Raw genomic sequence first — 72,089 nt, forward strand, 5'->3', positions numbered from 1 at the left:
TCCAAAGGTCAACTGACGATTTGGTGTCTGACTTAAACCTACATTCTTGTGAGGATGGTAGGTGCTCATTTTAATATCTTGATCCTCTCCACATTGCAAGGCTTCTTTAAATATCCCAAAGTTCACCACTTGACTAGTGCGATAATTGAGTGTCAGTCCTTTCATTTACACTCCGTGTGCACTGCTCCTTGTGGGTTCATGTATTCGTAGCCATAATTGTTGTTATCCCATTAGCAAAATTTAGTATATTATCGTTGGGGTGCACATCCGTTCAGGCTCCTAAACGGTCTCCTTCGATGACAGGGTGACGTTGGTTCATGATATCGATGTAGATGCAACTGTCTGTGTCAAAATATAGCACACGATGTCCTAATTAGTGTAACGCTTCGTCCAACTTTAAACGAGCATATGCTATCACGTAGGCCTCAATAATAACATTTCCCAATTCGTCAGCTTCTACAAAGTCCAGTTCTTCTTCGTAATTGACTAATATCATGTCCTCACGAAAGACGTCAAGTGTTTCATGTATTTGGTTTTGTCATGAATCATTTAAAAGTAACGGGAAGTTTCTGCCGAACACTTCGCCTTGGGTAAACACGGTCGTTGTGCCATATTTCCCCACAAGCAATTTGACCTCACTTTGGCAAACGATCACGTTCCATCGTTTTATTTTCCACGCAGTCAAAAAGGATGCCTTCCTGCTCCAAGCATTTCTCTTTGAATTTCTTCTCGCCTTCGGGATTGTGGCACCTGCAAAGACAGCCACTGTCTTCTTGTTTCAGTTTCAAAAAGTCATGCTTGTAGTCTGGGGAAATTCCTTCCTGAGTCTCGTCGCCCTTGCGGTATTTTTCTGTCTTGGGAAAGTGGTAAATTTCGTACACATCTGACAATTGGTATCCCAGGTCCAGAGCTTTTAACAACTCCACGCTAACCCACGTTCCAGTCAAGGCACGTTCTTCCTGGGTGTGCTGACAAGGTCGGTCTTGGTTACACGTTTCGGCACAAGAACGGCACAAGGGAATCATCAGTGTTCTTTGGCAATGGTGAGGTAAAACTGGATGGTACATGTCCGTGGGAGGCAAGACTTTGCACTTGATCAATCTTTCGTATTCTAGAATGTTGCCCTAATGGACGTGTGCCCTGCGGAAAAATGACACTATTTGCACACGTAAAGATACAGCTAACACACGTCCAAGTATCTGATTTCTTCTCCTTACTCCTTGTTACAGTAAACAGGTGGCATTCGTCCATCCTCCGTACAAAGTATGCCATTGGGTTCAGTAGGTCCACCAACTTGTAACTTTCCACGGTGCGCTTAAACTGTTCTAACTTCAAGCGTAGCTTACAAGTGGCCTCGTACAAGTCTTCCATGGTACGTTGTAACAACTGATTTTTAGTGCCACGTTGAGTGTAACTATTGAGACATCCGCGAAATAAGCATCCGTTAAAATCGTACACGATCTTGGGATTTTCAACGTCCCAACCATCCACCGAATACGTTCCGATGGTTTTTTCTCCTCCTCCGTTGCGGTAATGTTGGATCCTTTTGTCTTCCTTGTCGCAAAAGTAATGTAGCCAGCGTAGGGCTTTGACCAATTATTGGCGCTTGACAAAGTTCGTCGTTTGAGGGTTTAAAACAGTCAGGGTCTTCTCGGGCATGAATCGTTGGCGGTACACTAAGAAACAAGCTTTGGCAATAGTGTAGGCTTCTTTCAAAGGATCGATCCATCCGTGTTCCATGAATAAGACTCAAATTTGTTCACAGCAACGCCGTAAAATGTCCACGTCAGAACGACAATACTTTAACATTTCTTCCTGAATGGCGAATGGGTTTTAGACTTAAGTGTGGTACGAAACGTAGAAACCTTCTCGTTGCTCGTTGCACATGTTGTCGGGGTCATCGTAGTGAGCCTCGGGCAAATGGGGCAGAACGGCGTGTTAACTGGTTTCGGTATTGATAAAGTGCGGAAATAACCTTTGGACATTTCTGTCATCCCAAACGCTTTAGGTATTTGACTCACTGACATAGACAAGTACCTCTTCGAATCTATAAATCGTACTTGTCCCACTTGCATGGAAATGATTTTGGCTCCGTTCAAAGTCACTTTAGAACATTCGGTGCTTTTTCCGTATAGTATCTGAGAAGACATTGTCGATCGTACCCGGAAAAATTGTGAGCCATCACTGTGGCATAGCTATGACACTCTGCTATGACACTCTCCGTAATGTTCGATGTTCTCTTGCTCCTCGTCTCGTCGATGGGGTCTAAGATCAATTGGGCAAAATCGGCTAGTGCGTTCGGTCACCGAAAGATTTTTTCACGTCCTGCAAGAATCTTGCTACATTGAGGGCAGTGATTAAAGATAGGTTATGGGATACACTTCTCTCACGCTCGGTGAGCCACACAGAAATTAGGAATGTGAATGCCAGTCTCTTGCATGCATTCGAAATCGAGAAAGATAAAATTCCCTTTCTTCTTCTGGTCATCGTCTTCCTGTTTGGGTTGGTATTTTTGAATGTAGCATTCGTGTTACATGCCCACGATTTGGTGACAAATGTGGCATCGTTTCTTTCCTGAACATACGTGTGCCTTGGAATTATTGATACGTGTACCTTGACCACAAGTAGGGCACAATCTCAAGAGTTGACACGCATTTTTGTGCTGTGAACCTTGCGTCTTCAGATATTGCTGGTAACAGGCAGGGATGACAAAAGTACGCTGACAAACAGGGCAATGCACTCATTTTTGTTCTTCGTCAAGACAGGGCTTAGAGGCCAAACATCCCTCACATTTCGATCTACAATGCTTGTGTTGCTCTAGAATGTTTTAGCCATAGTCACAATTTTCACAGTATGAGCTGTATCCTAGGAATGCAGCGAAACTGGTAATGTCATTAAAATGTTCATCGTGATGATGGACGTGACGGTATTTTCCATCTTTGACATTTTTGACTCGACACAAAAGAGGTCTGTGCACTTCTTGAGGGTCGACGTTCAAAGTGTAGCATGGAAAAAATACGTCTTACAGTTTTTGCATTTCAGGAATTCCACAGGGTTTGTCTTTGGATATCTTCGTTCTGCTTATCTTCCTTGTTTACTAGATCCGATTGTTGAATAGTTTTCCAGACTGTTTTCCATTCTCTCGAATGCGGTAGTACTTTTCAGGGTTTAGTAGTAGTGGTGGTGAACTTTTGCATGGTGTAGACTCTCTGGGTCTGGATTCATTTCATCTTAAAAATCGCTGGCATGCATTTGAGCCAAGACTTCAGCTACTGTGCGAGATGACTGGTCACGTTTGTGTTTCTTACTTTCTCCCTTTCTCCACGAAATGATGCGATCGTTTCATCTTGACGGCAAAAAGTCAGATGACTACATTTTAAACGATATTGGTCCCTTTATCAATGTCAGCCCATTGTCTTCCCTATATAAAGAGTTAGTGTCTTCCCTTCAAGTATTTATTTCACTCTCAAATCAACCAGAACGATGGAAGAGCCAACACAGATTGAACGTCTAATCAGATCTTTGCGAGATGTCATACGAAAGTTTCCTTCAGAGAAGCCGACTGACTAATACCTCTCCTTTCAAGATAAAAATCACGATACTTGCTATATCTGTCAGAAGAAAAGGCATTTAGCTACAAAGTGTCCAGACGTAAAAAGAAAGCAAGACAGGGACCAGAACAGACAACATTCAAGATACCTGTTATCTTTGTCAAGAGAAAGGACATTGGTCTTCTTCGTTTCCTTCATGCCTCTTCTTCTTGCTGCTGCTGTTGAATGTGAAAAGTTTGTTCTTCTACTTTCTACTGTTGCGAAAATTTCTCCAAATTCTTCTTTCTGTCTCTGTTTAAAATCCTTGATGTGCGGTAAGAAAGGAGAAGGTAACAAAGGTGCTGGTACCGAAACCAATTCTTGCATGGAAGAGAGAAAATCTACTAAATCCCAAATAAAACCGGTCTCCTCTAGAAGTAGGACCGTGTTGACTTTGGCAGCCGCTGCTATGCCATCGGTTCGCGTCTCGACGGCCGGTGCGCCCCAATTCATCATCTTCTTAGTTTTCGTCATGTTTGAAAACCCTGTCACATTGATTCACTGCGCACAGACGCTAGCGCAGCTATATAGGGAATGTGACGTCACATGTAGGTTCCTTCGGATTGGAAGACAGACAACGCGCTGTGACTGAATTTTGTAACGCGTGGTTCGATTGGTGAAAAAACTCAATCCGTTTCTATCGGCTCTACCACTATCAATAACCACGGTTCACTAACGTTGAATCATTTACTACCGTGTCGTCGATTCTGTTCCGCACAGACTTATCCATGCATGTCAAATCATCATGGACAATCATACGGATCACCGATACGAGCGTTGGGAAAAGAAGGATCTATCTGGAGAGACAAGACTGTCTGATGATAGTCCTCATCTACGGATCAGAAGTCAGAAGAAGTTTGAGGAAGAGAAACAGACCTATGCGATGCCCTATATGTTAACGGAATGGTGTTAACAAGAAAACCAACGGCCCTTTTCAGTGCCACTGCATTGCATCGAAAGCATTTGCTCTCTTGCCTAACATTCTTAAAGTCGATTTAATATTTTAGGTGTGATAGATCTATGCATGTGTTATATATCTGTTTTTATTTGTCTCTACTATTTGTATTTCTATTTGACACCTGTTGTCCCTATACAAAAACAAAAACTTTCGCTTGACGCTATAGTGGCCCTAGGTCAATTTTTGACGCCAAATATCCGGGACACCTTTTTGTCTGGATTTTCCACTGACGCTAAATAGCCCCCCTTCACTACTAACTTCGTTATGGCTCATCGATTTCTAGGTCAATAAAATATATTTTCCAGCATCCGCAGCAAGTTTAAATAAACTAGTTGAAACAAAATGGTTTAATTCATGTATAGACAGTCATGTAAAATTTTGCGAACTCAAGGGTTTTTCTGTTTTATTTGTTTGTCCTGTCTATGTTTTGTATTGCCTTTGATACAGACTTATTAAGAGTCGAAAGCGTTCAGGCTAGCTAGATACTGGTCTTGCACTCTTTTTGTTGTCAGTTTATTGCCGTTATTTTTTGTGGTTCTCTGGTGAGGTTAACTGAGTAGATACTTGTTGGAAAACACCGCCACCACATCCAAGTTAAATTAATGAATTCTGATTGAAATATCAAGCTTCGTGTTATATTATGGAAGTGGTGCATGCTGGAAGTTGGGGGAGGAGAACGAGAGGAAGAGAGAATAGCAGAAACACAGTTTGCGAGACTGTTCAAATGAGTGTACATTTTGGTAGTGTCACATATTGTTGCACATGAATGCAAATTGGTGTATGCAGTTAGAATGGAGGGAAGGGAATATAAATGTGTAATATTTATATAGTGAGGCCATGATAACTAACAAAATCACTTCATTAAATACATAACAACAAATAAGTCAATTAATTATTAACCACAATCATGATCATAGTCTTGTACTTTGGAAACGACAAGTAGAAAGACAGAAGAAATAATACAGACAATATTAATATATATTAATTAGGTATTAATACTATTAATATCATTCTGCTTAGAACATATCAAACGTGGAAATAATGTTGGCACTCACGCTAATAAGTTAACGAAATTCGATATTTGGTTTATTTAAAGTTATCAACTGACAGGGGAGAAAAAGAAACTTCAGAGTAAAACTAGAACGGTTTTGGGGTTTACCTCCCCTGATAACCATCTGCTCTCAGTGCTAAATCGGAATCAATCGTAACCCAACTTTGGTGGTGGCTAATCTCTGTGACTATGGTATAACGACGTATGGACTGGACAACTGGTCAATCTATTTACTAGTGGCGGATTATGCAGCCTTTCGGTGTTCACGGCTGGACGAACCAAGACACGATTGATTCACTTCCTTTCATGTATGCCTTTGTAAATCAAGCACCCAGAACCCGTTCGAGCCAAATGCATTTAATCTGATAACCAAACAGGTTAAACACCGAAACTGACGCACAAACACGACCACCATCATTCCACCACAAAAAAGAAAACAAAGAACAGAAACATGTAAACACTCACATACATATGGAAATACGAATGACACAACAGTTGAACCAGTCAATACCAAATTAAGATTTACAGTATATTAAAAGAAAATTACAAGGTTGATCTCACATTTACAAAAAAAATATAATTGATGTTTTAAGCTATAATTCTTGGATATTATGACAACCCAAAAGTACTGATGATAAAATAGGAAATACAAGATATCTAAGTTCACTAATAGTACAGTGAAGTTTAGTTACAGAAGTTATATCAATGTAACTAGTCCTGACGTATTGTTTTCACTAACGTCAATTAGTACCACGGGTATTCTTCAAATAAACAACCAAATGATTTGCCGTATGTAGCAGCACATAAGATATACGAAATATCATAAATTCTGATGCGACTATCATAAGATATTTTAGTAGCATATTTGAATATTCAATAATGAAACAGTAACATATTACGTATTGGTTAAAGAACACACACACATATATATATATATATATATATATATATATATATATATATATATATATATATATATATATATATATATATATATATATATGTGTGTGTGTGTGTGTGTGTGTGTGTGTGTGTGTGTGTGTGTGTGTATGTGTGTGTGTGTTTGTGTGTGTGAGACGATCGTTGTATAACAATATTTTAATATTCTTTAATACGAACCCCAGCCGATGACTCAGGTATGACATTTTAATATATTCTGTGTAATAGATATTATTTGAACAAAAATGAGCAAAATCATTTAAACGATAGAAAATGGTATGCAATTAATAACATATAATGGTGTCGTGCGGATTTGAGGTAGTATACAAAAGACGCCCCGGCAAATCTTGCTGTGAATGCTACGATATCATTAGTCAATAATCGATTACTCATTTGGTCTCCTTTATAGAGTTCAACATTTAATGGATGACCATATACTAGATCGAATTTCTTTATATATGCAACAAGTTAGTACCATTATAGGACAAATATAGTATATGTGGCTGCTCAAGGAGGGTGGGGATGGCAATATGCCCCAGGGAACCAGGCAAAGGCGCAGAGGGGTTATCGTCAAGACCGTTTTTGCAGCTGAAATATGCATACTTCATTTTGCTATAATCGGACAATTCTTCACATAACTCATATTTAGATGTTGGAGGGAGGATAGTGTTTGTCAATGGCATAAATAGTGTTCTCTGTGGTAATTAAGTGACCCCAGTAATGATTATTGCCCCGGGACGCCTTGAACACTCGTGCTGCAACTTTATTGTTTTCAATTAATCATGTAAACTCTTCAGCAACAAACACATTTTGGCTTAGATATGTGGGATTGGTGGATAAGTTATAAAGAATTCATACATTGAATCGATTCGATACCGGCTATAACTGTGACACTGGCGTTGCTAAACAACAGCTCTAAAATAAACATGAATAGTTCTTTTAAACATTATCTTGTATATTTGTTGTAATCCGTAATATAAATAGTATATTTCGTTGTGTCAAACACTCCATAATTGTAGAAAGAAATCCTCCTGTACAATATATTATGAGAAGGGATTGAGTAGCTGCAGGTAAGTTTAACTTTTATCGTATTATTTTAGTAACGTCCAAATGTTGTCACTTCAATAGCTAGTGTGATTGTAACTAATTCAGTTGCTGGCAGTGTCAAGAAGCTGTGTGTTAAACTAATGAAAGTGTATAGACACGACTATAACTCTAATAGATTAAATGGAATATGGAGATAATAACCACAAATGCTTGTAAACAATTACCAGCATGTGTTTATAACATTGTTGGTTGTAGCCATATCATAAGTAATACCCAAGAAGAACTCACAAATTTAGGACGACTTTTTGAAAGAATAAATAGTTTTCAATGCCTTCAGTGAGAAATGCAATGAACTTACTTTTACTGAACCAAATACAGACTATGAAAAAGGCTATATGTTTCAAGATGGAGTAAATAAATGCAGATCTTGACAAAGATCAATGTTATTTTGTAATTGTTTATCATACCAAAGCTCCTATATTATTACCAAATAACAAAAGTAAAAATTTAAAAAATGCTTACGTGAAAAACAATAAACAGAAAAAATAATATTAAATGCGGATTTGCCTAAATTAATGCTTCAGGAATCCAGACAGGATATTGTCATATCCTGCTGCTTTGCCTGATTTGATGTTGCTTATCACCTTTTCAAGCTCTGTTGTTGTAAATGCCTCTGGAGTCTTTTAATCTAGTTTATCTGACTTCCGACGGCAATATTGTCGCTACTCATTTCGAACTTGACGTCAGTACTGTTTATCCAGAGGTGGTTTTCCCACTTGTAGTAAATGGCTAGCAACATCATTTGGTTAGACAACAGGGTGGACTTGAACTGGTGGTTGCTGATCGGTGCCAAGTCAACGAATCAAGCTCCGGCATTTCCGGCTGGAGCGCGAGAAGTTGAGTGACCCTCTAATTTTCTCCCAGCTAGTGCGCCTGGCACAGTCCAGCACTTCTACCATGTCTATCGTATCCACCACTTCCTGAAATTTAAAATCGTATGCATATGCTTGCTGGCCATCTTCTTTTTTTGGTTATTTCGTGTAGAATGGCACGAAGGTCTGTCGGTCGGTTAAATTAAGGTGATTTTCGCCCATACGGACATGCACGACTGGTTTATGCCCCATTTGGGGCTGATCGATTGCTTCGAGGGGGGAAGGAATGGTACCACTTCCCCCAACGCATTAGTGCACTCATAGAGTGCTGATTGATTAGCCGACTAGTCGTGGGACAATATGGAAGTCTATCTCGCGTGGGATTGGACCCAACACGCACTCAAGGTAAATAAATGTCTGTTTGTCGGTATTACTGCAGGATAAGACGTCTCGCAGGACTGGGCACTGATCTTATGACGCCACCCTGGTTCCGTGCTTACACGCTCATCGGGGCACCTGATTTATAGACGAGTGGGAATCGGTCCACACACTCGAATTTTGTCCGAGCAGGAAGGGAGATGAGAGATTCGGAAGGAAGGTCAAAACATAGCCGGAAAGTAACTCGCCAAAATTAATATTGCCAAATCCAACCCAGTTGCTTATTTAATGGGTATTCCCTATTACGATCCTGTGATAGCCACACTCGTACTTAGTGTCTCGGATTTAGGTTTCAAATTTTCCTATCTTAATTATTCCGAAAACACACAGTGTGCTTAAATTATTTAAATCGAAAAAAAAATTAGGTCTGAGAGACCATTATATTTTGTTTGAATATCAAGTTATGAATTGTGGTTTTAATTTTGAACGGCAACCGAAGGATTGTATTAGGTTTACAATAGTATTATCGAGTCGGGATTTTAAGCCAAACTGAAATCTCTTAATAAGTGGCAATGATTAGATAGCCCTGAAAAGGCTGACGTTAATCCTCATCAGGAGATAGTAGACCTTTCAGATGCTTGGGTGGTGAAAACTCCCATTTGTCATCTTCTTCAGTCGCCATGTTTTTCGGGCAGATGCTATCATTTAGTTTGTCGATGATGCATGCTGCTTTCAAGAAAGGTAGTTCTTGTGGTGTAATGAACCTTCCCTGACGTCCTGTCTTTTGATATTTTCTACCACCCGTCCTAGTGTTCAGTGAAGTTTAGTACACTAATTTGGTCAGCCATCATGTAGCCTATTCCAATTTGTTCTTCCTTGTCAAATATGTTGTTGACCTCCTCTGCACTTTGTTTGGCTGCTGGTCGGATTTTCCTTCTTTGTGGTTGTTGTTGTTGCTGCTGATGATGATGATGCTGTTGAAATTGTCTTGGTTAGGCCTGTTCTGGAAAATCTAGAGAATTAGGCAAGTTTTCTTGGGCTTTCTTTTTCTTTTGCTGCCCTCTTGTTGTAATAGTAGTTCCAGTGGCTCCAGTAGCTACAGCAGCTTCAGTAGTTGTTTTGGACGTTTCAAGTTTACTTGGTGTAGGTACCTTGATATTCTTTGGTGCCACATTTACGACTGGTGTTGTTGATGTTAATGATGTTGTTGTTGTTGAGTTCATATGTGCATATAGCATTGTTGCCCTCGAGTCGACATTAGGTTTCTCATGTAAATTTTGCCTTGCCATATCGATGATTTGGTTTACCTCAATCGATGATGATGATGTTGGTATTGGAATGGGTAAACTTAAAGCTGGAATTACTGAAGAAAATATCCGTCATTCTTTGTGAACGTTTTTTCATTTTTTCGTTCTTATTGTCTATGGTGTTTCCATTCATCGGGTTAACCTAAACTGCCTCTGCCCCCTTAGTTCCCTCTGTTGTTTTGTTTTCAACATCCTTGTCCCATTGTGGTGCCTCTGCTTGTTGAGCATTGTTCATAGAGTCAGTTGATGTTGATTATATTACTGGAAATTGAGGCGGGCCTCCATAGTTGTTTTTCTATTAGTATATTGCATTTCTGTTGTTGCAACTTTAGTCAGGGTTCTAATGGTACCGACGTTACGATGGACCCTTGATATTTGGAATACTGTTATAATTGTTGCCTCGCAATGCTTTGATTATGTTCCAAGCCAGTTTTGGTTTGCATTGCTTGATTTCAAGGGTAGAGCAATATATTTGCCAGGATATTTCCTTTGCTCTTTTGATAATATTTTTTGCTAGCTTTTTTATGTAGTCAGTGGAGTCAGTTGATTATCCTGTATGGCGAAATTTATTGAGGGCTTTCTTTTTCTCCTCGATTATATTTTTGCAGTCGTCATTCCACCATCGAATGGGTTGTTTTGTATTTTTGGAGTGATATCATTTCCAGTAATGGGGATGCTTTGAGTGGCGGCTACATTTATGGCTTCAATGATTTTTTGTTGGTAGTTTTCGATGCCGTTGTTCCGTAAATTGGCCATAGTTATATACCGGTAAGTAAGGAATTGAATATATGCCAGTTTACTTTGTCGAGTCTCCATTTAGGTACTTTTGAGGAAGTGGCGACTGGATTGGTACGTTTTATCGTAATAATTATAGGGAAATGGTCGCTGCCCAATGTGGAGTCTCTGTCTACTTCCCAATTAGTCATAGAGTCTATATTGGGCGGTTAGATTGTTAGGTCAAATGCCGATAGTGACCCGTCCTCTGGTGAAATTCTGGTTTTAGTACCGTTATTTAATATGACCAGATTGTTTCTAAGGACCCATTCTTAAATCAATGATTCTCTCTTGTTTTTGTGTTTTTCTCCCCATCTGTTGCTATGTGGGCTAAGTCACAACATATCATATATTCAATCGTTGTGCTGAATTGTTGGGCATAGTTAAGAGGGGAATTGGCAAATGGCATACCATGGTCATATATATTGAAAATTTCGAATGAAAATTGCCCACTGTGAATGAGTATCGATTGATACTCAAAAGTTGTGGGATTGTCAGGGTCATTTGTAGTTATAGAATGTTATTCGAATGTTGTATTTGAGAGTGTGTTGCTGACAAGGACGGCTAACCCCCCTTTTCTTACTATCTCTCATAGTGAATTTACTGGTTAAATAACCTGTGACTTTTGGTATATTTTTCGATTTTTGGTGAATGAAGGTTTCTTGGATAACTATCAAATCTGGTTTGAGTTTAGATTGTTGGAATTTAATCATTAGTTCTGGTTTATTGATGTTTAATCCCCGGCTATTCCATTGCCAGATTATTAGTTTCGTTTTTCTGGTTTTATCCATTTTTGATGTTGTAATTCATTTATTTTAATAGATTCTAATGGTCAAATTAGTGTGTGGTTTCGAGGTGTTTCTCCAATAGGTCAGATAGTAATTTATAGACTGGAATACATCGTATCTGATGGATTGGAGAGATAGTTGTAATTCCCACCAGGTGGTCTTTTAGATAGTGCAGAATGGTGGTATGCGAGAAGACCCTTTAAGGGTCGCACTTATATTATCTGCAATGCTTATGCCATTATTACGTGCATTGCTCGGTATTGACTTATTTGCATTTTCTTTTTTGATTTGATTACGAACATCCCGAATGAAGGGCTATATATCAGGGCTAGTTGGTGTGATGGTGTTGCCATTAACATTGCTTTCTTGTTTTGATTTGTGTTCCGCCTGTTTCTTATTATCTTTTGAAGGCGAGTGGGATTGTCCTTTTGTCACCTGGTTTGATTGGTAGGGTTGTGCTCGTGTATGGACAGGCTTCGGATTAGAATTAACATTTGTTTGTGGCGTTGGCTCCTTTTCATGCATGGTACTTTTAAATTGTGTTGTAGCCTATTCTTTTGCATATGGCAATTTTTGTTCCGTCATAACTTGAATAATTTCTTCTTCTCTCCTGGTGTATGGACAGTCCTTGGAAATGGGATGATGGGGTCCGTTGCAGTTAGCACACATCTGGCCTATGAATGTGCATTTGATGCTGTGGCTGCCGCTGCAGGTTTCACAGTGTTTTTTGTGTTGTTGCAAATGCTGACTTGATGTCCCCATGCCTTGCAACGACTGCAGACGCGAGGCTTGTTTTTGTATTCAAGGAGTGAATACGATTAGCCATCAAAGTAAACGAGCAGTGGTGAGATTAAGTTTAATTCTAGTAGTATTATGTTGGTCAGTTGCCCGAGACTTGACTTGGAAGCCCTGGATATGTCGGCTTCTTTGGTTATTAATTTTATGGCTAAGTCATTATTGTTTAGGAAGTTGTATTTTGGATGCAATTTATTGACCTTTTTGTAGGTAGCAGTTGGTTTCGGATCACTTATCTTGGTCGGTTTGGTCTTGGTTGTTTGGACTGCATCAGGCATTTGCTCATTTTCCTTGCTCTTGATCGAGTTCTGCTGGGTTGTACTCGGGGTGTTTTTTGTGAGCACCTTGTGTCTCTTAACTTTGACTTGAATTGGCCCGATTTGTTGTATTTCCATATATTTGTCTACCTGTCTTACGGTACTGCTCCTAATTATTATGTAGTTTGATCTGGGTATATAATAACAAAGGCTCCAGAGTTAGTTTTAGTCAGGATTGATGCTAGGCTGCTGGTACTAATGTTGATGTTTTTGGAACTGCTCCTCGTGATGAATATCGTAAGATCTTTGCTATGGTATTGGTTTTCCCTTGTTGCTCTCCTCTTGTGGTTTGATTTCCCTTTTTCGTTTGTTGTTTGGTCCCTTCTTTCGTATTCCTTGCTGCGTGTTGTTTGGTAGTAAGGCTTTCTTTCCTTGGTTGATTCCTTCGGTATTTTGTTTGCTGTCTTTGAGTTTTCTGTTGTTGTGTTTTCATTGGGTATTCCGTTCATCGGTGTCTTGCCCTTTCTTTGGTCTGTTATATCGGCTAATAATGTAGTCCTCCTCATAGCAGGGAATGGCATATATATGAGTTCGGTAACCTGCTCTTTATCTGTTCCTGGTTGGTTATACATATCAGTATCTAATGTGTTGGTGTCCTTGGAGGGGCCTGGTGTTTGGCTGGTGTGAATGACGTTTGCTTTGTTGTTATTTTGGCTCTTTGGTTTTGAGGCGTTTGCCTATCCGTCTTGGTTCTTGCCTTGTGGCAATGGTGGTGTGTGAGTCTTTTTATTAAGTTGATCATTCCTACTCTTGTCGGTGATGGTAGTGGGTGAATTTGGGGCATCTGTCACATTGTTTACCTGTTGATCGTGGTGATTTGGAGGGTGACAGTATGTTGCTGAGGGTGATAATGCGGAAAAGTACCGTGGAGGGTAATTAATTGGTGATGCAATGGTAAATGATATTGATTGAGGGTAGGACATGGCACGAAGGATGAACGTTGAAGCTTATATACTTCAAACACGGACGTGAATGAAAACATCCCTTACACTAACTTCATATATTATCTACTATCCACACGGAAGAAAAAACTATTATATACTATACACACACGCCACACACGGGAACAGGATGCAACAAATCCCAAATCTACTATTCACACACGGGAAGAGGAAAAAAAACCCCACAAAATCTACAATCAACACACGGGAAGAAGAAAAAATAAACCACAATATCGAATATCCACACAAACGTACGCGAACGTATAGAAACCCCAAATATACTATCCATACAAATGTACGCTAACGCATACAAACACAATATCTACTATCCATATATACGTACGCGAACTAATACAAACACTCACACATATCAGGAAAGGAGTGAATATTTATAATCACACTACTCCACATATACACAAGTTAACAACTTGAATAGTCTCTTTTCTAAAGATCTGGTTAGCACTAGAAAGGACTGTTTTTAAACTCCAAATGCATCCGTTTAATGGTGGCATCTGCCAGATAGAGCACCACAGACACATTGACGGCTCCAATCGTTGTTCCAATTTATTTGAATGGTTGGAAGCGCAGAAGGTGAGGTGAGTGGCCTCATTATCCCAGTTTTCACTTTGTGGAATAGTGAAGACTTCCTTCTCCTATACCACATCCGTGGATGATGAGGTTCTGGTGCTGGTAGTGGCTGCGGTGCTGGTACTGGTTGTCGTGCTGTTTGTGGCTGTGCCGGCGTTGTCACCTCAGGCTTCACATCAAAACAGAGGCTTTAGCATGATGTGAGACAATACCTTTCCTTCTCTATCTTCTTTCTTTTCTGCTTCTCCTGCTCGAACCTAGCTTCTTCTTATATTGCCTCAATGATAAGTTTATCTAAAATGCATCTGGCATACTCCAGGTGCATTTGGAGTTCCAAAACTGTTGCAATCCGTTTACAAGATTCATATCATGGAGCGCGCGGAACTAAATGAAACACTTATTTACCTACAAACACTAACTACAAACACAAATACACAGACTATTCGACAAGATACGGACACCTAGTGCTTATAGACACATTTCTAATTTGTTTTAACGTACAGACAAACACAAATACACAATTGTTTGGCAAGTGAACTAGTATGTCTTTTCTATAGTATTAGGGGTAGCCCTGAAAAGGACTGTTTGTTGAGTACGGGGAGTTATGGCAATCTTTTGTCGCCTAAGATTGCGTCCTCGTCTGGCGGTAGATTTTTCCGCAACATAAGTTCTGCTTCGTCGCAGAGAGAAGAAAACTCTTTCGTGTCTACACGACAGTCGACAAAACCTCTGGATCCTGTTGCTGCTGCTGCTGCTATGGATGCTGCTGCTGCCTTCTATGCTCTCTATGCTTCTGAAGTCTGTACTTCTCCGTCCATTCTTCTTTCTCCTTCTTGTTTTCCACCCTGAAGAGCTCTTCTACCAGGTCTTCGGCCACTTACATCATCCTGACATTCTCTGTCTCTTCAGGTTCGGGTATTAGGTTTGCCTGACACATACACGTTTCACCCTTACTTTCCCCTTGGTGAATGGAATATTGTGACAGATCTCCTTTAAAACAAGGTTGACAGTGTCAAAATACGACTTATGGCGGGTAAAAAATGCTGATGTACAAATTCACGGTAAACGTAATAGGTGTTTCCACTTTTTTCGTCAACATTAGTGTCAGAATCGATTATGATATAAATGATACATAGTAATGGTACACAGGTGTGTCCCACCACGTTGTACTCCCAACATCAGAGTACACAAAAATGAAATTGAGTCCTTGGTTTAGTTCTACAGGGAATCGAAAATTCAAGTTGTTGGCAATGAATAGTATAATCTTTACCACTGGCCATCTTAAGGTAAACACCCGAAATGTCAAACAATTCAGGACTTAATGTAATGCCCAATATTTTGTCCTCTTGCAATTTCATCAGTACGCGACCAACCACTTTATGGTACTCGATGGTGACATTTATTTGTGTGGTCAGGACGTTGCCAAACAGTGTATTAAATCTGGTAGCAATCATGTTCATCAGATGTTGACCGCTAAAATATTAGCCTCCATGAATTTTAAACATATATACATACAGAGGAGTAGTGGGGAACACCTTTCATTTCAAAGAGGTATCTATATTTTCTCCTTTATCCAAGTAATCTTGCACTTGGTCGTCCATAACCTCTACCTCAAAAGTGTTTTGCTTTTCAGTGAAATCGATTTCTAGGTCAATCAAAATAATTTCCAGCATCCGCAGCAAGTTAAAATAAACTAGTTGAAACACGATAAATATAAAGGATTAATTCCTGTATAGACAGTCATGTCAAGTTTTGCGAACTCAAGGGTTCTTCTGTTTTATTTGCTTGTCTTGTCTATTTTTTATATTTGCCTTTGAAAAAGACTTATTAAGAGACGAAATCGGTCAGGCTAGTTAAATACTAGTCTTGCACTGCTTGATGTCAGTTTATTGCATATATATATATATATATATATATATATATATATATATATATATATATATATATATATATATATATACACATATATATATATATATAGGTTGAATGCTTTCTGTTCGGTTATTTCTTTGGTTTTCTGGCTCTGGCGAGGTTCACTGAGTAGAGAGTTGCTTGAAAACACTGCCACCACATCCAAGTTACTGAATTATGATTGAAATATCAAGCGTTGTGTTATATTATGAATGTGGTACATGCTGGGGGGGGGGGGAGAATGAGGTGAAGTGAGAATATCAGAAACACAGTTTGCGAGACTGTTCAAATTAGTGTATATATTGGTAGTGTCACATATTGTTACATATGAATGCAAAATGGTGTATGCAATTAAAGTGGAGAGAAGGAAATATAAATGTGTAATATTTTATATAGCGAGGCCATGATAACTAACAAAATAACTTTATTAAATACATAACAACAAATCAGTCAATTAATTATTAACCACAATCATGATCATATTCCCAGAATAGTCATGTTAATTGGAAAAGAAAAGTAGAAAGACAGAAGAAATAATACAGACAATATTAATATATATTAATTAAGTATTAATACTATTAATATTATTCTGCTTAGAACATATAAAAAGTGGAAATAACGTTGGCACTCACGCTAATAAGTTAACGAAATTCGATATTTGGTTTATTTAAAGTTATCAACTGACAGGGGAGAAAAAGAAACTTCAGAGCAAAACTAGAACGGTTATCGGGCTTACATCCCCTGATAAACATCTGCTCTCAACGCTAAATGGGAATCAATCGAAACCAACTTTGATAGTGGCTAAGCTCTGTGATCCCAAGACACGATTTATTCGCATCCTTCTACGTATGCCTTTGGAAACCAAGTAGCCAGTACCCGATCGGGCCTAATACGGTAAATTTGATAACCAAATAGGTTAAAAACCGAAATTGACGCACAAACACGACCTCCATCATTCCACCACAAAGAAAACAAGGATCAGAAGCAAGTAAGCAGTTACATACATATGGAAATTCGAATGACACAACAGTTGAACCAGTCAATACGATATTAAGATTTCAGAAATATTAAAAGAAAATTACAGGGTTGATTTTACATTTCGATTAAAATATAATTCATGTTACAGGCTATAATTCTAGGATATTGTGCCAACCCAAAAATACTGATGATAAAATAGGAAATGCAAGATATCGAACTTCACTAAGAATAAAGTGAAGCTTAGTTACAGAAGTTCTATCAGTGTAACTAGTCCTGACGAATTGTTTTCATTAGTGCCACGGGTATTCTTCAAATAAACGACCAAATGATTTACCGTATGTAGCAGCACATAAGATGTATCATATATAATTTATTCTGATGCGTGTATCATAATATATTATAATAGCATATTTGAATATCAAATAATGAAACAGAAACATATTACGTATTGGTTAAAAACACACACACACACATACACACGCATATATATATATATATATATATATATATATATATATATATATATATATATATATATATATATATATATATATGTATGTGTGTCTGTGTCTGTGTCTGTTACTGTTTGTTTGTGTGTGTGTGAGACGACTGTTCTGTCACAATATCTTAATATTCATTAATATGAACCCCAGTCGATGACTTAGTTAAGACATTTTAATATACTCTGCGTAATAGATATTATTTGAACAAAGATGAGCAAAATCATAAAACGATAGCAAATGGTATGCAATTAATAACAGATAATGGTGTCGTGCGGATTTGAGGTAGTATACAAAAGACGCCCAGGCAAAATCCTGCTGTGAATGCTACGATATCATTAGTCAATAATCGATTACTCATTTGGTCTCCTTTATAGAGTTCAATATTTAATGGATGACAATATACTAGATCGAATTTCCTTATATATGCCACAAGCTAGTACCATTATAGGACAAATATAATATATGTGGCTGCTCAAGGAGGGTGGGGCTGCCGATATGCCACAGGAAACCAGGCAAAGGCGCAGAGGGGTTATCGTCAAGACCGTTTTTGCAGCTGAAATTAGCATAGTATTCTACCTCATCTTACTATAATCGGACAACTCTCCACATAACTTATATTTAGATGTTGGAGGGAGGATAGTGTTTGTCAATGGCATAAATAGTGTTCTCTGTGGTAATGAAGTGACCCCAGTAATGATTATTGCCCCGGAACGCCTTGAACACTCATGCTGCTACTTACTGTTTTCAATTAATCATGTAAACTCTTCAGCAACAAACACATTTTGGCTTAAATATGTGGGATTGGTGGATAAGTTATAAAGAATTCATACATTGAATCGATTTGATACCGGCTATAACTGTGACACTGGCGTTGCTAAACAACAGCTCTAATGACCGAAAACAAATATGTGTAGTTCTTTTAAATATTATCTTGTATATTTGTTGTATGTCGTAATATACATAGCATATTTCGTTGTGTCAAACACTCCATAATTGTAGAAAGAAATCCTCCTGTACAATATATTATGAGAAGGGATTGAGTAGCTGCAGGTAAGTTTAACTTTTATCGTATTATTTTAGTAACGTCCAAATGTTGTCACTTCAATAGCTAGTGTGATTGTAACTAATTCAGTTGCTGGCAGTGTCAAGAAGCTGTGTGTTAAACCAATGAAAGTATATAGACACGACTATAACTCTAATAGATTAAATGGAATATGGAGATAATAACCACAAATGCTTGTAAACAATTACCAGCATGTGTTTATAACATTGTTGGTTGTAGCCATATCATAAGTAATAACCAAGAAGAACTCATACAAATTTAGGACGACTTTTTTTAAGAATGAATAGTTTTCAATACCTTCAGTGGGAATTGCAATGAACTTTTACTGAACCAAATACAGATCATGAAAAAGATGGAGTAAATAAATGCAGATCTTGAGAAAGATCAATGTTATTTTGTAATTGTTTATCATACCAAAGCTCTATACTATTATCAAATAACAAAATGAAAAATTTAAAAAATGCTTTTATAAAAAACAAAAGCAGAACAAATAATTAAATGCGGCTTTGCCTAAATTGATGGTTCAGGAATCCAGGCAGGATGTTGTCATATCCTGCTGATTTGCCTGATTTGATGTTGCTTGTCATCATTTCAAGCTCTGTTGTTGCAAATGCCTCAGAAGTATTTTAATCTAGTTCATCTGACTTCCGACGGCAACGTTTTCGCTACTCATCTCGAACTTGACGTCAGTGCTGTTTATCCAGAGGTGGTTTTCCCACTTGTAGTAAATGGCTAGCATCAACATTTGGTTAGACAACAGGGTGGACTTGAACTGGTGGTTGCTGATCGGTGCGAAGTCGGCGAATCAAGCTCCGGCATTTCCGGCTGGAGCGAGTGAAGCTGAGTGACCCTCTAATTTCCTTCGAGCTAGTGTGCCTCGTACAGTCCAGCACTTCTACCATGTCTATCGTATCCACTACTTCCTGTAATTTAACATCTTATCCATATGCTTGCTGGCCATTCTTCTTTTTTTGTTGTTTCTTGTAGAATGGCACGAAGGTATGTTGGTGGGTTAAATTAAGGTCGTTTTCTCCCATACGGGCATGCACGACTGGTTTATGCCCCGTTTGGGGCTGATCGATTGTTTCGAGGGGGAACGAATGGTGCCACTTCCCCCAACGCATTAGTGCACTCATAGAGTGCTGATTGATTAGCCTGCTGATTGATTAGCCGACAATATGTCCTTTTTGGCCTGTATGGAAGGCTATCTTGCGTGGGATTGGACCCAACACGTACTCAAGGTAAATACATGTCTGTTTGTCGGTATTACTGCAGGATAATACGTTTCGCAGGACTGGGTACTGATCTTATGACGTCGCCCTGGTTCCGTGCTTATACACTCATCGGGGCACCTGATTTATAGACGAGTGGGAATCGGTCCACACACTCGAATTTTGTCCGAGCAGGCAGTGAGAGGAAGGAATGAAGTGGAGGTCCAAACGTCGCCGAAACGTACCTAACTCGCTAAAATTAATATTGCCAAATTCAGCCCAGTTGCTTATTTAATGGGTATTCCCTATTACAATCATGTGATAGCCACAATCGTACTTAGTGTCTCGGATTTAGGTTTTAAACTTTGCTATCTTAATTATTCCGAAAGTACATAGTGTGTGAAAATTATTTAAATAATTTCGCATCCGTCAGATTTGACACGCACAGCATCACTTCGCATGGTAGGTGTAGTGGTCGTAGTTGTAGTCATAGCACAGTTCCCATGATGTGGTACTGAATCACATAGGTCACAGCGTACGGCATCCCTGAAATCGCAAGGTACAGCATTGCACTCCACTTGAGAATTCCTGAACTTGAATTTTGCCTTTCTGACTTTTTTTATCCTTCATTGAAAGAATTCATCTTTCTCGCGTGGTGTTGGTAGTCACAATGAACTATCGGTCTTGGTCGTTTTCTATTGTTATATGCTGAACAATATCGACGTGACCGTATGGTAAAGAAAAGTTATTGGGAAGCCGCACTCGCTTGTCGTACACGATCTGATACACGTTTTCCAAAGGCCGACTGACATTATGGTGAGTGGCGAAACGTACAATCTTGTGCGGTTCGTAGGTGGTCACTTTAAAGTTTCCATCCTTTCCACACTGCAATGCTTCTTTCAGTACGCTAAAAGTTCACCACTCGACTGGTGCGATAATTGAGAGACAATCCTTTAACTTCACACTCGGTGTGCACTTCTCCTTGATTGTCCCTGAAATTCGTAGACATAATGTTTATTTCCACCACTTACAAACTTAGAATCTTGTCGTCAGAATGCTCGCTCGTCCAAACTCCAAACAGTCTCCTCGATTTTGGAGTAACAGTGACCCAGGCGATCGATGTAGATGCAACTGTTTGTGTCACAATACGGCACACGATTTCCTAACAGTTCTAAATTTTCGTCCACTTTTAAGCGAGCATAAGCTGTCACGTAGGCCTCAATGATGCAGTTTTCAAATTCGACGGGTTATAGAAAGTCCAGTTCGTCTTCGTAAATGACTAAGATCAAGTCCTCGCGAAGGACTTCCACGTGTTTCATGTGTTTGTTTTTTTCGTGAATCACTTGGAAGTAGAGATAAGGTTCGGACAAATACTCTGTCTTGGGTAAACACGATCGTTGTGTCATTTTGCCCCACACGCAAATTAACATCACTTTGGAAAACCATCGCCTTCCTTCGTGTATCTCCACGTGGTCTAAAATGATGCCTTCCTGCTCCCATTATTTCTCTTTGAATTTAGTTTGGTCTTCGGGAGTGTGGCGCCAGGAAGGGTTGCCGTTGGCTTCTTGTTTCAGTTCAAAAAGGCATCCACGTAGTCTGCAAAAATGCCTTTCTGAGTCTCGTCGCCCTTGAGCTATTTTTCCCGTTTGGGCACGTTCGTCTTGAGTGTGCTTTCAAGGTTGGTCTTGGTTGCACGTTTCAGGAAAAGTACGGCACAAAGGAAACAACAGTTTTTCTTGCCAATGGTGAGGTAAAACGGGCTGGTACAAGTCCGTCGGAGGCAAGACTTAGCACTTAATCAATCTTTCGTATTGTTGTATGTTGTACAGGTCGAATTGTTCCGTCATCATTTGTGGGAACAATGCGGGAAAGTGACAATATTTGCACACGTAAGGATACAACGAACACATGTCCACGTATTTGATTTCTTCTCCTTTCTCCTCGACGGGTTGGTACAGCAAACATGTGCCATTCGTTCATCCTCCGTACAAACTATCCCGTGGGTTCAGTGGGTCCACCAGCTTGTAACTTTCCACGATGCGTTTAAACTCAGGATAGGTTTTCATACGGTGACCATACTCGTGTTCCCACAATTCTACCCCTTGGTATCATTGCTGTTCTATCGCTAAGCGCCGCTGATAAGTGTCCTCGTACAAGTATTCCATCGTTCGTTGTAAAAAATGATTTTAATCCCACGCTGAGGGTAGCAGAGGGGACATCCGTGAATTAAGCATCCGTTAAACTCGTGCACGATCTTGGGGTTTTCTATGTTCCAACCATCCACCGAATACGTTCCGATAGTCTTTTCTCCTCCTCCGTTACATGCATGTTGGATCCATTTCTGTTCCTTGTCACACAAGTAATGTAATCAACGTAGAGCTATCACCGAGTATTGACTTTTGACAAAATTGTTCGTTTGAGGGTTTACGACATCGAGGTGTTTTCGAGCATGAATCGTTAGGGTAAACTAAAAAACATGGTGTAGGCTTGTTTCAAAGGAGCGATCCCTCTATGATCCATGAATAATTCTCGAAGTTGTCCACAGCAATGCCGTAAAATGTCCACTTCAGAACGACAATACTTTAACATTTCTTCCTGAAAGTCATAGGGGGTCCGAGGTGTGAATGTGGTGCCAAGCGCAGAAAGCTTCTCGTTGTTCGGTGCGCATGTTGTCGGGGGTCGTACAATTGAGCCTTAGGCGAATCGGGTAGAGCAGCAAGTTAATTGGTTTTGGTATTGAAAAGGTGTTCAAAATAGCCTTTGACCATTTCTGTCATTCCAAACATTAGGCATTCTTCTCAATGGCATGGCCAGTTAACTCATCGAATCTTTAAACTGCACTTTTCCCACTTGCATAGATATGATTTTGGCTCCGTTCAAAGTCACTTTAGGACGTTTGGCACTTTGTTCCGTATAGTATCTCAAAATAAACTGTCCATCGTATACCGAGAAATTGTGAGCCATCACCGTTGCATGGCGATGACGATCTCCGTAATATTCGATGTCGTCTTGGCTTCACGTCTCGTCGATACGGTATAAGATCCATTGGGCGAACTTGGCTAGCGTGTTCGGTCCCCGAAATATTTTTTCACGTCCTCAAGGAATCTTACTGCAGTGAGGGCAATGACTAAATACGGGTTCTTGGATGCACTTTTCGCACGCTCGGTGAGCCACGCAGAAATTATGAATATGAATGCCAGTCTCTTGCATACATTCCTCTTGATGTTGGAATGGTATTATTTAATGAAGCATTCGTGTTCCAAGTCACGATTTGGTGACAAATGTGACATCGTTTCTTTCCTGAACGTACGTGTGCCTTGGTACTGTTGGTACGTATGCCTTGTTCACAAGTAGGGCACAATCTCATCAGTTGGCAAGCGAGTTTTTACTGTGAACCGAGCGTCTTCAGATGTTTTTGTAACAAGCAGGGCTTACAAAATTTCGCTGATAAGCAGGACAATGCACTCGTACATGTTCTTCGTCCAGATAGGGTTGAGAGGTCAAACATCTCTCACATTTCGATCCACAGCGATAGTCTTGCTCTCGATTGTTATAGCCAATGTCACATTGCTCACAATAATAAGCGTATGCAAGGAATACGGTGATACTGGTAATGGCATCGAAATGTTCATCGTTAAGATAGACATGAATGTATGATCCGTCTTTGAAATCTTTGCCTTGAAACAAAAGAGGTTAGCGCACTTATTGATGATGTTCTCTCAAGGCGTTACGTGGACCTAATATGTCTTGCAAATTTTGCATTTCAGGATTGCCGTAGGGTGTGTCTTGCTGTAAGAGGAGTTCTGCTTCTCTTCGTTGTTTGTCTCGGCTCAGTTTTGAATAGTTTGCCAAGATCGTTTCCATTCTACCATGTCTTTCTTGTCGGCAACAGTTCTTCCCACCACGATAGCACGGGATAAACACAACTGGTCTTGATAGTTTTTAATTTCGACAAGACTACGCTTGATGCTACAACGGTCGTCCAACAATAACACTCTTCTGCGTTATCCAGTCCCTTTGGGAAGAGAAAGGAAAGTCATGAACAGTGTCTCTTTTCCATCGGTGATGTGAAACTTGTCGTAGGATTGTTGAACGTGTTGAATCTTGTCCATGACTTTGGATGGTATCAATTATTGTGGGCTGCTATACTCCATCCAAACAGGAGATTTCAAACTGTCATGATGAATAGAAAGCCTCAAGCGATCGTCTTCTTTGGTTTCACGTTGTCGTTTCAGTGTGGTTAACAAAGAATCCCACACCTAGTGATGAACTCCTCGGCATTCTCCAACGGTACGTCGGACCTGAAATCATTAAACTTCACTGTGTTGGATGTAGTTCTAGAGGAGCGCTTTTCCGTCTCTCAAATGTGGTAGTAGTTTTGAGGGGTTAATGGTGGTGGACTTTGGTTTGGTGTGGACTATCTCGGTCTGGATTCGGGCTCACGCTTGTCATCTTCAAAATTGCTGGTGCGAATTTGAGCCAATTCTTTAGTTACTGTACGAGGCGATAAATCACGTTTCTGCCTCTTACTTTCTTCGGCTGTTTCCACGAAATGATGCGATCGTTTCATCTTGACTACAGCAAGTCGAAGGACTACATTTTAAACGCCATGGGCCCCTATATCCATGTCAAACCAGTGTCTTCACTATATAATGGGTTAGTTTCTACCCTTCTAGTGTTCATTTCACTCTCAAACGTCTGATTAGAGCTTTGCGAGGTGTCATTAAAAAAATTCCTTCAGAGAAACCGACGGACTACTTCCCCTCCTTTCGAGATAAAAATCACAATATTTGCTATATATGTCGGAAGAAAAGTTCATTGGGCTACTTAGTGTCCAGACCGTCAAAAAAGCAAGACAAGTGCCAGAAGAGACAAAAGTCATTATGCCTGTTATCATTGTCCAAAGAAAGGACATATATCTTCAGAATGCCCTAGACAACAACAGGAGCAAGAGGAAGAGAGGGGTTCAGAATAGGATGAAGCAGTACCCTCCGAAAAGGGAGAACCCAGACACATACAGAAAGAGCAACAAGAGAAGAAAACCAGTACAACTGAAGAAATTTTAAAAAACTGAGTGAATGAATAAAAACACAGAAGAAGTCTATGAACTTTTTAAAGTGTTGCGTTGTGAACTGGATTGTTCAATTTGTTCCAGAGCAGACTAGAAAGAAAAACGTATGTGTATCTTGGTTTTGATTTTTTAGAATCAGGACCCACACTCATGCACCCACTCACACACATGCACACACGTACATCATAGGCAAAAAAGGAATTTTGATTGATTTTGGCGAAACGAATGCTATATCTTTTCGAGAGAGGGGAATGGTCATGAAAAGGACCGTTTAGTAATTTTTAAAAAACAAACAAACTCAGGAACGGGAAGCAATCAGCTTTAACTGCATTTAGCCTTTGCCACAGCCAAGTCCTACTGCCTGATTTGCTAATGTCAATGATGATTTGATAGAAATCACTAGGGCTGGTATCTCATGTATTTGGCTGTATGGCTCGGGAACGTCTTTTTCTCCTGGGTCGTATTAAAGAAGTCTGATACATTTGTTTCAGACTCCTTAACGCTGCCAAAATGTCTAAGAGTACCGTCACTGCTTGACTTTCACTGTCCTCCTTCTCTCCATGACTTTGTTTCTTCTCTGCTGCTACTTGTTCTTCCTGTTGTTTCCATCTTCTTGTCCCTTCTTCTTGCTGTTGATGTTGAAAAAGAATTGTTCTGCTTTTATCTGCTGCTGTAAAATGTCATCCAATTCTTCTTCTTTCTCTGTTTAAAATCATCGACGTGTGGTAAGGAAGGTGAAGGTGCTTTACCGGAACAAATTCATGCTAAAAAGAGAGAACATCCACTAAATCCCAATTAAAATTGGTCTCTTCTTGAAGTAGGGCCATGTTGACTTTGATGGCCGCTGCTATGTCATCACTTCTCGTCTCCAGGGCCGGTGCACCCTCATTCATCGTCTTCTTAGTTTTCGTCATGTTTGAAAACTCTGTCGCATTGATTCACTGCGTGTTTACACTAGCGCACCTATATAGGGAACGTGACGTCACAGGTAGCTCTCTTCGGATTAGAAGACAGACTCCACACAATGAATAAATTTTGTAATTCGTGTTGGGATTGGTGAAAAATATAAATCCGTTTCGATCCGCTCTTCCACTATAAATAACAATGGTTCACTTTATTCATTTCACCTGTTCTCGTCACATTTTGTCAGATCATCATGGACAATCATCAGGATCAACGATACGAGCGTTTGGACAAGAAGAATCCATGTGGAGAGACAAGGCTGTCTGGAGAGAGTCTTCATTCAGAAGAAGTGTGAGATAGAAAAGAAGACCTATGTGGTGCCCTTTATATTAACGGAGTGATGTTAACAAAACATCAAAGATCCTTTTCAGGGCCACTCATATGCCTCGTTTCTAGTCGATTTTATATTTTAGGTTTGCCTCGAAAAATATTTACTCTCTTGCCTAAAAAATCTTTTTAGTCGATTGTATAGTTTAGGTGTGATAGATTGATGTTCATCAACATATGTATGCTGTATGTGATATATATGTCTATGTCTCTACTGTCTTTGTTTACACATTTCTTTTGTGCCCCTCCCCCTTCTGATTCTCTTCACCTAGTTCTCTTGTTACGCGGGAAACACTGACCAATCTCCTGACAATAATAACAGGTATATTTACTTTTTTCTCTCATTCCTGCTGTATTTTCATTCACCTTGTAGATATACTAAGTCCTTTCTCTTGAAGTGCATACCAAGTATCTTGCCTTCTATCGAGAAATGAGTAGAACAATGCTATTGGAAATGGAGTACTGTCGAATGCTCCCTGTAAATCTTTGACGAGGAGGGTTATACGTTTTGAAATCTTCCATCCTTTTTGCAGTCTGAAATTAAAAGAATATATACTCGTATGGCGAGAAGCCCTCAATACATTTGGGTATCGTGTGCAAGAAAGCGCAATCCAACGTTATCATCAATATGAAACGATCATACTTTACAGACACGAAACCAGAAACAGAAAGCAAGAAACGCCGAATGTTTGTGTCACCGTATGCCAGTAGTTTCGAAGAGGACACGAGTGAAACTTAACTAATACCCTCTACATGTATTACACGACCAAGCGCTTCAAGATCCACTACGATAGAAAGTCGTAGTTCTGCTTCGAAACATTATTTTTGCTTTTGATTGAGACCCAAAAAGTAGCTTTCAGAAATTTAGAAACACTGCTTGCACGCATATGGTGACACTCAAAGATTTCGAGTCTGAAGTGCAACTAGTGAACATAGCAGGTTTCATTACATATCTGTGAAACTCATTAATTACAATGAGACGACAAATCCGCGCTAATGATGACGATCAGTTGAGAAATTCCATCAATCACCTCAGTTTGAAGTTTCCCATTTGGAGTGGGTTTAGTGCAATGCCGAATGAACACCTTACAAAGCCATCGACACAAAGACATCTAACAGTACAAAGACGAGCTTAACATGTCCGTTGGAAAGGCCGCTCATCATATGACTTACGTCTGACATCCCCGAGACATGGAGCGACGCAAAATCATACTGATTGATGTACGCCACATTACCAAAAAAATAAAACGTTTCATCCAAAATACTATAGGGAACAACATATGTGCTTAGCCTGCATGTTGAATAAACGATATGGAATGGATAATGTAAGAACATTTGAAATCGGACAGAGCCAAACAATGAACAAAAGCAAAACCATTTTAAAAGCATACAGGTATTTTTACATTCCCGAAATGCGAAAACTTCAGGACGTATTTTCTCCTCGTTATACCTTGACAAACGTTTGTAACAAAGATCATTCCTTTTAAAGTCGATTCTGCCATCGCCACTAACCAAGAAGGTCGAAACGCGTATCATGTTTGTTGAGAATTTGCAGATCGACATTGTTTTTCTTTCAGTAAATTGTATCTCGACAGTCTTTATATTAGTATAAATAGTGATTTTAACAAAAATTCCATTCACCAAAGAAGAAGTAACGGTTACACTACGAAAAAGGTTATACAGTGAAGTGTAACAGACGTATCCTGTGTAATAAAGACTCGTACGACAATGAGGACTTGATTTGGAAGATATTTTAAAATTAGCATTTTGTAAGCTAGTAAAACTAATGCTTGTCGCAGCCTGCAAAACAGGTCTTCATGAAAGCAGGAAATATGTGTTGATTCAGATTGGAAGCTTTCGCTCTATATTCGCTTGATGTTCTGTCCCTAGACATTACTTCTTCCTCTACGCCACAGCGTGCATGGTCAAACAACATTGCTTAATTAATTGGAAATCATATTTGACTTCACAGTGTTGTCAACCTCTTGTACATTCATGTTTAAGTGTTTGTTTTGTCTTCCTTTTTGAGTCAGAGAATCTTCTCATTATAATTAACCGTGCTGATTTTAAAACAACGACGTTGTGATGATGTTTCTTCAAAACAATTTGTATTTACATGTTCTTTAATGTTTCTCTATATGGATGACTCCTTTACGTCAGCGTTCCGAACCGGAGAGATGAGTCTTTTCATTCACGTCTGTGTCTTTCCTGCATAAAGCGGTGCGTTGACTAGTTTTGCCAGTCGCAAAGAATTCGATCTAGTAAACACGAGGGTGACAAAACAACGTAACAGCTGTTTTAGTGGTTACTAACCAAATGGCTCATGTATCAGGGTTTCGCTTACACTGATCTAAATCTTGTATGTGATCTATTTAGCAAACGGTCTAAAAGCATTCCTTGAACATTTTTCTACCTCGACGTTAAATTTATAAATGCGTCACTCCGACCTTAAATAATGAGGTATTTTCGGGAAATTAACGTACAAACTATACACAAAATGACTAAAACGTTCTGGATAGGAAACTTGTGCAACCTCAATGGCGTGATTCTAATTACAAATGTGGCTTGCACAAAATTGGCAATCGGAAAGATAGTTGGCCACGAGACGATTAACTTTAATTCATTGCTTAATCCCCGAATGAAAAATGATTCTTGACAGTAGGTGTTTGTGTTTGGTAAATAATCAAAACGCTTCTGCCGTACTGTATACGTGGGGTTGTAATCCTAAAACGGTTGCTGGAAAGCATAGGTAGAGCGTTTAATTTGTAACCAAAAGGCGGTTGCAACATTGTAGGTTGTGTGCAAGATTATAACAAAATCAGTTGATGGATAATGCAATACGCTTTCCTCTGTATTGATTTTTTGTTAGACTAGACCAGTCAGATCATGCCTGGAAACGGATACTTGATCTATCCAGCTTCTAAGTTATATCGAGTATGTTTGTATGTCTGCTTAAAAGACCAGAGAGAGAGAGAGAGAGAGAGAGAGAGAGAGAGAGAGAGAGAGAGAGAGAGAGAGAGAATGAGAACACTGCCACTTCATTAATTAATACTGTTTACAATAAGTTCAATAACGGACAAGACAAATTAGTATGTTAACCATTGATCCAGGTCAGACCCGGTATTGCACTAAACCGTTTATACGGCGTACCAAGCCACAAACAGCAGTGTGGTTTTACTGTAACTTTTCGCTTTAAATCTGAAAAAAAAAAGTTATCAAAGTTTACCCTGATACGAGTTTATTGTGTGAGTATTATGTGTGTGTGTGTGTGTGTGATTTGGATTTTTAACGCAGCTTTAACAATTGTTCAGTCATATCTCTGCGATATCTGCAGTGTGGCAGTTTATAGTGATGTATAGCACTGGGGCATCATGTCGCAGACATTTAGCATGATGTCCCACTCAGATACATTATCCTAACACCAGGCCGACCAGTCCTAACACTAAACTCTTAATGATAAGCGCCAAGCGAGGCAGCTGTTAGTACCATTTTCGTAAGTCGTTGGGATGACTCGTCCGGGCATTGAACCCACGAGCTCGGACTCTGTAACCACTAGGCCATCGGAGCGGTTATATTGTGTGATTATATATATATATATATATATATATATATATATATATATATATATATATATATATATATATATATATATATATGAGTTTTCCATTGTGAAACTTTCGATTGTGCACAAGTACCTAATGTCCACAAAATGAGTATTGGTCATATCAGTTCTACCAAGGATAATCGAAGAACAATGTATCTATACCTGTTACCTGAACAAAATTTGTTATTACAGTGCTGCATACGATATAAGAACCATGATATTCTAACATATCAAGTAGGTCTTAAAAGCTAGGTTTTTAGTATGAATAAAGCAGCTATCAATCAATGTTGTGTTAATATCTTTGAGTGAATGTGGAAGCTCACATTGTGATCAAAAATAAATAGGCGATGTTTAATAAAATGCAGCAGGAGCTGTTTCATGTTGGTTGATCTGTATTTAAATAATTACATAGTCTTACAATACAATTGTCAGGAACTCATTATATATGTGAATCTTTGAGTCACGTATAGAAAGATACATTCAAACATATATATTTCTGTAAATATTTGCTCATTTATGACAATTCAAATAGATTTTATAATTTCTATGTCTATGTAGATGCAATAAATTCTTGCACCAACAATTTTCCTTTGATTTACTTTCAGTAAAGTCATCATTTTGGATGAGAAGTATTCACATGTTAGCAGTAATCAATGCAACTAAGTGAATATGGCACCTCCGAGACTATATTTGTTATTGCTGTCATTCGTACCAGTGGTATGTATGCCTAGAGTAAATGCCAAGACATCGGATGACGCCAAGAGTCTTCTTACCAAACTTTTGATAACAAATACCTATAACAAGGCTGTTAGGCCTATTTATGACCAAAGTCTTGCAGTCAACGTCAGTATTAGCTATTCCTTAATAGGAATAATAGAATTCGATTCACAAAAGGAAAGTCTGATCACATCCGGTTACCTTACTATTAAGTGGAATGATTATTATTTGCAATGGAACCCATCCGATTATAATGGGACATCAAACGTATTTATTCACCAAGACAACGTCTGGAAACCGGACATAGCACTGCAAAACGGCGTTTCAGAATTCAGCGGTCTTGGCTTGAGTGATCTATCGGTTAACGTTACTTATGATGGATTCGTCTCTTGGTGGCCTTATGCTGTAAGTATATCTTTCTATATTGTGTTTGACAAAAGCCCCCCAAAACCGTCTACATCTACTATGTACAAAGGTGGATAGGGAAGTTAATATTTCGAACTCTTTTGTGCAACGTCTTGGTATGACCCTTTAAAGTACAGTCTTTTCGAAAAGCACACTTCTTCTTGAAGATCAGGAGATACGACGGTGAACGAATCCAACCAGAATATAAAATATATAATTTTGTAATGGTTATCTTCATTGTTGTCATGTATCGGGTTATGTACATAATTCAACTTTGTTAGACATTCAGACAAAACATGTCATGTATGTACACTTATTCTAAAATAAATTCTCACTTCACTTTTCGAACTATTTCAGACTGTCAAGTTGATAACATTGTGCGCCGAACATTTGCTGCAAGCGTAACCGTTTTGATAACGTTACTCTGATCTGTGAATAATAATTTAGAATGAACGGAACGATGTTATAGATTTTGTATTATTGGAAAATGACAACTTAGAGAAACGGCGATGAATTTGTCGGTGAATTTACAGCGCTGTAACTAAACAATGTATATTGATGTATAAACTCTACTATAACAATATGAAACTCAAGTAGGTGAGAGTTGTCACAATATCATCAGTGGCTCATTAAGACTAGCCAGATTGCAAGACAAATTAAAAATGAAATGATGAAAAGACAAAGTGAAAGAATTATTTAAAGTGGTTAATGAATACCTAATATCCTAAAGTTTTATCAATTTCAAGCGATCTGAATATGTTCCAAATATATTCCGGATGAAAACTGTAATGTCTTCATGTACCAGTAAAGCAGAAGAATCACTTGTTATAATCCAAATGTCCTTTAACTATAATCACAGTAACTCCATATCCTTGAATGTTTCACGGTAAATCTGTACAGCTATCAGTATATCAAAATGTCCTTGAATAAATGTGACAGAAATGTAGGTCTAATTAATGATATTAAGTTAAATAAACACATGAATAAACTTAAAGTCATGTATCTCTTCCAAGATCAGTAATTATTAATGATAAATTCTGAACAAAAATCCTTTTATATAGCATGAGCAATACATTGTAACACGAAACTTTAAAATGAATCATGATGTATTTCGGAATTCTCAAATTCAGAAAGAAAAAAAATATCAGTTGATTTGCACTGGCTTATCAGGAAATAGTTCAAGCTGACCTTTTAACGCGATCCGTAACCTCGTTGGATTACGCGACGTTAATTTGAACAGTTCCAGGTCATCGATATTTCAAATTTATGGATGAATTTGTACTACGCAACATTAGCATAAAAAATGTCATTTAATAAATGATCCTAACTAATATCATTATTTTGAATATTATATACATATTTTAGGTATACCAAGAGAGAAACTTTAATGGTTAAAAGTTAATGGTATTCTAATGCTTTTCCTATATACTGCACACTCCATAGCTACAGAAGCGGAATGTTGTGCATTACTTGTACATGTTCATAATTTTCTGACTGCATCATTTCTTGTTCAATCATTTTTTTTCTTCTTACCGAATCAGGTAACCAAAACTTGCAATATATCTTGCAAATATTGCAATTATTCTACTTCAAAAAATTACCACTTCATTGGGGATGGTGATGTTTTACACAAACGGTCTACCTAAAATATTTGCCACTGCATTATCTCCCTTAAACTAAAAATAAATACCCTGTACAAACAAAACATTTATAATTAGTTTTAATATTGATATTCGTTACAATGTCAATATATATTTACCTGTATTTCATGTCTTAACCAGACGGAAGATCGGAGTAGCTCATCTTTGGTCGTCATCGTTTTCTAGTTTTGCCTTGCCATCGTGTCTCTCATTAGCACCATAAGATTGTGGAAGAATAACTTTAGTTTTTAGGTTGTTCAAGACATTAGTCACCAAATTTTATCCACTTTATCTTTCATTCAAGCAGTCAACATTATTTCATTGAGCAGCACAGGTTTTCGCTGTAATATTGTCAAGCCGAAGTATGTCTTTTCTAGTTGTTCTGCATCAAATTAGTTGCACAGACGGTTGCTTCCAAAGACACTTCGTTTCATTTAAGAAGAATATATTTTTTACTTTTGACAGTTTTTGTTTAACATTCTGAAAAACTAGGTCCTTTTCTACCGTTAAATGAGATTATAAAGACATAATTTTTTTTCTACTTAGTATACGATATATTTTGCAGATACTTGTTTCAACATCTCATCAGAAAGCAATACTTGAGTGGTTGTGTAGCTCTAATGCGATGTAAGAAAACCCAAACGATTTTATATGCTTAATATTACACAAAACATTAAGTCGGGCTTGTTTTTGAATGACATTTCTCTACGAAATCCTTTTGGAATAAATTATATTAATCGATACTTGAGGATGCATATTTGCATTAATTATTGGTTACTGAACACGGAGGTGAAGTCTTGTGCTTAAATGCGTCTTTCAGTCTCTTCTTTGTTATATATTCAGTTAAAAGCAGTTATCCGGGTGATATTTCGCCTTTAACAGTTGAGACTACATCTATTAGATTCACACTTTAGTAACAAAAACACCTGGTCACTCCAGAGATTATACGACGCAAAATTCGGAATACGGCGAAAAAAACATACATTCTAGCATTATTATAGATTTTACATCAAACATCTGGTTGTTATTATCAATTTCGCTTTTAAATTCTTCTATTTGAAGACTATATGTGGGACTCTGTGTGTAATTCAGTTTTATATATACGGTTTCACTTTTGTTTATTCAATCATTGAAATTTGTGATACTCTTGTTTATTTCCTTGACATTTCTTAGGGATATTATTTCCATTCCTCAGCCAAATTGTATTCATTGTATGTGTTCTTCATTGTTCTGCCCAGGCGTCTAATTTGTTGCAAATTTCAGGATCTGTAACTTTTCTTATTGGTTTGATTTTTCAATTCGAATCAATAAGATATGAATTATAAGCTGGGTCCATATCTTTAATCTTGTTTAAGCTGGTCTATATCTTTTTCTGCTCGTTCGATAATTTGTTTTTTATTTGCTGACAATAGTTAGTGTTAGGTGCTATTTTGGTGTTGTAGCAATATATTTATGATAAATTCATCTGTTTTACTTCGCACAGTCCTCGACATTACACACATCTTCTATACATTTTATTGGATTTCATCCTCTAAATCAGTACGTAACTGTTCCTCTTTAGACTGTAAATCTTAACAGCATTTAAGTATTTTTATTGTATGTATGTCAGTCTCTAAAGATCATATCATGCTATTTATACTTTGTTCAAATAGTTGTAGATGTTGTTGGATGTAAGATAATACATATTCTATTTCACTTACTTTTTCCAAGGCTTATAAAAAGGGATAAAATGGCTTATCGTCGCTTAAATTAGTTTTCAGCATCTCAATTGTTGAATTTTCTCGTCTATCTGTCTAAGTATGTTGGCAATTTTATTAGTCCTTCATTACCGTCCTCTTCATTAGATGTTAATTTATTTCCTAAACTAAACTTTCTATATCTTAATATCTTTCAAATTAGTATCTTACAAGTCGAACGTAATGCACAAACCATAATTATTCAAATATTGCTGAGTTCACTATTCTTTTTGTCTGATTCCCTAATTGAAAACGCAGACCACTAGGGCTTGTCGAAGATTTCTCTACCATTTCATTACTTTTGCATATAATATTTAAACAAACCAAAATCACTGTGTAGAGGCATACTGTAATATTCTATAATTTGTTTCATCAGCATTTGTTATTATTATATTTAATCTTCCTACCGTTCTACGTTTTAATTGCTAGTAATAGATATTGTATTGATAAAAAGCATGATCTCTAAATAGGCAAAGACCCTACGAAAGTAGAACAGTTACCGTTTAAATAGGAACATTTTTCAATCGGTTCATAAAAGTAAATGTGTAAATATGTATTAGTGTCAAATATGCATTTAAAGATATTTAAACCCGCTAATATGCACTATGTAACTGTTGTTGAGAGTGATGTGAATTTTTTTTAATTCTCTTCCAGACGGTTCACATAATCAATTTTTTCGCAGTCAGGTTTTACATGCATTCATTCTATGCCTTCAATCATTTCAGTATAATGGTTGTATAAACTGTCCAGAATTAATCAGCGTGTTTCTTTCTTTTCGTGGATGCTTTTTTGTCCTGTCATCAATGCTGTTTAACCTACTTATGGCACATATTTCAATTTCACCAAATTTCAAAATTGTGTTGTAGGAGTAGTACTTAGCTGAAGTAAATGGAAGCTAAGGTAATACCAGTACGTTCATTCGCTACTTAATCCAGATGATGCCACTTGTATTGTTGCCACACTAAGGTCTATGTATTTGAAAACTGTTTATAATGCTTTGCCTTTCGTTGTAATCTCCTTATTGAAGATCATTATATTCTTACTCGAATAATATAGATTCTAAACTAAATACCCTTGTCACATAGATGGAACCAAATGGAATGAACACTGCAGGGCATGCCTTGTCTATCTTCAGGTGTATTTCCGTACATTATTTGTACTTTTTTATACCATAGCTGTGATAATTGTATGAATGAAAAGGAATATCATCGACCTTATCTATGGTGTGACACAGTCGTTTAATCTGAGTGTGTGCATTTACCTAGAGGGAATGTTTCACCTTCTTTCAAAGCATGTTTAAGCAACGGTTCCAACATACTTGAATATTATATGTTAAAATGTATTGCTAATAGTGTTTGGTTCCGTCGAAATTTGTAAAAGCTATACTGTTTAATAAACAAAACGTGAAAGCGTCCAGCCATGAACGTTTGAGATTCCTCTTGCTTGCTTTTTGTTAACGAATATAGTTAGGTAACATCATGGTGCTATCCAGTATTCGATTTTTGACTGATTAAGTTACAATAGGCGTAATTAGTTTCGCAATGTTTCGTTTTCAATATTCATGAGTGTGACAAATTGACACCTTAAGTAACTCGTTTCCAAAGAATAATATCATAGTCGCAAGCCAGAGGCGGTAGTCCGCTAAACTCTCATTACACCCGTTCCTGCAACCAGTTGGGTTCATATCTCTGTCATTAATAAGCATGACCAAACATACGTCATCAGCGAGGATATATACACAAATATGCGTCAACAGGATCGACTTCTATTGATCTATCGATGGTTGTATTTCGAAGAGAAAGTCGGATTCACTCAGTTGTTCAGAGTGAAAAATCGTTCAGGGTCTACCTTCTGAGAGACTTTTAATATGGCTCGCAATAACTAGCTAAGCAGATTTCTGCTTATTGGAATTGGAAACACCACTGAGACTGTGTTACGAGATATAATATTGTTTTGACTTTCTTGCGATGTTCTGGTTGATTGTTCATTAGAAATGACAGAACTTTGTAAACATTCAACGTGTTTTGCAAACGAATGCTGACGATTCTGTCAAGAATAATTTTACTTTATCGTCAAATAAATCAGATCACCTCGGTAGCATTATCAACGCCTAAGAAATAATACATCTACTTCTTTTTGTGTGACAATTGCGAACTTCAATAATTAAGTTATTTCAAATTTCGATATTTTATAATCTTATTCTTTCTTTGAAAAGCAGTTTGCAAACTTAATCAGTAAAACATCTAGTTGTACGTAATGTAATCATCTTTCAGATCCCGTTTAAATCAGCCTAGGCTATTGATCGGAAGAAATTCGCGTGTTAACGATGACAAAGTCTATATTTCAAAAGCTGAAAATGACTTGAGCAATTTTAACAGCTGTCGCATTTACAACACACGGTTTCTTGATTAGTTTCCCACCCATTTTTTTCAACCTATTCAAAGTTTTGAACATTATATTTCCATTGAATACCAATAGCGTCATAACCTCGCTTCTGTCGATTGTTAACAATCGCATTTCATCCAAGCTTCGCAAGTCAAAACAAAACCTACCTCATTTAGACCATTGAGCTAAGCAATACATATTTAAAAAACAGTCGTGTACTCCAAAACTAACAGACCAGACCACTATGACAAATTTAGGTACTTTAGAAGAGTATTTAAGATGGAAGAAATTACATAACTCTAAGTATCCATCGTCATTTTAATTACACATCATTTGAAATCGCAACCTCATAGACAAACTTTTATATTTTTAAGCTGTATTTATTTGATAGATCTTTAGAGAAGTACTTTCAGTGAACTTCACAATTTCATTTTTATCTCTTTCAACTATTTCTATGATGTCATTTATGACAGTTCTTGTATGATGCGTAGCCTCACCTCTCCGTATCAGGATCAAAATGTGTTTATTTTTATTAATTACTGTTGTCGGTTGGACGTTCTTTCCCCCCCAGGACTTTGTAATGAAACCAAATTCACGCGTGATGTATGTTTTATTTCCTTCATGTAATATCTTGGGTTAATTTCGACATCTTTTACATTCTAGAGGCACATTTTTCTATAAAATTTCAACACATTCATGGTTCTTAATACTTTAATATGTATATTCTGCTTCGTTTATTTTAATAGAAGACTGTTTCCAACTAATTCATGTCTGTCAGACAATTGATCAATCCTTTCCATTTGCCTAGTACATAAGTTTTATGTTTTACCTGTTTTGTGTCTCAGATATATTCAGGTTTATATGTTATATTTTGTTGTTCTTGAAACATGCACTTTATATAGTGTCCTTTCCTTTTTTTGACTGTATCATCAGAAATCGCTTGACTGTTTTTAAATATGCCATTGGTAGAAGTGTAGCTCTATTTAAATATTGCTTTATATTTTGTGTCGCTCTCTCGCTGATTTAAACTTATGCATTCGACATGTATCAGTGGACTTGTAACGGAACAAATTGATCCATACCTTTGTTCTTCTCTCGTCCTTGCTTTCTTCGACCTCAGTGATGTCTAATGAAATATGATTAGTGACATTGTATTGTAACCATGATTTAGTTCTGAGAAGCATTTAGACCATTTTATGGTTTCATTTTCTATGAAAAACTTCCAAGATCTAGTCTTCAAAGTTATGTCGAAACTTTCAATTACCGATGATCTTTTGCCTGACTTTGTTGAAAGATAATGAAGGCATTCCCTTTCGAGTGGGACTTTTCTGCTATAAAGCTCCTTCATGGAACAGTAATATTGTCAGGCTTTTTCTTTTTGTTGTATATCATCTTTGTATTTTGTTTTGTCTATTACGCGTCAAAAGTTAAAAACAACACATATCACTATTAACATATATTTACAGCCGTTGTTGTATATGCATATAATTGCATGTCTATTATATCTGCTTGCCAATGGTCATCCACGTCAGTTGAATAAACTCCTTCCAAAGGACATTTGTTCTCGCTTGCTTTCTTATGCATTTCTGAAGCAGATGTTTCAGTAAAGAATATTTTCAATTAATTTTGTTTACTTTTGTCTTGCTCTCGTGCCACAATAAACTGATATTCGGGTCAGGACATGCAATTTCAGGAGCATAGTTGATTTTAGAATAGTATATATTTTGGGATTGCTCATATTGAAAGTTCCTGATATATTCACTCATTTGTTTATTGCAGATGTTTTCCCTTCCACTATGACATCTAGTTTCGTTGACATTAAACATTATGTCTAAAGCGTCAGTTTGAAGCTGATGGCCGACATTGATATACCAAAAATGATGCATTTGCATACAATATATTTAATATTCAAAATTATCTTATGTATAAATCTGGCTGGTTTTTCACTTGAAAACATCGATTAAATTATATTTACGTTGAGTTTTATTCAAAACATTACCTTATGTTTATATTTAGGAGTGACATGAGTGTCAAGATCTTGATAGAATCCACAGAAAATATCAGTTAATGTATTCCTTGATAGAATCCACAGAAAATAACAAGTAATGTATTCCTTGATAGAATCCACAGAAAATAACAAGTAATGTATTCCTTGATAGAATGCACAGAAAATAACAATTAATGTATTCATTGATATAATCAACAGAAAATAATATGATCATAAATAAATACGTAAAAACCAAGCAGATTGTTTTGAACATTAGTAAACACCGAATATTACTGCATCGTATGATAAAGAGAAAAATAACCAATGGTTTTGTGTATGTAAGCTTATATTGCGCCTTTTTTGTTACTAAGTCAACACAATTATTAAATAATTGGTTTTGGAGAAATTATTGCTGTATTTAATACATTTATTTCCACGATTGTCATCACCGTATATTTATTTTATTTTATTTTATATTTAATGTCTAGGAAATAAAAGTTGAATAACAAGATATGCACCGTAGTGGTGTATTTATTTTTAGAAATCCAAGGCCGAGTGGTATATCATTCATACAGCATACATACTATACATCTATTTTATTTATATCACATACAAATACAGATATTTGCACTTTGAACTGAGTTGCGATATGCTCCGGGCAACTGTGTATTGACAGAGTGAATGAACTCCTCAGATCCCTGCGAGTGTGTCCGCTATAAAATGTAGTTCAACGATTTTTCTTGTTGTTCTCAATCACACATACAAATTGACAAGTTGATTGTTTTCCTTTTAGGTTTCTTTCTTATTCACAGTTTTTAAATCAACATAACACACACTCATGATTTAAACATCAACTATGGTTTTCATGAAGAAAGTGGTGCACTACAAACACGGTTAACTTCTTGTACACTGAACCTGAACTGTCAGGCAATCACGTACTTGCGTATGGAAATTAGCGTTGATAGAAACTAAGCGAAATGACGAACCAATAAGATGTAATTAAAATATTCTAATATATTTACAGCTCATCTAAGTGATCTAAGTCATTACTCTGCTTTAAGTAACATTTTTAAAGACTATAAAATCTCTCTTTCTGTCTCTCTGTCTCTCTCTCTGTCTCTGTCTGTCTGTCTGTCTTTCTGTCTCTCTCCTTCACACGGTTTAACTAAACGTTACCCTCATTCTTAGGCCCAGAGACATCGTTGTATGGCACAAGCGAAAATCCCCAACGCTCGTATTTTCATGGATTTTCGCCCGTATCTAGCGAAGATAATCCATAGAGAGAGAGAGCGAGGGGGTGGGGGTGGGGCCGACATTTGGACATTTTTTTATTTAATAATCAATAATCGTTGTATTAGAATATTATACTAGGTTTAAGAAACAACAGCAAAGCATTAAATACGCTATAGTATGTGTGCCTCGTAACCGACAAATTTAACATATAGGCCTAGTGTCGACTGGCTATTGCAACTATGTATCATTGTATCATTGATATTATAAACACTGTAGATAGATCCTAAGGAAAGCATAAACATACCGTTCAGTTTTAATGTTTTCGTCCAGCGCAATTTGTTTTTCTCTCTCACTCCAGATTGTTTTTTTTTAGTCCCTTACACACGAGAGGGGAGAGGGGAATAGAAAAAAGAAAGGATTCCGATGAAACTGTGTACCACTTTAATTTCATTTTGAAAACGAACGATTAATACCTTTTACCGTTGATTTTATATGTCATTTGTGATTAATGAATTAGCCGAAATTCATGATTGATCTATAGGCCTGCAGCTGAAAGTGTTAATAAATGCGCAGCATTGCCCCATGGGCGGATCACAATTTGATATACCGATAGTATTGGTATATCAATTTGCTTTATACCAATACTTTAAATGCCATGTTGTTTTTAATGTGTGTGTATATATATATATATATATATATATATATATATATATATATATATATATATATATATATATATATATATATATATAGTCACCATATATGAATTGTCTAATTTCATGGTGTTTGTTTCTAAAATCTTCTCGTTATATCAGCTTTTGTGTATCATCTAATATTGTAAAGCACTTAGAGCTTCTTAATATTAATCGTTGTACTAAGTCCACATTATTGTTATTATTATTATAGTGATTTCTATTTTTAAAAATATCCCAGGGCTTCGCCCTCCTCAGACCCTCACTTAGGAAAATGGTTCCTAATATTGCATAGTCTGTTATGTGAGGTTTCTGTTTTGAAAACGATTAACCTGTTCACCATACATTTGTAGTTGCATATTTTGTCAAAAGAACAGTTATTTAGTTATTCTCCAAATGATCACACCTAAAGTAGAGTTTCTTATATTTAGTAAGAGTCACCCGTCCTACCTCGTACACACACACACACACACACACACACACACACACACACAGCATAGTAGAGATATATTCCGAGTCACTGACGTGAACCATCGAGAAGCAGACAGAAAATACATCTTGCTAAAAGTGCTTCACACGAAGAAAATATATGTTTGGCAGATTCAGTTCTACCCGAATATATCACATTTTCTTTACATCTGAAATTTTTAAAGAATGTATTAAATAAAATATCTCGATCGGTGTGTCAAATAGAAAATGACCCTTGCAATTGCCTATGTCACTGAAATACTAATAAATTGTTCTGACGAGATAACCATCTAAGATATTTTGTCGAGTATATTCTCAAATCGTATCAGATGTTCTTTGGGCAGTTTGTTTTGAGCGGACAATACATGTGTAATTCTTGTGCTCATATAATCTGAAGGAAAATGGCGAAAGGTTGCTAGTACTACTGGTAGTGCACGATATGATTATGATAGCCGGACACAGTGCGGAGCAAATGGATCAGTTACCCGTGGCCCCAGCCCATTGGGTGTCTCGCAATGCAGTGAAACAACATTTATTTTTACAAATCATCTATCTGATTTTTATTATGTCTTTCGGGAAAGGGGTATAATGTTTGTCTTTCAAAAACTTCTCCAGGGCCGTCAACCACCGTAATCTGGCCTTAACGGAGGTAGTACTTATGCATACAAATAAGGTGCTGTTTAATATACAGTTGGATATTCTTGATATATAATATATGTTAGGTTGGAAATTCGTTCTGTGAAAGGTACTTTATAGCAATTAACGGCATGGTAATAATATGTTACAAAATCCTTGCGTGTCAATGTTTAATCGTTAAAAATATTATATTCATACAATCAGCAAATCTCAGCCTCAAAATGGAATAAAATTAAGTTGTTTATAACTTGTAGTCTGATTGAGAACATGATGTAATTAAATCTAAAATGCGGTAATGGAGTTTCCTGAAGTTAGTGATTTTTTTAGTTAATCGATATTGGAGTCAGACATGTTATTATTAATCTGAATGTTCAATTTAAAAGATTTGTTTGTTAGTGATTTTAAATGCATTTCGTGACTGTATTACAGGCCATATGTGTGTATCCAGCACATGTACTTGTAACAAGATGCACTTCCGTAATATGTTTATATGAAGCAATTCAGGTTTGAAAATAACAAATATTAAACTTTCTTTTTCAAGTATATACTTTTAGAGACCGCCATTTTTTTGCCTGCACCAAGTCACATAATATCCTTACTGGTAATTTCCGTCATTACTTTCTTCGTACTGAATGCTGAAGAATAAAACACTTAACGACAATATAACTATGTACACTTAATTATTAAGAACGGAATAAAAAGGTGGTGACTACAAAATTAAATTAGAGGTGACAATTATTATATTTTTGTATCCATTATTACATGTTACTAGTGTTACCTAGTAGTATTATTTACATCAAAAAGATTCAAGAGTGATGACTATTCACCTTTTTGTTTACATCATTAGGGAAAATTAATTTTTGCCGGTTATTTTCCTTTGTAAGTGGAAAGAAGAACAGCTAAAAAAAAAAAAAACAACAAACAAATGTCCAGTTTCGACAATCGAACCCAATATGTCTGTATATGTTTGCAAACATTATACATTTCGACAACCGACCCATTGACACTATTTACAGTTTTATATGATCTATACAAATCTTATTGTACTCTGTCACGATAAATATGAAAAATGCCAAGCATTCTAAAGACAAGGGTACGTCTATATAAACTACATACATCACCTTTTAAAATAAATAAAGTTTAGGACATTTTCTGATGCCATTACAGAGCTCCAGAGTCACGAGTCCTTTACAAACTGAAGATGAAAACGCATCAGGAAGCTTATTTCACTTATTAAGACATGGCGTTCGCCATATACATTTAAACTGAAATGTGGACGATTACAAAAATGACGGGCAGTAGATAAAAGAGCTCTCATTCAGTTGGTACAAAAATCGATTTTAATGATCATAAAAGATTAGAATGGTGACGATATTTTGATTCTGCATATTGGTCACGTTAAAAATAGAAAGGCAGGACGATATAGGTCGGTAACCAGTTTTTACAGATAAAATAAAATCCTTTGTGAGGATCACGATTCCCAAGTTTATCACAGAAAATCTCATAGTCATTCATTATCACAAACATCAGCTCCCTCGTCCAGTGTATCATCATCGTAATAGTTAGCGTCATCAACCTAACTGTCCGTCTTCACAATTAAAAGTTTTACTTAGAGCTGTTATGTTTTGCCTTGATTCATTTCAACAAAAGTAAACAAGTGTTAACATTTGAGTAAACTTTCAAATCAATCTTTATCACTGTAAGTCTGTCTGCATCTGTCTGTCTGTCTGTCTGTCTCTACACACACAAGTACACACGCACACACACACACACACACACACACACACATATATATATATATATATATATATATATATATATATATATATATATATATATATATATATATATATATATATATATAAGTATATATATTACACTGATAATATTACTATATTCGACATTACTTCCATTTTTCGATCTCTATATATTTACATGTATGCACATATCTGTATGTCAGTCAGTGTATCAAAATTATAAAGTTTTAATTAATTTGCTCATCATATGATTCTTTTCTTTCAGATTTTGCATTCTACATGTAAAGTAGATATCACCTACTTCCCGTTCGATATTCAAACGTGCAGCCTCAGATTCACGGCTTGGAGCTATTTTAAGACTGAAGTAAAGCTTACGGACGGGAGCAATGGAATTGTGTTGAATAACTACGAGGAGAATTCGGCATGGACAGTGGTTGGCTCAGACGTGGACACGTTGCAGCTATCTTCAGACGCCACAGTAGTCTTTACTATGTGCTTAAAAAGGAAACCTCTCTTCTATCTCTTAAATGTCATTGTACCAGTCATTATGTTGTCTCTTATGAACGCATGCGTATTCGTTCTTCCGGTAAAATCAGGAGAAAAAGCATCGTTTTCCGTGACTGTATTCCTCGCTTTGGCCGTGTTTTTGACAATTGTCGCGTCAACGCTGCCACAGAATTCGGACAATGTTTCCTACCTCGGTATTTACTTGGTAATAATGGCTGGTTTCAGTACTTCGACTGTCATACTGACGTTGTTTCAACTTCGTCTGAATTCCAGAGATGTGACTACAGACCCAGTCCCACTGTGGATGATCAAACTGCAGATGGTTGTGGAAAGAGTCCGAAGCAGAAAGCGTCACAAAGAAAGCTCAGCTGCGCAAGTGCAAACTCGAGTTCCTATTTCCGATTCTGAGTACAAAGATATTAAGGACGAGAAGACGGTTGAAGTAATTGAATCGAAAGTACTACCACCAAGTGAAGACGATACAAAGTCCGGAGTTACATGGGAAAATGTCTGTAATTTCCTCGACTTCGTTTTTTTCTGGATTTACTTTGTAGCTGTTCTTTTAGTCACAGTAACAATGTTATCCATTATGGCAGCAGACGCTTCATAAGAAAATAAATTTTCCACAGTTTTAAGGCATTATCTCCCATTGGTTTTAATATATAGTAGGTAGATGCTTGAGGTGTTCCTGAAAATGTAAATCGTTTAACTCTATTTTTTTTAGTATCTATACATAATGTAATGTATCTTTCAAATAAATTATGTTTCAGAAAGGTTTGTCGAAGCTCAGATTTATATTTGTCTGTGACCTGATTGGACGCAGAATAGTCTGGATGACTATGCAAACTTTGTTTTCATTACTAAGTCCGCAGTGGCTGATCAAACTGTATTTGGTCGTGGAAATAGTCGAAGGTATAACAAAATACACCTGACTACTCATACTCAATATCATCTTAGATGGAGTTCCGGTTCCGATTGCACTGAATACTCAGGATGACCATACGGTTAAAATAATGACATGAAAAGTAGCGCCACCACGTGAGACGGATACTCAGTCGGAACTTGCAAGGAAAACTGTCTCCAGTAATATCGTTATTTTCTGACTATGTTTGTGTCGGTTATTTATCAGTCATCTCGAAAGATTTAGAATAACTAACTACTTTGTACGCATTTCTGAGGAATTAGCTCCTTTCAGTTTCAGTGTATGAATATCATCTTCTTAAGTTATTACAGAAAATCTGGATTTTTAAAATCGATTTTACTTGTATCAAAGCACTGTATATTTCACTACAATTGGTCACAGCTTATTTTTGTAATCGTATATAATCTGAAAGAAAGCAGAATATTCATTTTCTCAAAGTGGTTTAAAGATTCAATCCGGGTGAGTTTGATATATCTAAAATATAGAGTGACCGCAATGTATTTTCATTTCTTAATGTGTCCGTTGTTTTACAATTATAAACATTTAGTGGAATACAATGTTTAAAATTCGTTCAGATTAATCGACTTACCTGATTATACTGATAATCGATTTACCTGATTATACTAATAATCGATTTGCATGATTATACTGATAATATATTTTTACCTGATAGTTTTCGTAGTATTCTACTATAATGTTTCATTTACCTTGGTAAAATGTATAATATCCGAGATATGCAGTAAAAAACGGTGTAAATGCTAATAACGATTCATGGACATGACGGTGTTGCAACTATTTTAGATCATGTTTGATCTGGTGTTTTTTTTTCTTTGTATACTTTAATTGTATATGTGAGAAAGTAATGTTAATTGTTTGAAGCGTGTTGTGGAGAACTGTAATATAAGTCAGCAATAATTCTAGTCGGATCCCTGTGATTCATGTTATGGGCAAAGACAATACATATAAGATTTCCATTATGTCAAGACAGGTACTTACAGCGCTGTCTTATATATATATATATATATAAGTTGTGTACTATATATATCTCTCTGTGTGTGTGTGTGTGTGTGTGTGTGTGTGTGTCACTGCATTTGAGCAAATATTCCTTATATTACGAACCAATGTTAACACGCTTACAGTGTATAATGTATTATGTTTTTGCAATTAACACGGTAATGAAATCCGAAGATTAAACATTTGAGATATTGTATCATTTTATTCAGTGTGAAACTACAGCATGTTTTATGATTTATGTGTGAAACCCACGTTTTTCTTTGATTCTGAATATATTTGATGTCTGATGTAATAAACTTCGTAGGAAGTACATTTTCTTCTATTTTATGCTTCTAAAGTGTTGGCTAGCAAGGTGTACTATTTAACAGATTGAAGTATGAGATTTCCTAATGAATTCCGCGCGATGTCGGCGGTTTACCGTTTATTTTCTTCTCTTGCTGTGATTATTCACACAGAAAATACAAACAATTGTATATTTGTCCTTCCCAGTTAGAAGTAAAATTACACATTAAGAAATAAATCATATATAATTAGATTTGAATTTGTGTCGTCTTTGTTAGGAGTCAGCCATTTTATTTCCACTGCTACCATAACGATTAAATATAGACTAAAATTGCATGGTTATAATGGTATCCGTGTCATTTGACGTCCTTGGAAAACTATGATTTTTTCTCTCACTCCAGTGCAATATCAAGATTATTGTTTTATTGACTTTGCAATAGATTGATAATTGGGCTGGGGAAACATCCCATGGTCTCCTTATAATCTCGCATAATCTAGGAACAATACATATAGTGAAAAATAATATACATACGTGCACATATTCATATAGTACACAACTTCTTTCGAGATAGACAAATACAAACGTACAGCATATAGGTGACGTAGACTTTGTGATATCATAGTCATTTGTTCCTGTTTACCATTAAATCAGACTTAGCTATTTGCCTATAATGCAAACACAATAACACATTGTATACTATAAACTGATGCTATTAAACATGCATTTGAATTATAACACATCATTCTTAGTTACTGGTGGAATAATGGTCCACTGTTCCCAAATCAACATAAATGCTTCTTTCTTTTCAGTTTGATTGCAATATATTTTACAGATTATAATGGTCTTTACGAAATACTTTCAACCCATCTAATCAAGACATATGCCCTCTCATTTTACATACATAGATTTAGAATTTGGCGAAAAGAAAACAAAAATAGCCTGGATGTTAATATACTCCATCTCTACTTGTATCTCCCAATATATCAGTTTTTGCAATTGGCACAACATCTGTGTTCGATTTCTTTCGATTCCAGTGGGACACATCATTCCACAGCCTGATTTTCAAAATTACATTCCCACACCAAATGCAGTAATGTTTACGGGGCATTTTACCAAATGTACATTTATCAGTATAGGACAATTTAACTTTTACGGAAATTAATTCATTGATAAAATTTGTTTGGATAACCCGAAATTCAAATCATTGAAATTTTTTGTTGCTTGTTATTTTAAACAAATTAGCATATATGTGAGGCCATATATCCATATTCAAACTGAAAACTTCATTCCATTTATTTCATAGTTGGTTTAACATCCATTTTTTAAAAGTGATTTGTAAGAGTCGTTACATCCTTCATTGTCATAAAATAGAATTCCTAAATGAAAAGAGTAAAATGGTCTGATCGGTGTCATTATGTCTAACTGCGACTTGTTACAAAAAGACTTTAAATATTGAATTATACCTTGAAAGGCAAGGAAGTTTGTATTGAGATCATATCTAGTTTTAAAGCTGACAAAGTCAATAATAGTTCCCTGATCTGTAAGCATATCACCTATATAGTTTCATTATGTTCAAACCATGGAGGGGGCCCCGAGTGGCCGAGTGGTCTAAAGCGCTCACCGTTCCAGATCACTGCCATCGCACCTCTGTCTGCGTGGGTTCGAGTCCAAGGCTCGGCTAGCTTGGGTACGTGGGAAAGCCTGCCAGTAGCTTCTCGTGGGTCGGTGGTTCTTCCCTAGGTTTTCCAGGGTTCTTCCTCCACCAGTTATACTGGCCGCCATGTATAGCCTATCTGAAAACTGGCGTTAAAACCTAAAACAACAACAACAACAACAACAAACCATGGATACCTTGCTCACCCTTGTAAGGGAATACATCTTGAAACTTGTTCTCATAATAGCTTTACCTATCCGGAGTATACTTTTCTCTATTAACAGCTTGCAGCCTCATAACATCACGAAAACAGGAGTAGTTTTTCGTCTTTATGGATAAGGTCATCACATTTTCATCTCCTAATAACATTAGGTACTTACTTTCGTCTATTTCATATTCAAATAAATATACCAATTTTCTGTGAGGTAGAAACAGTCTAAGAATCCATGTTATTTGTAAAGCTAGTATAAATTTTAACATAAACCTCACTTTAAACTTTTCCCACTTTTGATTTCCATAAAAAGGTGAACATTAATTCATTTAATTCCCTGATAAAATTTCGGGGCGGATTTAGTAATAAGATGAACAAATGATTAAGTTTTGGAATAATTAAGCCTTTCAAAGCTCTTATTTTACCAATTAATATTAAGGATTGTTTTCCCCAATTTTCTAAACAATTTGTAATCATTTATATTTATTTTAAAAATTCAATTTTACCATTTTATTCAAATCCACCATAACCTGTATGCCAAAATATGTAAATTCAGTCACCCACTTCAGCTTTAACCTGTTATGAAATGTATATGCACTGTACTTCTTGCTTCCTATCCAAACTGTTTTTGTTTTGGCAGTGCTTGCTCACCAATGGCATCATGGACAACACTTTTTTTTAATCGCGCTTTAAAGCATGATCTTGTTGAAGACGTGAATGACATACATTACCACACCGATATAACGTGTTTTAAGTACAACCCAGAGCATTACCTCTTTGATCACAATCACATAAATGAAACCATAATTCACTGTGACCTTTTCTAGACCTGTTACCCCTGGTGTATCATGAACACTAGAAATTATTAACCTCATTGCGAGTTTATTACAGCTGGCCTAATATACGATAACAACCAATTCGTACTCTTAGTGTAAATAACTCATGTGTATTTTTATCAGACAGTGGTGCCACCTGGAATAATATTTAACTTCCCACTTGTGCGTATGACATGGCATCGATCATGAAGAAATCAGACGAAGACTCACACTGTTTACCGACAAAGACTGTAAAACATTTACACCTGAAAATGAGCCAACACTAGGTTTTTTCATTTCAATCAAATCTGTATCTGTACCATACGCAGTTGACATTAAACGATCGTCAACAAGGTCAGTTTTGGGTTGCCCTGACGACATTTCAGACGACAAACGACTTTTCGCATGGGATATGAGATCACAATGATATTGTCAGAATTACTAAAACAAAACAGATCAGTTTACCCTATGCTGGTGTCAGTGGCAGTTATGAAAGCAAGTCTGAAACAACAGGCGCAGAAGCCGCTGCTGCTGTTCCTGGAGTCATAGTTTCTCAGGGTTACATGTTGTGTTTTCACTAGCTGTGGAACCTGGGGATATGATGTGATATGATATGCGTCGCCTGTGTATTATGCATGTCATAATAATCGATTGACATATTCGTTTTGCCCTTGTGTTCAATATGTGCACATTGTAAATCTCGAAATGAAACACAGACGATACACCTGTACATTAAAGATTTGCCTGATATTTATAATAGCGACAAGTACGTGTTGTCAACGTAAGAAAACCCTTTTATATGACATATTACGTAATTGGCATTGGTGATGTTGTTCGAGGATTGTTTACGGGCACACCAAACGTGCTAACGACCTTATCATCGCATGCTGCGCAATCGTTAAACAATTTTAAATACTAATCATTGATAGCATCAGAAACTTTTCTGCAGATCGGTTGAAAAATCTGCAATTGCGAGCGGTTCAATCGATTCGAGATCCACTGCAAATGTTAGTGACTCGACAACCACTAAAAGCGGTTACATAATTATCGACAGAAACAATACCTGCTCTTGATGATATTTGTATAAATAAATCCGCACAGCAACGGCTATCTATTTCAAAAGGCGCCCAACAACGAGTTTGCTACTACAAATTTGGTGCTAATGGGACCTAGATTTTGACGTCATGGCCCACTAGGTACTTAAACAATTCAATAATGTGTAAACATTGGCTCAGTTCAATAATACGTCAGATCCCACATTTGATATTGCCACGGCTGTGTTGCTGAATCGAAATAAACGAAATTTTCAGAATTATTTATACATGGCCTGGGTCCTTAATCATCACAATTTAAAATTACAAGACACCTCATCGTTTTTTTTCACTCATGTGAGGCCTTCTTGGAAATTGAAGCAAAACTTTTGAGCGAGATAATGCCAATTATCCTGTTGATACCACAGTTGTATCTGTTACCAAATGTATCATGACGTTGTTCATTTTATCTCGTTATTCCACAGATTGAAAGGAAATCGAATAAATTCCTTACAATGCCGACATTGCCACGACAATTGTCGGACTCGCTATATACATTGATGAGTATGCGAGATCTGGTGATTCAACAATGACGCATATCAAAGACTCATCTAATAAAACAGACCATAAATCGTATACATTTCGAAAACATGATTCGTTTACAGAGCAAAATGCTGCTAGTATGTATGCCAGACCCGGTGCCCCTGGAGTTCATGTGATGTCTAGTGCCAATGTCAATTACAACCTTTGATTTGCACACAGTGGATTACAAGTCATTCTGAACGCATTGACGTTTTCGTGTGCTATTCCACACAATCATAGTTTTGGGTTTGCAAACATGTTCTCAACGTTGATTTTGAAGCAAAACACACATTAACCGAATTTCGTAAAAATTACGCCAACGATTGATTTGGCGTATACGGGGTGCTGCTGGTAAAGTTGTCTTGTCAACATTGACTTTATGGATGCCTGTGCAAACCATTTCACTGTCAGTACAATCAAGTTTGCTATTCGTTAGGCTATCTGCAACCACTTCAGTGTTGTCATTTCCCGATCATAACACATATGCACGCCCACCAAGTGATATTAATTTACAATTTACATGGCAAGTAAGCATTCAACGTGGTCTTACCGCACCAAAACACGTGTTCAATATGTATTTTCGTGCACATGAAGGTGCGGCTGGAGCCTCGTGTTTTCGTTGTTATAATGTGATTCTTTTATACAAACCTCTGTTGTTGGAGCGCGAGGGCGGTCAAATGAGGATCATTAATGCACCTCTAAAAAATGATAGAGTAATTAAACCTGTTAGGTCTTTAAATAATAATGTCCTATCGCGAAGTGAAATTCAGCATTTGTGAAAACTTGCTTTGGAAATGTTTTAATACTTTAAAAAATTGTGGGGTTAAATTGAAACTTTCTCCAACAAAATTAATTGGAGTTGTGATTGACCCAAACACAGCACGATCAGCTGAACCAAATAATGCATCGGCGACATCAAAAGTATCCAAATCAAAGGTGATATAATTACAAAAGACCGGTGAACTATTTCAATTCCTTGCAGCTATTCCAGTCTTATTAACGGTCTATCTGCGATACATTGGTCTATCGAATGACTGTAGCCACGGAAGTAATTTTGGAACTGCTACAATGATGTTAAAATACGTAGTAAGTAATACAGATGATTTCAAATTATGAAAAGCAAAAGGAACCAGTTCGTAAACCTGTCAGATCTGTGCAACCTACTTCGAGATCGTACTCCTTTTCATTACAGCAAAATGACCGCAAACGATTCGCTACGTAAACTGACAGATATATCATGCTACCCTCAGAGATTTGAAAGACGCTTGGATTTTATATGAAAATATTATATACAAAATTCAATTCAAACTTTCATTTTTAAATGTTCGAGTCGCTTTCAGTTGATAATCTCACAACGGAAACCGGCATACACCATCTATGGTACAGATAATTGCCGTTTACATGGAGGATTAGTTTTAAAAAAGTGAGAGATTCTTTGCATTGGGAAAGTTGTTTATTTTAGAAAAAGAATCAAGAATTCACTCCACACAAACGACATAGAAAACGACACTTCGGCGAATGCAGAATATTCTACACGTTTAATCTGATCTGTTTGGCACAATATACACAAAGAATGTTATTAATATACTCACAGTAATTTGTTTTCTAGCAATTTCGACTGATGAAACCTTTTAATAACTTATTAAAGTTGTATATATTTCGAAAAAGTCAAATGTACAGACAATTGCTGTTTTCAACGGATAATAACGTAATAAAACTTGCAAGATTCTTTGCAGAAGGTAGGTCGTCGATTACGGAAACTTGAAAACAAAACCGCTTAATTTGAAAACAAAACCGAAATAAATACAGGTTTTGAAGAATAAGATAACTCTCATTTAAGAAGCCAAGTGCCACTCTTTCCCTTATACTTTTAATTGAATGTCTTAATTATGTTGATTATTTAATAAATGGCCAATTTGTTTCATGAAGCCTCAATTAACACAGGACAGAACCCCAGAGTACTTGTTATCTATTTGCTATGTGATTGCCTCTTGTACTTTGACTAAGCGGCAAATGAATATGCTAAAATCAAATTCGAAATCGATGAATGAATCGCAATAGTTGCAATAGTATGTGTATATAAAGAGAGAACTGAGCAATCAGATTCATTCCATTTTGAATTCATCTTGTGTTCCTGTTGCAAGCCTGCACATGTGTTTTATGATGTACTTTATATATTATTCGAGAGAAAAAAACATTTGTTTTGGACTGTTCAGTGAAATAGAACGTGCTCATTACTGGACTATAATATTATTCTGGAACTGTTGTGAATTATTTGAAGGAATCCTTGACGACGCCTTCTTGACAACATCAAGTTTCTGGCGGACCCGTACATTTCCGGTTTTGAGATTTAGACGGAACTTTTCATTTATTTGGCTTTCATAGAACTTTGCCAGGTTTGTTTTGGATTCACTTTATAATACTGTAAGTTACTCTCACATTTTCATTTACGACTTTGATAATTAAATTATTAGCTAAGTTTCAAAAACCTTGTAGGTTTTGTTTCTTTCTGTTACTTAGTTTGTGACAACAGAGGAGTAACATTGGTCTATAATTTGAAAAGTACGTGCTTGTCATATAATGTACATACAAACATCGTTGTGATCGACAATGATCCAGATTCGTTATAAATTAGTTAAAATGTATATGGCGGAAGACATTTTGAGAGTTTGTGTTCTTTGCTGACTGATGATCTTTCATCAAATCATGCAGCCTTTGGGGTATTTTATCAAATTTTAGTCGATTAGCAAAGTTTTATTATTAGCTTCTTGTTTTTTATTAGTACAGGAAATGTCATGAGTTGAAGGTATTAGAGCCATACCCCAACCATATACATTTTTGTGGTTAAATATTGCACTGTTTTTAACCTTAGATATCCTTATTGACGAATCGTGAACCAGTCCTGAGGTTGCATAATAGTATACACGATCCAGATTGCAGTTTAAACGACACATATTCCTAAATTAGAAAGTAATAATTGTGATAGTTTCCAAATGTCTTAAATGTAAAACAGCCCGAAAGTTTATTAGCATAATCGTAATCATCTTTTTGTTTATTCCCAGCATTTACAGAACTATAAAATGGTTCATATTCACATTATGGTATGTCAATTAAAATATTTGTGAAGAAAATCGATATATATATATATATCCTCAAATACTCTATCGATTATCATAAAACCTTTAAGTTTGTTTATAGTTATCATCTTTAGAGCTAATTGAAAGTTTACCCAAAATTTGTGACATGAAGGGATCCTAGGTCTCTTACGTGCTTAGTCAGTGTCTAAGACATGCTACACAGAGCTTTGTCATGCTTTATTTATATATACAGAGCAGTAAAGCAAACGTGTGAATTTAGCCAAATGAATTCGAGATATGCGGATTCATTTTAGATGGCGATCGACAAAAATGTGCCAATTACAAACACAAAAATGAAATGCTATTAAATTTGCTTCTTTATAATAAACCGTATAATAAAACCATAGGTCGATTCCGTTCGACTTAATCACTTCAGCGAGTTAATTTTATTAGTGTTCGTTATTATTTAGGCCTTACTAATTTTGATATCTTATGTTTTTTCTGTTGTCACTATTAAACAAAATATGAAACATTTATCTTTGTCAAATATATTTTTTCAGACATTTAGCTTTTCAATTTTGGATCATTGTTAATCAAATAGCTGTCAGGATTACGAGAATGCGTCATTTCCCCACTCACACTTCAACAGTTCTGATTGATACTGCATAGCAAGTGTCTTCCTGCAAAGTTTTAAACAGGATTGTATGCTGATAGCCAATGATCGATCTAAATTACTACTGATTTTGTATTATTATGTCTTAATCAGTTTCAATCTCCGTTTCTGATCAGTGATATATGGCTAGTTTCATTCACTGGTACCAAATCATGAATGCATGTAATACAGTAAATATCGTCACAGATGAAGAGATTGTATGCACTTTTAGATATGTAGTTATAATATATATATATATATATATATATATATATATATATATATATATATATATATATATATATATATATATATATATATATATATATATATATATATATATATATATATATATAAAGAGACCGCGTGACAGACAGTTAGTTATATGGATACATATATCATATTGTAACAGAATATATCACTGATACTTAACTTGATGTGCCACTGCATGAAATTCAATTTATATAATGAGAAAATATTTGTTGTTATTGTTTATTTATGTTTCTTTCCATGTAAATATTTTATATAGGGTATTTGGGTTGGACAGGGTAGGCTATTGTCCTCATGTAATATGCCATTCTTCATGCTTCAGATAAGATGACGACCTCATAATGGCGGGCAATCGAACATTCCTCCATGGTGCTGTCAGCTGAAATATGCGATATTAGAGCACTTTTGTTACTTGTAAATTACGCACGGCTCTTTCAAATGGCTAATTTTTTGCATTAATAGTGTTATCGAAAACATGGCCACGTAAAATCGAATAAGATTTATAGTCAGCAGATCACTGTTCACTCATAGCACATATGACACCAACTTCTGGACGTATTTCTTGATGGTCGAATTTAAAATTCAATCTTTTAAGGGTCTTTGAAACCATGCTTCTTCTATTAAGTGACCTGACTACTAATTTATTTCCAACAGAACTTAACATTAATATTAAGTGAAGTCAAGAACAATAAATGATAAATAAGGCTAAGGCAATTACAATCAAATAATTCTAATTGTCTGTTTAAAATAAAAGTGAGAAGAATCAAACAGGTTTAACTTCAGTATATCTGTATTGTCCTTTCCGGATATGTTAAATTTTGCAATAAGTGGGGTTGCAGAATGTAATGAGTAATTAATGCCATAATTATATCATGCTACCTTGAAAAACCAACATAATGGATGCGCACGCCAATCTTAAATAGTACTGCACAATGTTTACATAAAAGTTGGGGACGAAGCGCAGGTAAAGTGATTAGGAACTAATATCGTCTAGATTCCACATAATGTACGACAGCTTTACGATGGAGACTGCGTTGAGAATACCAGCACATTGTCGAGACGGTGTTAAAGTATTGTGTAGCTAAGGATAATGTAACGCATGTAAAACAAGAAAAACTACAAATATAATAGCAAAACCATGCCATTGTGCAATCATCAATAGTTGCAATAATATTTCAAGATTCACTCGTGGGCTGAAAAAAATGAACATATCATCCGTCATGACAAATTCTTTTTATTTACTCATAAAGGAAAGACTACCTATGATTATAGATGTAAGTAGAACCCTTAACTTGCCAACCGTCAGTTCTATGACAACGTGCTCAAAGTATACTACACAAATTAGACTGACAGAGAATATCGTAGATCCATTATATTTTTACTCTCTGATTGGTGGAAATCTTAAGAATCTAACCAAAACTAATTGTAGTTGCATCAGTTAATAAATGAAGGGAAGATTTCCATTGGTCAAAAAATAATATGATAATTAGCACGAAATTGGACTTAAAGAAGAGAACATTGGCAACTCACGTGTCTGCACAACAAAGATTCGGCCAAGTCGCAATGAGCTCATGATAGTATAAAATCCAAGAGTCATTCGTATGTCAAATGAAACAAAACATCCTTTGCTTTGAATAATGAATATCTATTCAGATCACATCTGGTAATTTGTTCTGAATTTATCATTGTGTAAACTGTCTGTATTCGACTCAAACAACTTACATAACGCCCTCTGGATGATGCCCTTGGTGTTGTTGATCATCACTTTGGTGTTCTCTGCACTGATTTTTATGCCGTAGGCTGCAGAGGTTTTATCGAGGCTCTCTACTAAGCCAGCTAATTCTTTCTCATTTCCTGCTAGTCCATCAATGTTGTCGGCAAAATTTAAGTTGGTGGTTGTTTTGCCTCTGATGCTGACCGTCCCTTCATGTTTTTCAAGCGCGTCTGCCATGATTTTCTACAGAAGGTTGTTGAATAGCGTGGGGGAGAGTAGACAGCCTTGTCTGACTCAGATTGTCGTTCTTAACCCTATGCCGACGTTGAAGTATAATGCACTGGTGTCCTTGTCATATATGTGCTCTATTAATGTGATGTGGTTGGCATTGATGTTGTCCAGTCTCATGGTCGCCCACAAGGCCGCATGCCCTACCCTGTCAAATGCCTTCTTCAAATCCACGAAGACGTGGTACAGCACATGCTGGTGGTGGAGGTACTTTTCACACAATATCCTGAGGTTGAAGATCTGCTTTATTGTGATGCGCCTTGCTCTGGATGCCTGCCTGCTCCTCGGCAATGATCTTTTCAGCCTGTGGCTTTAGTCTGTTCAGCAGTATCCTTAACATGACTTTGCTTTGGTAGCTTGTAAGACTGATTGAAAGGTGGTTTTGACACTGTTGCAAGTTTTATTTCTTGGGGAGGGTGATGATTAGTGATTGGGTCCACGGCGATGGCCATACTCCTGTTTGCCAGGTCTTGTTGCAGATGTTTGTTAGGGCGCTAATCAGTGCTTCTACCTCAGCCTGGAACAGTTCTTCTGGGATGTTGAACACTCCTGCTGACTTCCACTTTTTTAGCGATCTCACTGCAGCTTCTACTTCTTCACGTAGGATAGGGTGGTTGCCGTTGTTAGCTGGTGGAGGGATGTTCAGTACCTCTGGATCTATTGTGGCTCGGTGGTTGTAAGGTTATGCGCAGTACACTGTTCTTCTTTCGAGAATATCTTTCTTTTCCGAGAGTCATTCTTCGGCTTTGTCCAGTAAGGAGGTAATCCACCTGTCACGTTTGCTTATCCCAGTTCGTAATTCGTGTATTAACTATACATTTTGTATATTCAATAATTTAACTGTCGGGAATGCTGACTAGGGGCTCAGAGTTTTACATATATCTTTCACTAATGTAACTTCCAACCAAACTCAAGCCTGGGTAGGACTTCGCAAAAGAATGAAAATTCGCTCATGCTCTCAAATGGGGAAATGAAGGATAGAAGCTAGGACCATCGATTGGGACGACTCCAGTACGAGTTCTGTAGGGAGCGTACGACCGATTATCTACCACCGAATGGTACAGATAAGTATGTCTCGGTTCAATGACAAAGAAGAGTCCACTGACGACTGCCTCGTTCAATTTGAGAAACTCGCGTGCGTTCATAAAATTCCCGAGGAACATTGGTCGTTTAAAGACTCGGCCTTTTTGCAAGGTGCAGCTCGCGAAGTTTACCATAACGTACCTGCAGAAGAAGCTAATGACAACAACGCGCTTAAGAAGGCCCTTCTCTGCCATTATCGGCTGACCGACTAAACGTACGTAAATGTTTTCGGGGCTCGACGAAAAAGGCAACGGAAACCCACTATCAATTCCACACGCGTGTTCGGTGGTTATTTGAGAAGTGGGTAAAGATGGCAGAAGTCGAACAACAGTACGACGGGCTACGCGAGCTTATACTCATGGGGCATGTCCTGAGTACTTACTGTCGCGAATTGACAGTATTCCTAGCTGAGAGAGAGAGAGAGAGAGAGAGAGAGAGAACACCAGACTCTCGAAGAGATTGTCAGCATGGCGGAGAGATAGGAGCAGGCACACTCCAGGAGTGTAGGTTCCCGGGGTAAGTACAGGCCCCGAACCACTGAGTCGCGCAGTGTGGTTGAGGGAGAGCTGGCTGCCCGTAACCGTCGGAGGGGCATCTACAGGTAAGGATGCCACACATAGACCAGGACAGGACACACCCACGAAAACGGGCCTTGCTGTACGGCTAGGGCCGCTGACGCGCTACAACTGCAAGCGTCCGGGGACATTTGCAAGGGACTGTCCCAAATGCAGGCAGACACAGGTGACTGAAATTGCTAGGAAGGACGGCGAGCAGGAGACAAGCTGTAAACCAGCAATCCTCGGATCCGCAACTGTCAAAGAAGGTGCACCCTCTTGTATGAAACTGGGTGTAGCGTTCCCGCCCTTGTCGGCAAGAAGTATGTTAAGCAGGATGACTACACAGGAGAGGTAATTGAGGTTCAGTACGCGAGCATCAGGCATGACTCATTGCCAGTGGCTGTCATTGACCGAGATTCACCGTACGTAAAGGGGCAAATCGATGCTGCGTGCTTGTATGGACTATCACATGACGTCATACTAGGATGTCGTTATGTGTTGCCACAACCGAACCCTGAAACCTGCACTCATACCTTGGTGAGTGCTGTCCAAACCAGAGCCAAGATTCGACAGATGAAACGACGCCGTTGGAAATTACGTCGACACCGGTCAGTAACGTACTTCCTCCGAATTGAGAAAGCTGAAGCAGGAACACGCAACTCTGTCGCATTTGCATAAATACGTTGCAGAAGGAACGGCGAAAGAAACTACAAATGGCGCGGTGAAGTTCTTATACAAGAAGGGGATTTTGTACCGCACGCCAGGAAAGGACACGAACAGTTTAAGCAAGTCGTCGTGCCAAGGGAGAAGCGAAGTGAAGTTTTAAACTCACGCATGGGAGTCTCATGGGAGGTCACATGGGAATTGCAAAGAGGCGTGATTGTCTTGTCAAGGAATTATACTGGCTAGGGGCCCAAGGAGATGTTAAGCGGTTCTATCTCTCCTGTGAAAATTATCAGAGAATGTCACCGAAAACGAACCATCGACCCGTCTCTATGGGGAATACACCTCTTATCGATGAACCATTTTGACAGTTCGCGAAGGATCGGACTGATAAAATCCGTGTCGACACAAAGATATCGGTAGATTACGCTGCACGCTATCCGGAGGTTGTTGCGTCGTGTACGGCGGTCGGAAACGTTCTGCTGCCGAGAATAACTACTATGTATCGGAGAGGGAATGCCTCGGAATCGTGTTCCGGATATCACGGTTCGAGCGGTACTTATACGGAGGGAAGTTCATATTGGAGACCGACCACCAACCCCTCACCTATCTCGCGCAGGCGAAATTGTCGAATGAACGCTCGAAGCCATGGTCGCTGTTATTAAAATAGTACCAGATGCAGGTTATATGCGTGAAAGGAACCAAGATCGTATGAGCAGGAGCGCTGAAATGGCATAGATCGCTCTGTAGATAACCATATTTTGTGCTGAGTATTCGTATCCGTACTTAGCTTGTAGCGTTGTTATAATTTTATGTCTTTTATTTCGTGTAGTAACGCACATTTCTATTTGGAGCAATTACTGGGGAGATAAAATCCTGATTTTATTCTTAAGCGTGAGGGGTGTCACGTTTGCTTAGCCCAGTTCATAAGCTGTGAATAAACTAAGGTTGTTGTTGTTGGGTTTAACGCCATTTTTCAGCACACGATAGGCTATACATGGCGGCCAGTATTAATGGTGGAGGAAGAACTCGGGAAAACCCCGGAAAGAACCACCGACCCACGAGAAGCTACTGGCAAGCTTTCTCACATACCCACATTTGCCGAATCCGAAACTCGAACCCACGCAGACAGAGGTGAGATGGCAGTGATCCGTAACGGAGAGCGCTTTAGACCACTCGGCCACTCAGGCTGCCCTATAAACTAAGGTATTAGTACAAGCCATTGGTGCTGTCTAAACGTTTCAGCAGGCAAGAGTTAATCTCTTACACAATATCACCGTTACCAGAGAGAAGATCCGGCATCTTGAATTGGCACAGGCGTTATATTGAGAGACTTACAGCTTTGTCCTAAGATCAGAAGAACCACGAGGGACCGGGGCGTGTTCTAAATCCGTCCCCATGTGAAGAGACAGCGAGAAGTTTGATTGGATCGAATCAAAGTTACATTCATTCGGAATTGATACAGAGTGTGTGATAACAACTTTGATCCAAATTATAACTTCTAACTAGCAAGCGAAAAAAATTTAGTTTCGCCTTGACAGATTGCTGGGCCATAAGTTTTACTCCGAGAGAAACACCCGTAATGTGACGATACAACTTAGAGAAGAGATTCTAAGGAAAGACATAGCTTCGTAAAGGTAAGTAAAAGTTTTTTGCTTGATTTTTACAGAATATTACGGCATTGTAATTGTTATTATGTGTAGGATGTTTAATTAATTACTTGGATTTTTAATACGTAGAATTACCTTTGTAGTGTTTAATTTACATGTGTATTTAAGAAATGAGTTTCAGTATTGTGTAAAGAATTATATAGATTTTTTTAGCTTGTCGTCAAAATTAATTTTGTCGTTCGCTAATTGGTTAATTCGTAGTAAACTAGTGTATTTATTAATGTGGTATGTTAGAATTTATTCATGCTTGAATTGTGAATTTGGAAAATGGTTGAAGTATGTAAGATTAATTACTATGGACGTACGCATATATCAGAGCATGGATATTTGAATATATTCGTGTTCTTTGTATGAGTTGTAAAGAAATGCGTCTGATTGTAGTGATATTGTTTAGCATAATGGGAATAGGAATATGTACTGATGTGACGCAGTTTATTGATGTACATATGAGAAGTGATTGATATCGTGCTTTTATTACAACGTTATTCTACCATACAAGGACGTATGAGTATTTCGATGTGAATGAATGCGTGACCGAAGACATTTAATAGCCGTTATCTGATGATAAGCTGGGTGTAGTGTGAGGTGAGAGGACTTAGAAAATAGTGTACCGTCCTTGTGGTTTCACAGCAAGCTTTTGTGGGGACAAAACTTCCGGTTAAGTTAAGTCCCGAATCTCTAAGAAGGGAGACGGAAGTGAGACTAGCAGAGCAGTCGGAGTCGACAAGTCTAATCGGTGAAGAGAGCCGAGGAGGATGAGGAAAAAAAGTCGAGGAGGATAAAATAGAGAAGGAAGAGGAGTATAGAGTAGTCGAGGGGGAGAAGGAATTTAGAGAAAGTCGAGAGGAAGAGAATGAATTTTAGGAATAGGAGAGAAGAATACACAGATGAGTAGAATACAAGGACAGATGTAGAACTATCTCACACTACTAATGATATGATGCAATATGCTATCACAGGGTCGATGAGAAGGAGAGCACTTGGGAAATTTTAATCATTTGTCGTCAAATTGTTACACGTTGAATTTCACACATTTGTATATTCAATCATTTAACCGTCGGCATTACTGACTGGAGGCTTGGAGCTTTACATCTATTTTTCACTAATTTAACTTCCAGCCAAAATGATCTTAGGTAGGTCTTCCATAATAATTTAAATAAAAAAATTGTATGTATATGTGTGTGTGTGTGTGTGTGTGTGTGTGTGTTTATTTATTTAAAATTGACAGTATATTCGCTACAACCTTTCTTTGCTTAGAGTGTTCTTCAAACCTGATTGACCATTCCAAAACAAAAATGTAATTAGAAATATACTACTTAAATGTCTTCATTAACTGAGCCAAGCGAAAACCGTATTTTTACACGTCTATGTGGAAAAGAGTCAAGTTCAAGTCGAAAGAGAACCACGGTATAATATGCATAAACCTTTATATTAACCCCACGGAAGCTGTGTTGATACTTATGGATGATTTGAGGATTGATGTCACAAATTTATATAATCGAGGAATAGTTGCAGACAGGTTTGTCGGCAACACATCCGTCTATATTTTAAACACTTACCGGCATGTCGCGTTAGCTATCGTCAGGTGAACGACCCTTTTGCAGATATGCACATATTTGCGCCTTTCGAATGTACTGGCTGGATACGGCTGTTACGACATACCTGTACGTATCTAACCTGTACGCCGGCGTTTTCCGGACAAAGTTCAATACAGAAATATTGCTCACTGTAAGCATCAGACCCTTGTGTCCTCTACTGGTATCAACACAGTTTCTTTTGTTTTGTTTTGTTTTGGTTTCTTGGTAGTGGGCGCGCTGATTTATCAGACTAAATACGCATCTGTGAAAAGACAGTCACCTTTAAACTATATTATAGTATGCCTCTTTGGAAAGACACTCACCTCTAAGCAAAGAAAAGACTATATTGTAATAAGCATCTGTGGAACGATATTTACTTCTCAGCCAAGATAAAACCATCCTTTAAAAAGTCTTTGGAGAGGCATTCACATCTTAGCTAGGAGAAAACCATGCTATAATATAGATTTTTGCGACTTCTGTCACATTAGAGCAAAGAGATAATTATATATCTCTTTGGGATGATATTCACTTACGAGCTGAGTGAGAAATATATTTTATGTTATGCTAAGCAGTGAATTGCTTGATTTTCTAATTAAAATAATATTGATATTTCACTGTAGTGAAAAAATAACAATATTTTTTCAATACAGGAACTACTTTTTGGGTCAGAACATACTTTACCTCCCTCTCATTTGATGAATTACTTGTGGTTGTTTTCTTATTAATAATCCCTTTCTGTTATCCTTGAAACTTGTAGTTTGTTATTCTGGAAATATCAGTTAAATTTTTATCAATCTGATGTGGAACTAATTTTGTGCGCAGATACACATAACACAGCAGAACATGTTCAGTAAACAGCTGACATTACCGTAAGAAATCTGCTAATTCACTGTGTCACAAACTTTAGGTAGCCATCGTATGTGAGCATCAAATAAAAATAATATTTGCTTGAAACGAGTGAATAACGGATACATTTCATCTCGAAGGTGAAAACCTCTAGTATTTTAATCCACTCGATGAAATATATCCGTTATTCACTCGTTTCAAGCAAATAGCCTCTATATAATACGCATCACTGAAATTTGCTTAATCTAATGCGACATTTTAGTTCTGCAGTGTCTACATCAGTGGGTTCATAAAAACGAATCTAAATCTTATTCAGGTAAATGTCGAATAAGGCCATTATGTCCATTTGTTGATCAGTATTTGGGATAACTAATTGTTGCTAAAAACTTGATTAAATTCAGCGTACTATCTTTAAACACAAACGGGATCCTTAACAGAAAGCTAACTTAAAAATGATAAAAAATGTAATACAATAAAAGGTATGTGCACAGCATAGTGACCGATATAAGTTTTAGCTACACAGCAATTGCTATACAATAAAGTCCGTTCCTCATTTAAAAGAAAGGATCGTAACTGTGATAAATATATAGAATCTGCTAATATCAGAACAACGTTTTTCGTTGCTAATCCTTGAACTGATAATCCATATAATCCTTTGCAAATAGATCCTAATCATGGTGTCATAAAATTAGGTCTTATTGATATTTATTTCTTTTGGATTTACCCGTCTTGTCCGAATGATTAATTATACAACAATCTGTGCATATGGTGAACGGTTCTTTCACCGCTTTTATCAGGGCAACTGCATTTAACGTTACATTACTTGACGTGATTGTTATGCAGTATTGATATTAATTTCCTTGTAATCATTAAAACATTTTAACAAGTACAAATACGAGTCTAGTGTCACTTTTAGCAAACGTTAATGTCCAGCAAGGTGTAAGCGGCTAATACCACAAATCATATCATCTACAGGGATGTTTGATCAGCGTTCGGCAGGTTAACTTTCCAATTTGAAATATTCAAAACTCAGAAAAACAATTTAAATTATGTGTAGTACGTCGATAGTGACATATAAGTAAGTGATGTGCTTTCAAGTAGATGATATATGAAAACAACATCACAAGAAAAATATTGTTACCACCAATGAAACATTTACGTCATAATTTCATCTAAAGACTTCTTGAATTTGGTTTTAGGAGTTCATTTTCGATTCCGATAGCGTCATAGACTTTAATTATTTCCACAATTCTACGTCGCCTTTTGTCAGTTCAAATTTGCATTCATAATACGTTTGACATATTTGATGAAGAATCTAAATTGATACCAAATCAAATTAAAGCACTGCCACTATATTAAAAGCGGTACATGCACAGTAATGATATCACATATGGAACTACTTTCTCAATCACTTCATTATGAAGCAGCTTATGAATCTATCTCTCTCTCTCTCTCTCTCTCTCTCTCTCTCTCTCTCAATGTTCATATATGTGTCTGATGAGCCGTCACTATTGTGTTCAATTAAGTAACATACGTCTTTCAGAAAATGTAGAATATTCAGAAACAAAGTCAGGAATATCAGCTTCAGAGAGTGTGATCAAAGAAATTTCAAGACTTTGCTATTGTTCTAAAACAGGTCTTGGTTGATGGAGAGAAATTAGAGCGGTAATGTTAATGGGATGTTCCTGCAAATACTATGTTCAAGTTATAATGTGCTGGATATGTGTGTACTGAATAGATCACCTTTCTCGCGGGTAATGTCAATATTACTAGAAACACAACTATTGCCTCGTGAATTGTTTCTGATAAGCGATTCACACGTTACCTTTAGAGGCAATAGTTAAGAATTTATGAATTTAAATTGTTTTGTAACAATTATTATAATATTTAACAGAATTCTAGAGATGTATTTTTTTTAATCCGTCGATAATTCATCCATGGTTTATGGAGCTATGATTTTTATTAAAACAAGATCATCGTGTAAATATGTTTACCTCCTCTAACCGCCACCCGGTATCAATACAGTTCATACATGAAATAAATTTAGGCATCTCTATCAACCGTTTTGGTAACAGACCGAAAATCCCAAGAAGTCTCTAGATCCGAATGAATTTGAAGATTTATCATTGCCTACAACGAATGAACATATTTATACATGTAATGTTAGCAAATATGTCAGTTTATGTGTCTTCGTCAGAATTACTGGACGATATAGAATCAATGCATACAACGAACGAACATATTTATACATATAATGTTAGCAAATATGTCAGTTGTTTTGTCTTCATCAGAATTGCTGGACGATATAGAATCAATACATACATGTGAATGCTTGTTATACTCATTCATATATATATATATATATATATATATATATATATATATATATATATATATATATATATATATATATATATATATATATATATATAAAAGCAGAATCACAAGGAAAATACAATGTATGTCTTAATCCTGTTTTAACAAAATTCAGCACATTGTCTAATTCTATTGAAATATCGCAAGTGGTACGAGAAGGACTGGTAGCTAATCGTGTACAAAAGAAAAAACGCTGTTCTCTGGAAAACTGTGGCACATCACAATCTCAGCTAGAGAGAATGAAGATAATTCAACATAACACACTAAAACCATAAACTTGGTACTAATATAACGGAAATCACTCGGTTACACTACTCCCGAGTCTTGCCTTCTCGGATTATTTAGTCTTGGTACTTATATTGGAGTGAAACATGTTTGTTTTTCTGTGACCGATCTCGTATTCCCGGCTTCAGCTTGTTGCTTGGTCGGCAACTAATGGTCTGTGTCGCTCAGGGGTGGTAGTTCTTCTTGATGTATATTTTTAATTCTCTCTCTCTCTCTCTCTCTCTCTCTCTCTCTCTGTGGATATATATATATATATATATATATATATATATATATATATATATATATATATATATATATATATATATATATATATATACTACGTCGTCATGGAAACCGAATTTATTGCATCATTTTTAGGTGATGTTCGCATGGTCGAGAAGTACAGAGGTTCGTACGTGCAGGCAAGCGATTGGTCTCGTTTACTCGTGGATACTGGATCGAATCATCTGCGCAGAGTACGAATTAAACATTTTCTAACCTGGATGAAACATATTAGTTATTCATATTTATAAAACTGTGTTGGTATTATCGATCGTTATCCTATAGAATCCAAGAATGATACTTTCCACTCTGCTTCATATATATTTGTAATTCTCTCTCTCTCTCTCTCTCTCTCTCTCTCTCTCTCTCTCTCTCTCTGGACCATCTTAGCAAGATGCGGTCAAAAATCTATGAAATGACGAGCGTATAGGAGTAAAAGTTAAGTCAAACTGACCAAAGGATGAGAGAGAGAGAGAGAGAGAGAGAGAAAGAGTTTTAAAGTCAAACCGACTGCAGAAAGAGAGAGAGAGTGTGGTTACTAAAACAGAATAATGACTTAGATTAACTGTAAATATATTAATTCATTTAACTACCTCTTGTTGGTTAGTCGTTTCGCTTAGTTTCTATTCCACATTAATTTCCATACGCCGGTACGTGAAAGGCTAAGCTTTCATCTGAATGGCGTAGCCAAACCATGTGTTTGTAGTGTTCTACTTTTATTATTAAAGCCATATTTCATGTTTAAATCATAAGTGTATATTATATTGATTTAATTAATGTGAAGAAAAGTAGAAACTAAGAAAAGAAAACATGAAAACATCTTATATATATATATATATATATATATATATATATATATATATATATATATATATATATATATATATATATATATATATATATATATGCAAATATGCAAAGATGATTGTTAATATCCACAAAAGGCATAGATCTACATTTTGTAGCGGAAACACTCAGGAATGTGAGGCGTTAATCAACTCTGTCAATTCATAGCTGCCTGTAGTAAATCTTAACTCCGCTCAAAGGGCAAATATCTGTATCTGTATGTGGTATAAATAAAATATTTGTACAGTATGTACGCTGTATCAATGATATACAACTCATTGTATAATCTTTTCAGTAAAAGGGAACTTGGCAAGCCTCGTCTCCTTTAAATGAAAACGTTATACGTCTCGTGCATACTATATATATATGTGTGTTTTTATATATATATATATATATATATATATATATATATATATATATATATATATATATATATATATATATATATATATCCTCAAGCACTCTATCGAATATCCTTAAAACATCTTTACGTATGTTGCTATTTATCATCTTTAGAGTTAAGTGATGGTTTACCTAAAGCTTATGACATGAAGGAATCCATAGATATCGAATGCTCCTAACCAGTAGCTCAGGCATGCTACACCGAGCTTTGCCATGCTTTTTTCATATATTAAACACAGGAAAAGGAAAGGTGAGAATGTGGCCAAACGCATTCGAGATCTACGGAACCCTTTCAGATGGAGGTCGACAAAAATATATTCAGTTACGAACAAACACGAAATGCTATTAAACGTGCTTCTTTCTAATAAAATGTATCACAAAGGTTTACGTCGAGTACGTTTCACTTTCTTCACTTCAGAGGGTTAATTTTATTGCGTTTTCATTTTTGCGTAGGCCTTACCGTTTCATAGTATCCGGTGTGTTTTCCGGTTAACAATATAAATCAAAATATGAAGATTTATTTTCCCAGACGATATTTTTGTCGGACTTTTATCTTTTCACTTTTGGACCATTGATCGGAGTAATATTCCCTCTAAGCTACGCGTACTTTGGTGGCCGTAGTGACTTCGTTCTTGATGTTCAGTATCTGTATGTTCGCGATCCATATAATTCTGCTCTTTGCTCCGTATATGTTGACATGAAAATGTTAGGTGACTTCACACTACCTACAATATCTGACTTATCGTTTCAGCCTAAAGGGTTTAGCTTCCATTGAAAATGGGACAGTGTCTGTTAAAGTAAATGTTTCACCCTGTTATCGTTTACTTTCTGACGATTTAATTTTGCTGGTCAAATAGTTCCCAGAATTAATTAAATATGTCATTTCTCCCCTCCCACATAAATACTTCTGATTGAAGCTTGATCATCAGTGTCGTCATGCAAGGTTTTAACTCGGTTTTCATGCTTTTAGATGATGATCGGTGTAAATTGCAACCGTTATTAAATCTTATGCTTTAATTAATTTTATCAGGTAATATCCGTTTTTGTACAGCGTCATACGTCTATCTGCACTCAGTTACCTAATCAAAAATGCTTATAATACAGAATTTCCGAAACATATTTACATAATCTTAAATATCCGCGCAGATGATACTTTTACATGTGTAAATACACACACACACACACACACACACACACACACACATATATATATATATATATATATATATATATATATATATATATATATATATATATATATATATATATATATATATATATATTCAGAGAGAGAGAGAGAGAGCGTTGTATGTGTATACAAATAAACAACCTGGCAGATAATTAGATACACAAATACATACATCATATTATAGCAAAACTTACCCTTTATGATTAACTTTATGTGCCACTTCATGTTTCAGGCCAGATAATGGATGTTAAATAATAATAAATAAGAATTTTGCCTGTGTTTATTGATGTTTCCTTCCAAGCAAATATTTATATCGGGTAGATGGGTTGCACGCGGTAGGCTATTTCCCTCATGTAATATGCAACTTTCGGTGCCTCAAATAAGATGACCGCCTCATAGTGGTGAACAATCGTGCAGACCTCCTTAGAGCTGTCAGCTGAAATAAACGATATTTTAGTATATTAAACTTTTAAATTATGCATGTTTCTTTCAAAAGTTTTTTCTAGTCATAACTTGATTGTGGCAGTCTCTATCTTGGTGTTATCAAAAATGTGGTTACGTAAAATTGAATCATATTCATGATCAATAGATCACTATTTGCCAATAGCTGATATGACCTCACATTCTCCAAGTATTTCTTGATGGACGAATATATAATCAAAATACTTTAAGTGTCTTCGAAGCCTTTGTTCTTGTATTTAGTGACCTGACGTCTAATTTGTTTCCAATAGAACTTAATGTTATTATATTAAAACATAAACATTTGTGCATTAGACTGGCGTGCAAACCACATATGCTGTTTATGATAGAAACATTTTCTCAACCTTGAAAAGTAAGTATCGGCAGCATTGTATGGGCCTCTTTCAGTTAAATGTGGTGTTCATATAATATGTAGTCAGTATGAAATTAAAAACATGGTATAAAAAAGCAAATATTGTGTTGTCAACGAAATCGCATAGACTGAAGTTTGTGAAATTATTGATGGAAACTTGAACCAATTTATTACCGAATATGCGCATTTCGAAAATGTAGTGCCCTGTTTATGTTCCATGACCAGTTTAGTGTTTCGAAATCTTAATGTGCCAGATATCGGATCTGGGTTGGCATACTCAAAGTATAATACGTAAATGTGTGGTTTTGGGCCTCAGTACCTCAAAATTATTGGAAAACTCGGGGCCAAATATATGAAGAAAACTCGTATTAAATGAAGTCAATAAAAATAAATGATAAAAAGAGCTATGGCAATTACAATAAAATAATTATAATTCTCTGCTCAGAACTGAAGTAAGGAGAATCAAATGGGGTTTAACTTCAGTTTATCTTTAAGGTCCTTTCCGGATATGTTTAATTTTGCAATAAATGGGGGAAAAACGTTTGCCTGCAAAAGATTTTGCAGAATACAACGAGTAATTAATGTCATAATTATGTCATGCTGCATTGAAAGACCAAAATAATTGATGACCACGCCAATCTTAAATAATACATAGTTCTGTTGCATAAGACTTGGGGGTAAGGGACATATTAAGTGATTAGGAATTAATATCGTCTCGTTTCCAAAGAATGCACAACAGCCTAACAATGGAGAATGCGTTCACAATAACATGCACATTATTGCGACTAGTACTAAAAGATTGTGTACTAAAGACAGTGAAAAGCACGTCAACTAACGAAATGCATAAATATATTAAGCAAAACCAAACAATTTTGCAATCATTAGTAGTTGCAATAGCATTTCAAGATACGCACGTGTAACAGATGGCATTGCAATTTTTTCGCCAGAGGTTACGTCGTATAGCTTAAAGCTACTCCCACCAGCATAGTCCTTCAAGCACACCGAGAGGTATGTCGCTGTCTTGTGTTTGAAATGGATTCTAATAAAACCCCGAGGATAGTTCCACCAAAAGGTTCCATTATGACATTCGGAGTCTGCTTCTACGTCCATTGTTGTGTGCTGATCAGTTGGGCTGTTAAAAAAGTTATTATTATTATTATTATTATTACTACTATATATATATATATATATATATATATATATATATATATATATATATATATATATATATATATATATCCATCATGAACAATCCCTGCTATTTACCTATGAAAGGAATGAATTGCTACGAGCTGAAAGCATAACATGCCAACCTTCAGTTCTAGTAGGCATACTCAAAGTATATTACGTTACTTATCTGGAAGCGAATAGAATAGATCCAAGATCTGTCAACTCTTTGTTTAGTTGAAATCTTAAGAATCAAGTTGACAGTAAACCACAATCTGCCAGTCCACTATTTTCTTGAAATCTTATATATTTAGCTCTGCCAGCCATCTAACCAAGACCCGAGACTTTGGTCTTTGCGCCCTCGTTTTGATATAATAATAATAATTAATAATAATAATAATGAGGACTTTGTATAGCGCCTAATCTTTAGAAGCTCTAAGTTCTTTACAACATTAGACAACACCCATAAGATAAAAAACATATAATGATATGATTACAAAAACAAACACCATGAAATTAGAAAATATTAAAAAACATGCTGAGAATATTTAAGGTAGGAAACATTATTAGGTCTTTAAGTTTGTTCTTGCAGCCGAAATAAGTGAGTTTAGAAACCTCTTGAATGTCATCACTGTGTCTTTGTGTCTAAGTTCAGTGGGCAATTCATTCGACGTTGCTGGGCCCTGGTGTGCAAAAGAACGCTGTCCGTATGACTTTATTTTCATAGTGGGAATAATGAGTATACGATTGTCAGAAGAGGAGCGTAAGTATCTTGCTGGTGTGTACACATGGGTGAGGTCGGATAGACATATATACCGTTAGTATCCAGCAACAAATTACACACTTTTGTCTCTACCCTCTGTTTGCTTTAAAATAATTTTCATATGACCATCAACCCAGACAATGATCCGCCCATCCTGTTTTAACCAACAACATACATACCTGCCAGACCATTGCTTGCTGGAAATATTCGGTATCTAAACAAATTTGCAGAACATGATCTGTCTACCCTCAAATATTTTGCCAACAGAGTTGACCCCAATCTGTCGGTACTCTGTTTGTTTGTAGTAAATATATTGACAGTACAGTGTCAAAAATATTTTCGTTTTTTTTTTCTTTTTCATTTTACATCGTGTATAGGTGGATACGACAGCATTAAAACTAATTGCTAACAATTTATAAGTCCAGTAATACTTTGGGGTGTTTTGAAATTGAAAAAGGTACTACATAAACTCAAATGTTTTACATTATATGTTACTTCAAAGATTACATTTCTCGACGATAATATATCGATATATAAGGTTAGATGGTTAAAACCGTGCAGCATGAAAAAGGAATCGATTTCATATTTGATTCTAGTAAATTATAAACATTTATATTCCACTACATTTACAGTAGATACTTAAACAAATCCTTAATTTTACACGTTTACAAAATCAATATAAAAGCAATCAAGCAGAACCGATCCAGTTGGTGGAGAAGAAGGTACATTTCAAACAACACATAAAGAATTAGTATGATATGTATTTGTATCAGAATCAATAATAGGCATGGCAAAATTTTATATAAATCTGCAATCATTAATAAGTTTCAAAGGATCAGGGAAACGCTGCAATTTCTGACGAAGTGCCTGTGTTATAATGTGATCCATTTGGTTTGTTGACAAAATTCAAAGACAAT

At 36.7% G+C, this 72,089-nt stretch overlaps 2 protein-coding genes across 2 annotated transcripts in view; one reads left to right on the top strand and one right to left on the bottom strand.

Annotated features, from left to right (window-relative positions):
• Positions 1–30,699: 30,699 nt before the first annotated feature.
• LOC149794650 (neuronal acetylcholine receptor subunit alpha-3-like) lies at positions 30,700–44,749 on the top strand. Its single transcript, XM_089966213.1, has 2 exons — positions 30,700–31,098; positions 43,898–44,749. The coding sequence occupies exons 1-2, from the start codon at positions 30,700–30,702 to the stop codon at positions 44,747–44,749; spliced, it is 1,251 nt and encodes a 416-aa protein (XP_089822339.1).
• Positions 44,750–68,675: 23,926 nt separating this feature from the next.
• The window catches only part of LOC149794651 (uncharacterized), a 6,714-nt gene continuing 3,300 nt past the window's right edge, over positions 68,676–72,089 (bottom strand). Inside the window, exons 2-3 of the mRNA XM_089963953.1 lie at positions 70,157–70,374; positions 68,676–68,846 (exon numbers count right to left, since the gene is read on the bottom strand). Of these exons, the coding sequence (XP_089820079.1) occupies positions 68,719–68,846; positions 70,157–70,374 (346 nt within the window). The 3' untranslated portion in view covers positions 68,676–68,718. The remainder of the gene's footprint in view (positions 68,847–70,156; positions 70,375–72,089) is intronic.

The sequence above is a fragment of the Sinohyriopsis cumingii genome, chromosome 7 (genome assembly GCF_028554795.1).
Source record: "Sinohyriopsis cumingii isolate HCF-2022 chromosome 7, ASM2855479v2, whole genome shotgun sequence".
In the NCBI taxonomy this organism is placed as follows: Eukaryota; Metazoa; Mollusca; class Bivalvia; order Unionida; family Unionidae; genus Sinohyriopsis; species Sinohyriopsis cumingii.

What these genes read in the sequence shown, in the direction of transcription:
- LOC149794650 (XM_089966213.1), top strand. Translation starts at nt 30,700, where the DNA reads ATGCCTAGAGTAAATGCCAAGACATCGGATGACGCCAAGAGTCTTCTT. An exon ending in TCTCTTGGTGGCCTTATGCT is followed by an intron (nt 31,099 to 43,897) that starts GTAAGTATATCT and finishes CTTTTCTTTCAG; the next exon opens with ATTTTGCATTCTACATGTAA.